At 37.1% G+C, this 72,089-nt stretch overlaps 1 protein-coding gene and 1 pseudogene across 1 annotated transcript; both read left to right on the top strand.

The window, feature by feature from the left end:
* The first annotated feature begins 36,367 nt into the window (after positions 1-36,367).
* LOC122099509 lies at positions 36,368-36,461 on the top strand (annotated as a pseudogene).
* A 10,903-nt stretch (positions 36,462-47,364) lies between these two features.
* LOC122099480 lies at positions 47,365-52,561 on the top strand. Its single transcript, XM_042670065.1, is given in 4 exon segments — positions 47,365-48,228; positions 48,384-48,982; positions 48,984-49,164; positions 49,166-52,561. Coding segments are annotated over 4 exon segments (5,040 nt in total).
* The last annotated feature ends 19,528 nt before the right edge of the window (positions 52,562-72,089 follow it).

Here is a 72,089-nt window from a genome sequence, read left to right as displayed (position 1 = left end):
TACAATAAAGGCTGTATATGACAAACCTACAGCCAGCATTATACTCAATGGTGAAAAACTAAAGCCATTTCCTCTTAACTCAGGAACAAGACAAGGATGCCCACTCTCTCCACTTCTCTTCAATCTAGTATTAGAATGCCTAGCTACAGCAATAACACAAGATGCAGACATAAAGGGGATCCAAATAGGGAAAGAAGAAATAAAACTCTCCCTCTTTGCAGATGACATGATCTTGTATTTAAAGAATCCCATAGACTCCACTTCCAAATTACTCAAGCTGATTCAAAACTTTGGCAAAGTAGCAGGTTGTAAAATTAACCCCCCAAAATCAATGGCTTTTCTGTATGCCAACAATGAGAAAAGTGTGGCTGAAATAAGGAAAGCAACTCCATTTGTAATAGCCCCGCAAATAATAAAATACCTAGGAATTAATTTAACTAAAGAAGTGAAGGAACTCTATGATGAAAACTTTAAAATCTTGAAAAAGGAAATCAACACAGAACTTAAAAATGGCAAAACCTCCCATGCTCCTGGATTGGAAAGATTAACATAGTGAAAATGGCAATACTTCTCAAGGCTATCTAAAAATTCAACACAATACCTATCAAAATTCCAACCTCATTCTTCAAGCAAATAGAAGAGGCAATCCAAAAATTCATATGGACCAATAAAAGACCATGAATAGCAAAAACGCTCCTCAACGGAAAGAACACTGCTGGAGGAATATCAATACCAAATTTCAAACTCTACTATAACGCCATAGTAAACAAAACAGCTTGGTATTGGCATAAGAACAGACCTCAGGACCAATGGAATAGAATTGAAAACCCAGAAATGAACCTAAAGACCTATAGCCATCTAATCTTTGATAAGGGAGCTAAAATAATAGAATGGAAGAAAGACAGCCTCTTCAGTAAATGGTGTTGGCAAAATTGGTTAACTACATGTAGAAAACTAAAGCTAGATCCTTATATATCACCCTGCACCAGAATCAACTCCAAATGGATCAAAGACCTTGAACTCAAAGCAGACACTCTGAAAACATTACAGGATGGAATAGGAGACCCTAGGTCTCCTTGGCTCAGGCCGAAATTTTCTGAATAGAGACCCGGAAACACAACAAATCTAAGGAAGGTTGGACAAATGGGATTGCATACAGTTGCAGAGCTTCTGCAGGGCAAATGACATAGCTAGCAAGATCAATAGAAAGCCCACGGATTGGGAGAAGATCTTTACTAGCCATACAACGGACAAGGGTCTCATATCCAAAATATAGTTGGAAATCAAAAAATTAAACCCCCCAACAACAAATCCTCAAAGAAACAACTGCCCAATAAATAAGTGGGCGAAAGACGTAAAGAGAAACTTCTCTGAAGAAGAAAGAAGGATGGCCAATAGACACATGAAGAAATGTTCAACATCCCTAGCCATAAAAGAAACGCAAATCAAAACAACATTGAGATAACACCTCACTCCAGTTAGAACGGCAAAAATCAAGAACTCTAATAACAACAGATGCTGGAGGGGATGTGGACAGACAGGAACCTTACTTCATTGTTGGTGGGAATGTAAACTTGTTCAACCACTTTGGAAAGCAGTATGGAGGTTCCTCAAAAGACTTCACATGGAACTCCCCTATGACCCAGCAATCCCACTTTTGGGCACTTACCCAAATGTTTACAAACAAGACCACCCTACAGCTACCAGCACAACTATGTTTATTGCAGCATTATTTACCATAGCTAAGATATGGAACCAACCCAGATGCCCCTCAGTAGATGAATGGATAAAGAAAATGTGGTATTTATACACAATGGAATTCTATGCCTCCATCAGAAAGAATGACATTGCCCCATTTGTTAGGAAATGAAAAGAATTGGAAAAATTATATTAAGTGAAGTAAGCCAGGCCCAAAGAAACATAGGTCCCATGGTTTCCCTTATTTGCAATATCTAGTATATATATGAGTCAAGCAGAAAAGGTCAGATAATGAGATGTCAGGAAAATGAACCCTTAGATATGTATTTTAATGTGTTTTTCTTTCATGTATGTGTTTCTAACGCATTTATAAGATTATCTCTTTGTTGCTTTGTATGTCCCTCCCCCACAGTATAACCCCTGCTTTCTCTATATTTGTTGTCAGTATAACTTGTGGAGGAGATGGGGAAAAACCAGTTGTTTAAGGATACAGGTGGACCTGTTGCAACAATGAGAAGTACAAGTTGTCATGTCCAAAACGAGCTTTACAATGTCGGTGCGGGGGGCCAGGGGGAAGGGGGAGGAAAGAGAAGGATTGGGATTGGGGGGGTGGGGGGAGGCTGGGAAGGTATGTGAAGGGTAAACAAAGGAGGAGGCTGCAATGCTTGGTAAGAAATGTACGCATTATCGTGCCCATGTAATTGTAACCCCTCTGTACAGTATGTTCACAAATAAAATAAAATTAAATTAAAAAAAAAGAAAATTAAAAAAAAAGAAAATGTGGGAGAGAAGATATAAGATGAATAGCAGAATAGCTAACTATTGAAGAATTCATAAACAATTTCCAAAACTATACAAGAGAGCTGGGGTACAGCTCAGTTGTAAAACTAGACTAATGTATACAAAGCCATGGGTTCACTTTCCAATAAGGCCTAATAATAAGTTAATAAATAGTAGTAATACAATAGTTACTTGGAATAAATACTTTCATATTAGGCCTGAGTCCTCAAACAGTAAACAAAATGCTTTCAATTCTTGTACCCAAATGACATGAAACTACAAGAATGAAGAGGAAATAGTTTCCTTTTCTATCCTTTCATTTCCTTTTCTGTTTTCTTCTTTTCTTTTTTCTTTGGCACTACTGGTGCTTGAAGTTGCTAAGTCTCTAACCACTTTAGATTATTTTTCAAGCCAAGCCTCTCTTGAGCAATGATCTCTTACCTATGACTTCCACAAATGTGAGATAACAGGGAAATTACACTATATCTAGCTTACTTCGGTTTTGTCATTTCCCACGAATATTTTTTTGTCAAAACTGCCCCTGATATCAGTCTTCTAAATCTCTGCTTTCTAATTATCAAGGTATATTTCATCTCAAGCTTGGATCCAGACTATTTTTCAATGTAAACCTTCAATATTGACTTCAGTTTTCTAAATATCATTAAATTCTTTTGAGGTTAGTATGGATCTTTATGAAGTTATAAGAAGAACACAGAGATATCCCTGTAATATTTTTTCCTGTTTCTTTAAGTATTTATAGTATGACATCACAAGTAGGACATTAATATTTCATTAGTACCTTATGCAGACTTCAGTTATTTTAATTACTTTGTGCACATATTCAGTCCAATATAATTTTATCAACTTTATATGAATATACCATATTTACAGATACGTTTCTTTACCAAAAATGTGTCTATCTCATGCTTCCCTTTTATAATGAAACCCACTACTTCTCTTTGTCCCATCCCAAACCTGTTTCATCCTGGCAACCAAAGCAATTTTTTTCTCCGACTTCTAGATCATGCAGTAAATACACTTTTAAACTTGCCTTCAAATATATGATAGAATATTCTCAGTTATTGTATGCCTTAATATTGTATTCACTCAAGTTGCCTTTTGGTTCTGTCATTAGAGAATGTAGCACAATTTGTTTCCCATTTTCCTGAAGAAAGTCGATTTCCATTTCTTTGACTATAGGAAGTAATGCTGCTATAAACCTCTGTGTTTTGGCCTTTGGGTGAATGTTACATTTTATTTCTATGAGACAAAGCCTGAAGAGCTCAATCCCAGTCCTATACTGTGGGTGCTTGCATACAGTCCTATACTGTGGGTGCTTGCATATTTTCATATTCTAGGAACCTATCACAATGTTTTTAGAAGTGGCTTTCCCATTTGACATTCCTGCCTGCATCCAGTTTCTCTGTTTCTTGATAGCATTTAGTATGGTCATTATTGTATTATGTGAAGTAATTCTCATACATGTTTTATGATGTCATTTTAGATTTAATATGCATTTATTTGATGATTGATGATGATTTTCTTGTGCTTATTTTTCACAAGATGTATTTTGTTGGTTTCTAATTGATTTTTTAACATTAGGTTTTAAGAGTTCTATGTAGAGTCTAGATTTGAGGCATTCTTCAGTTATCGTATTCGCAAATACTTTATCCGTGATAATGGATTCCCTACATCATCATCATCATCATCATCATCATCATCATCATCATCATCATCATCATCATCATCATCATCATTGCTGTTAGTATCACTACTATTACTTTTGTACATGTATGTATGGTCCTTGAGCTTGAACACAGGGTCCCTGAGATTTGTTGCATTTGTTAACAATTTACCATTTGAGCCATACCTCACTTCTGCTTTTTTGCTGATTAATCAGAGATAAGATTCTCAGGAACTTTATTTTGTGGGCTGCCTTCAAACGGCAATACTCAAATCACAGCCTCCCAAGTAGCTAGGGTGTGATAAATGAGCCTTCTGCTCCCAAATTCTATATTCTATTCAGTACTTGTAAATAAGCTTTCATAGACCAAATTATTTTACATTTTAACGGCAATACTCAAATCACAGCCTCCCAAGTAGCTAGGGTGTGATAAATGAGCCTTCTGCTCCCAAATTCTATATTCTATTCAGTACTTGTAAATAAGCTTTCATAGACCAAATTATTTTACATTTTTCTTGAGTTATAGTATATCAAGTTTTCCTTTCCTATAATTTTAATGTCTAAGTTAAGGATGCTTCCTCTCCAAAATTGTCAAGACATCTTTCTTTGCTTTACATTTACAATCTTTTTGTTTTATATGCCATGTTTTAATCCTGCTTGAAGTTAATATTGGAATAAATTAAGTTTATTTTTTAATTCTCCCCAATACTGTCTAACCTATTACCTCTTATTAAAGAGAATATCATTCCACAAATATTTGGTTTTACACTCTTATGAAATATTACTTGATAATAATTATGTGGATCTAATCGGGTGCTTTACAGACCCGTAGAGCTGTGTAATCTTTCCAATACAAACATAAAAATTATGCACTAACAGCTTTAATATTGGACAGAGAAATACATTCCAGTTTATATGCGTTTGTCAATGAGACAGAGTGCTTTTCAGGTGTTTGTAAAAATTGTCATAAACTTTTAAATATTAATGCCAATGAAAAACTTAACCTTCCTGAATAAGTTATAAAAAAATTCAAATACATATTTCTGTAATAATATACAACCAATGGGAATATCACATCATACCTAGACTTGCATACATATAGAGATATTGGAAATATAAACAACAATCAGATATCCCTGCACAACTACTATGTAGAAATTGGAATCCTCATACATTGGTGCTCAGCACTTAAAGTGATATCGTCAGTTTGTTAAACATACTGACAATTTTTAAGGTATTACACATAGAGTTGCATCTATGATCCAGCATTTTCAATCATAATTTTATATACAAAATATATTTCAAATTATGTCAAATGAGACACATGTACAAGAATATACATAGCAAAACCTTTTACAATAACATATATTAAAATATTGAAATTCCCATTTAGGACGTTATACAATTATACATATGCATACAAACAATATTCTCTATCCATGAAAAAAAATTACATGGACTTACATGGGAAGCACTAATACTGCATGCGAGAAATGGATAATATAAATTACATTCTCTAATTATGTGACCTTTTTAACATTGGCATATCTGTATTGGTAGACTATGAAGTAATGGTTGGTCAAGGTTGAAATGATGACAGGAAGTGACTACTAATAAATATTTGAGTATTTTGAAAAGCAGTGACGAAAAACAATTCTAGAACTGAAGGTGATGTTCATAATCAAACTCTTTGATATTCTATGAATCATTGTACTTTATCAAAGAATTACAGGGTGAATTGGCATTAACCTTAGGAAAAATTTTATAATAGTAGTGGGTAAATCTGAGTGATAATTTAAAATTTAAAAATCACAGAATTCGGGGCTGGGAAGGTGGCTCAGTGATAGAGTGCTTCCTTTGCATGCATGAGGCCCTGGGTTCGATTCCTCAGCACCACATAAAGAGAAAAAGCCGGAAGTGGCGCTATGGTTCAAGGGGTAGAGTCCTAGCCTTGAGTTGAAGATCTGAGGGACAGTGACCAGGCCCAGAATTTAGGCCCCATGACAGGCAAAAAAAAAAAAATCACAGAATTCTGTAATCAATAAATTTAGTATGTTGACGAATCAGATTATCAATAAAATATGATCTGTGACATATCCTCTTAGTGACTATATATGACATTACTAATCAGTGAATATTCTACAAAATGATGAAAATTGAGGGATGATATAGGATTGAGAGGAATGAGGGATAATGAACCTCAAGGTGCATTGTATTAGACATGAAATGTGGCTTAGTGATAGACTGTTTGTCTTGCATGTGTAAAGCCCTGGGCTTAATTCCTCAGTACTACATAAACAAAACAATCTGGAATTGGAACTATGACACTTCATAGAGAGCTAGCATGAGGAAAAGAGACTCAAGAACATTGCCAAGACCCTGAGTTAAAATCTCAGGACTAGCCAAAAATAAAACTGATGCATTGTATTAAGCCAGGCACTAGAGGCTCACGCCTGTTGTCCTAGATACTCAGGAGGCTGAGGATTGAGGTTTGAAGCCAGCCCTGGCAGAAGAGTCAGTAAGATTCTAATCTCCAATTAAATCTCAGAAAAATCTAAAAGTGCTGTTGTGCCTCAAGTGATAGAGTCCTAGCGTTCATCCAAAGAAGCTCAGGAACAGCTCCCAGACACAAGTTTCAAACCTCAGGAAAGAAAGAAGAAAACTCACTAAACACTATACATTAACTGCTTTGTCAAACAGAAATTTCCATACAACTACTTAAAGTTAAATAAAACATATGATTAGAATAAAATGCCAATCACTTTGGGAACAAGACATAGATAGAATTGAAAGGTAGAATTGTTTACAGGAGACAAAGTAAATTTTATATCATACAGTTTGAGTTGAGTTGAAATTTGTTCTTCAGTCTTCTTACATCATTTATGAAATTGACAATACTGCCAGTTATGGGTCAATTTCCTTGAAGAACTGATTGTATTCTTCTGTCTTTTCATAAGAAACCATGGAGGTGATTTTTTTTGCCTCTTTTTTTAAATTGTGAAAGTACCTTATAGAGGGGTAACAATTACATGGGCAAGGTAATGAGTTCATTTCTTATCAAGCGTTGTTGCCTGCTCCTTTGTTTCCCCTTCTCATCCCTTCCAGTCTCTCCCCACCCCACCACCAGCCAAAGTTGTACATTTTGTTTTTCGACATAAAGTCTTGTACATCTCATTGCTGGAATGGGTCCACCAAATGCTTTAGAAACAAATGCATGAAAGAAAAAAAATTTAAATACATATCTTAGGGTTCATTTCCCTAACATCAACTTATCTGACCTTTTCTGCTTTACTCAGACATATAATAGTTATCGTAAATAAGGGAAACCATGCGACCTATGTTTCTTTGGGCCTGGTTTACTTCACTTAATTTAATTTTTTCCAGTCTTTCCAGTTCCTAACAAATGGGGCAATGTCATTCTTTCTGATCGAGGCATAGAATTACATTGTGTCTATATACCACATTTTCTTGATTCATTCATTTACTGCATGATATCTGGGTTGGTTCCATATTTTAGATATGGTAAATAATCCTGCAATAAACATAGTTGTGCTGATAGCTTTGTTTGTGATCATTTGGGTAAAAGTGGGACTGCTTGGTCATAGGGGAGCTGTATGTGGAGTGTTTTGAGGAACCTCCATACTACTTTCCCAACAATCTAGTAAAGTTCCGTTCTATCCACATCTCTTCCAGAATCTGTTGTTACTACAATACTTGAATATGGACATTATCAATGTGATGAGGTGGTATCTCAATTGTGTTTTGATTTGCATTTCTTTTATGGCTAGGGAGGTTGAGTATTTCTTCATGTGTTTATTGGCCATCCTTCTTTCCTCTTCAGAGAATTTTCACTTTAAGTCTTTAGCTCACTTATGTATTTAGGATTTGTTGTTGGGGGATTTAATTTCTTGAGTTCCAGGTATATTTCAGATATGAGACTCTTGTCCGTTTTATGCTAGTGAAGATCTTCTCCAAATCCGTGACCTTTCTATTGATCTTGCTAGCTTTATCCTTTGCCATGCAGAAGCTCTGCAATTTCATGCAATTCCATTTGTCCAACCTTTCCTTGATTTGTTTTGTTTCTGGGTCTCTATTAAGGAAATTTCTGCCTGGGCCAACGAGACCTAGGGTACCTCCTATTCCATCCTGTACTGCTTTCAGGGTGTCTGCTTTTACTCTGAGTTCTTTGATCCATTTGGAGTTGATTCTTGTGCAGGGTGATATATAAAGATCTAGATTTAGTTTTCTACAAGCGATTAACCAATTTAGCCAGTACCCTTTACTGAAGAGGCTGTCTTCCTTCCATTCTATTTTTTTAGCTCCCTTATTGAAGATTATGTGGCTATCGGTCTGTAGGTTGATTTCTGGGTTTTAAATTCTATTCCATTGGTCCTGCCGTCTGTTCTTGTGCCAGTACCAAGCTGTATTGATTACCATGGCTTTGTAGTAGAGTTTGAATTTTGGTATTGATATTCTTCCAGCACTGTTCTTTCTTTTAAGGATCGTTTTTGATATTTGGGTTCTTTTATTGTTCCATATGAATTTTAGGATTGCCTCTTGTATTTCCTTGAAGAATCAGGTGGGAATACTGATATGTATTACACTGAATTTGTAGATAGCCTTGGGAAGTATTGACATTTTCATGATGTTGATCCTTCCAATCCAGGAGCATGGGAGGTTTTTCTGCATCCTAAGTTCTCTTTTGATTTCCTTTTTCAAGTTTTTAAAGTTTTCATCATACAGGTCCCTCAATTCTTGGGTTAAGTTAATTCATAAGTATTTTTTGTGGGTTTATTACGAATGATGTTGCCTTCCAGAATTCACCCATTTTATTCTCATTGTTGTCATACAAAAAAGCCATTAATTATTGAGGGTTAATTTTATACCCTGCTACCTTGCCAAATTTTGAATCAGCTTCAGTAACTTGGGAGTGGAGTCTGTGGGATTCTTTAAATAGAAAATCATTTCATCTGCAAAGAGGGAGAGTTTTATTTTATCTTTCCCCATTTGGATCCCTTTGATGTTTATATGTTGTCTTATTGCTGTGGCTAGGCATTCTAATACTAAATTGAAGAGAAGTGGAGAAAATGGACATCCTTGTCTCAATCCTGAGTTAAGAGGAAATGGCTTTAGTTTTTCAACATTAATTATAATACTGGCTGTAGGTTTGTCATATACAGGAATGTTCCCTGGATTCCTAATTTTTCTAGAACCTTCATCATAAAGGGTTTTTTGAATCTTGTCAAATGATTTTTCTGCATATATTGAGATAAACATGGGGTTTTAATCCTTGCTCTTTGTTGATGTGCTGAGACATATTAATTGATTTGAGTATATTGAACCAGATTTGAATCCCTGAAATGAATATTGTTTGATTGCATTGTATGATTTTTTGGATCAATGTTGAAATCGATTGGCCAAAATTTTGTTGAGAAGTTTTGCATCAATGTTCATCAAAGAAATGGGTCTAATAGATCTCTTTTTTGGATGAGTCCTTGCCTGGTTATGTGATGAGGGTTATGATGGATTCATACAAGAGTTGTGTAATGACCATTCTCTTTCAATTTCATTGAAGAGTTGAAGGACTATTGGTGTGAGCTCTGCTTTGAAGGCCTTGTAGAATTCTGCTGTAAAACCACCTGGTCCTGGGCTTTTCTTAGATGGGAGGTGTCTTATTCCATTTTCTATTTCAATGCTTGGTATGAGTCTGTTAAGTTGGTTTAACTCATCTTGGTTTAGTTTGGGCATGTCAGTATTTGCTAGGAAAAGGTCCATTTCTGTCAAGTTCTCAAACTTATTAGCATAAAGTTTTGAGAAGTATTCCCTTATAATGTTCTGAATCTTGGTTGTTTCTATGGTGATGTTTCCATTCTCATCTCTGAGTTTATTTACTTGGGTGTGTTCTCTTCTTTTTCTGGTAAGATTTGCTAAGGGCCTGTCAATATTGTTAATTTTTTCGAAGAACAAACTCTTTGTTTTGTTGATTCTTTCTATTATTTTTCAAAACTCTAATTCGTTTAATTCTGGTGTAACTTTAATTCTTTCCATGTACTGGATTGATGTTTATCTTTTTACTCTGTTTCAAGGAGGTTCAGATATCTCATTAAATTGTTGGTTTCAGATCTCTCCAATTTGTTGGTGTAGGAACTCAGAGCTATAAACTTTCCTCTAAGTACTGTCTTTGCTGTTTCCCTGAGGAGCTGGTAACTGTCTGTTCATTTTTGTTGAAAATCATGAATATTTGAATTTCCTTTCTAATCTCTTCCATGACCCACTGATGTTTCAACAGTGTGTTGTTTAGCCTTCATGTGTTACAGGACTTTCTTTGGTGGCTTTTGGAGTTGAGTTCTAACTTTATTCCATTGTGGTCTGAGAGAATCAAAGGTAAAACTACAATGTTTCTGAATTTGTCCAACTTTGCGTTGTGACCTAAATTGTGGTCTATTTTGGAAAATGTCCCATCTGCTTCTTAGGAAAACGCGTATTCTGATGGTGCTGGGTGAAATATTTGGTAGATGTCTGTTAAATCTAGTTGATCCATGCAGTTGTTTAGATCTGCAGTTTCTCTATTGAGTTTTTGCCGAGTTGATCTATCTAGTGCGCATTGTGGTATGTTAAAATCCCAAACAATTAAAGTTTTTGGATCTATGTGAGCTTTGAGGGAAAGTGGTGTTTCTTGGATAAATCTGAGTGCTGTGTTGTTTGGTGAATAGATGTTTAGATATGTAATATCCTCCTGAAAGAGATCCCTTAATTAGTATGTAGCAACCTGCTTTATCTCTTCTCACTAATTTTAATTTGAAGTCTATTTTATCTGATATTAGGATTGCATCTCCAGCCTGTTTATGGGGGCCGTTTGATTGGTAGATTTTGTTCCAGCCTTTCACATTGAAAATATGTTTGTTTTTATGAGCAAGATGTGACTCCTGAAGGCAGCAGATAGAAGGATCTTGCTTTTTAATCCAACTATATAGTCTATGTCGCTCGATTGGATAGTTAATTAGGACTGAGAGGTATTTGGGAGTTCTTCCCATGTTATCCGTCTTTTGGGGGGCTATGGCAATTGGTTCTTCCTGAGGTTCTTGGATTCTCAGTTTGGGTGCTGTGTCTTGGCTTTAATTGTGGTCTTGTTGGTTTTCTATTTGTAGGACATCATTAGGTAACTTTTGTAGGGCTGGTTTGGTGGAGAAATATTATTTGTTTTTCTTTGCTATGGGAGGTTTTTATTTGACCTTTGGTTATGAAGGGGTTTTTAGCTGGGAACAGTATTCTTGGTTGGTAATTATTTGTCTTTAGGGAATGGCATACATCATTCCAGGCACTTGCTTTAATTGTATCTGCTGAGAAATCTGAGATGATTCTAATTAGTTTTCCTTTATAAGTGATTGATCTTTTCTCCTTGACAGCTTTAAGCTTCTTTTCCTTGGTCTGAATTGATACTGTGCAGATTATTTTGTGACAGTGGCATGTCCTGTTGTGGTCTGGTCTGTTTGGGGTTCTAAAACCTCCTGATATCTGAATAGGCCTATCTTTTTGCATGTTTGGGAAGTTCTCTGCTAGGATCCTGAAACAAATTTCCTAGACCATTAACTTCTGTTTCTAGGTGCTGCTCTACACACATTTTCTCAGATTAGGCCTTCTGATGGTGTCTTCCACATGTTGAATAGATATATCATATTTCTTGGATTTGTCTTAGGTAATTGTATGTTCTTTCTCTATAACACCTAGGCTGTCTTCAATACCCGAGATTCCATCTACTGCATGGTCTATCCTACTGTCAAGACTTTCTTCTTTGTGTTTTATTTCTTTTCCTTCTAATTGGTCGGCTTTGATGGCTTCAAATTTTTTGTTGGAGCTTTGTTCTAGGTCTTGGATTAACTTTTTACTTTCTTAATTTGGTGTTCAGTGCTTATTCTCAAATCACTTAGTTGATTGGTGATGGGTTCCTTGGACTCCCATTCCTTCTGGTGGTCTCCATTAATCATTCCTTTTGTGGTCTCCTAGAATTCTTTCAGCTCTCTGTTTATGGATTCAATGAATGCCTGTATTGATCTTTCTCTATTCTCATCCCACTCTCACAATTCCTGTATTACTCTTTGATTAGCATCCTCGTGTTCATGTAATTCCTGTAGTTCTCTTTGACTGTTCTCAGCCTACACACACAATTTCTGTATTTCTCTTTGACTGTCCTCAACCTGCTCATGCAATTCCTGTATCAATCTTTGAGTAGCTTCTTCATGCTCACCAGATTCCAGTATTAATTTTTGGTTTGCCTGTCTCTCCCTATCACACTCACACTGAGTTCTTTGCAGGTTTTCAATCTTTTCATTCACCATGTTTACCAGTAGTGTTTGCAGAGATTTTTGGGAACTCTATCCTGGATTATTTATTAACTATTTTGTCAACTGATTATCATGAGTGGGAGTTCAGGTACCTGGACTTACCATTTTTCATGTTTTTTTCCGGCCTCTTCTGCATATTTGGTATGAAAGTAACACCAATTTTGTGCTAGAACACCATTTTAAGGCAAGCATCAACCAAAGTACTGTAGTAGCACAGTCAAAAGGCTGCAGATACAATCTAGTTCATCAGATAAAATCTATTCAATATCAAACAACTATCGATTAATGGGCTAAGAACAGCAAAGCAGAATTTGGCAGAAATTATTAGGTTTAAGGAGAAATGTGGGGAAAAATAGGATTAGAGGGATGTGGACAGGTAAAAGGAGAGTGAATTTAACCAAGTCCTAATCTCATAGAGGACAATGGATTGGACAGAATGATAGAACAGAGATTAAAAAAAAAAAACAAGAAAAAATGAAAAAAAATTAAAAAAGTGAAACACTTAACAAGTTTAAATACGATATTGAGAGAAGAAAAGGATAGGATGTGAGAAAGGCAGGGATAGAAAGGAGACATGAAAACCTAAAAAATATAAATTCTCAAAATTAGTTTCCTTAAAATTATATAGGTATAAATAGGTCATATTGCTATTAAAGAATTTAAGACAAAGAGGTTGTGAATTAAGTAATAAATTTCTCAATTAAGAGTGTACACAATGGTGGATAAAGTCTAATTATCAAAGATGGTTAAATATCTGGGGATTATCAAACAGTAATTAAGTCTTGCAAAAAAAAAGAGAAAAAAAGAAAGGAATAAAAAAAGGACAAAAAAGTCAGCAGTGATAACAAAAAAAGCACACCCACATACACACCTAAAATTAAAATTATGAGAGGAAAAAGATAAATAGAAAATAATTTATAAAAAATTAAAAATGTTATATATTCTTTAATTTTTTCGGGGGTGTGTAGAATGGGAAGATCCTGTATCTCCCTTGTGTCTGTAACCAGTCTCTTGAAGTCTCTGGTCAGCTTGTGGTGTTTGGTTTTCCTGTGGCTTGATTGGTTTTTTAAGTCAGTTTGTTTGAGCAGGCAGAAAAATTCTCTGCAATCCCCAGGATTTTGTGAACCACCTCCCAGGCTAGTTCAGTGGGAGGGAGATCTGCTTTGAGTATCACAAGAGTGAGATGGCTGTTTCCTTTAGTTTTGAGATGCTGTAATGAGGCTAGGTTCTGGGAGAGGGTTGAGGCTTTTTAGCAAACAGTAGCTTTTAACTGAAGAGATAGCTCCTGAGATTCTCACAGAGCCCAGCCTGGAGCCATTCTCACGGTTTATGTTTACTGAATTTCACTTGATTGTCTAGGCTGCCTTAGGGATGGGCAGACCCTGAGTCTGTTTACCTAGTGAGGAAAGTCAATCCTCCAGGGGTGGGCTTCCATGCCTAGGCTGGTTGACTTTCCCTTGGGTGGAGGTGAGCCTGGCAGGTCAGGTCAGGTTCCTGGGACCTCCTAAATGATTCTTGTTTTCTTCCAATGCCTGAGTTGGAGATAGCTGTTCAAATAGGCCTTTGGCAGGATCAAAGATGGGTATCTCTGATGGTGGTGGTGGGGAGGGGATGCCTTCCCTCCTGTGCTCCCTGGGAAAGAGTGAGGATGTCAGGGTTCTACTACCACCAGAGTATTGGTCCTTGGAACGTCTCTGGTCTGTGATCTACAAGATGAAGATATCTGCTCCTTGTAATTTCTTATTGGTGTTGAGCAGAATCTGCTTGCCCACTGTGTCTGGCTCCTTTGTCCCATAACTCTCTGTGTTGTAGGTATGGTGGCTATAACCACTGGCCCTGCTGCCATAGCCGCCACAACCGTGGCTGCCAGCACATGCTTAGATCTGTCTCCTTGACTGGATTTTCCCTCTCTGGTGAAACTCTCTGTACTGTGATGGCACACTTGGTGTGATTCTGTAGTCTAGGACTATTTACTTGAACACTAAACTTGCTTTCTATGCCAGAGCTTGTTTAGTCTCCAGCTTCTCATCTGCCATCTTCCTCTGAACACATTTTTTGCTTCTTATTGAAGTATATCTGATATTTTAAAGTAGATTTGTCCAAATATAATATTAATTTAATCAATCTTTATATTAGGACAATGTTGATCAGATTTATTTCCAGTAAATCTTATCCCTTATAATAAATGAGAGCATGCTGTGTCAGTCTCCTATTAATATGACAAAATACTTTATAAAATTAACTTAAAAGGAGGAAAGATTAATATTGGCTTCTGATTTTATATATTTCAATTTACATTTCTTATCCTCATTGTTTTGGGTTGGTGGTGGTACAATACCTGATATCTGGAACATGTGATGTAGTATGTGTATTTATGGAAGCCATGAAGTAAAGAAGAGGAGGTATAGGATTGGGAAAGGGAGAAAGAGTAGGAGGGGAAGAAGGAGAGGGAGAAAGAAAAGTAGAAGGAGACAGAGAAGTAAAAGAAGGAAGAGGAAGAAATGACTTTGATCTTAACACCATCTTTGATCACAAGTTCTTAGTGACCTAATCACTACGACTATGCCCACTTGAAAGGGTTCATCTCTTTATGGCAACATAATGAATCTAATTATTAATCCCAATCCTTTATGATTTCAGATTTAATTTCTAGAGTGGGGGGGTAGATCTTTCTATACAATTGCAATAACATCTATTCCTAAATATTAGAGATGCTATTTGGCATAGAGGTGGTTTGGTTATACCATTGCTGAAGAGATGAATGAAATATTTTGAGTGCAAATACATTTTATTTAACAGATAAGGAAGCATCAAGAGGTTTCACTTTGTGACCTTCCAAAATGACTATTTCATGTAACTCATAATGAATTCTTTTTGAATTTTTCATAATGTTATGGCATTTCCATTCAAGTATTTGTCATCTATAGTAAGGTTCTTTCTTTCGAGTTGAAGGAAAAATAAATACTATCACAATCTTTTGATTATTCTATAGTGAGTAGGTATAATATTAATTTCCTACCATTGAAAAATAAGTTATCTTCAAGTCTATAGGAATAATTGGATAAGTGATGGAATATCTTGTTTTAGTTATCTTATAATGAGATTGATTCAATTTCTAAAAATCACTATTGACATAAAATACATAAAATTCAGTGTTTCTCTGAAATGACTTGGTAATCAAACCTCAGAAATACATGACCATTAACTAAGATTTTTATATACTCAAAAAATGTATGGGGCTGGGAAGGTGGCTCAGTGGTAGAGCGCTTGCCTTGTATGCATAAGGCCCTCGGTTTGATTCCTCAGCACCACATAAGCAAAAATAAAAAAGCTGGAAGTGGCACTGTGGCTCAAATTTTAGAGCACTAGCCTTGAGCTGAAGAGCTGAGGAACAGCACCCAGACACAGCGTTCAGGCCCTATGACCAGACACCCTCCCCCCCCAAAATGTATGAATCTACATTTTTATGTCAAAAAAGTTTATGTTTAATAGAAGAGCAAATCATGTGACCACAGTAGATAATATTTACTTTAATGAAAAATTGCCTGACAGAGCATTCAGCCTGACAGAGCCTATTGCTTTTAGCTTACATGAGAAATTTGATTAACAATCCCTTTTTTGCTTTTGAATAATAGATTATTTCAATTTGTCCAAAGATTCTGTCATTTAAACCTTTGAGTTTATAATTTTTCATAAAAATGAAAACTACTTTTCACATTGCAGGTTCAAGTTTAATAACTAAATAAATATTTAAGTGTTAATTTGTTAAATTGAGCCTCTAGAATTCAAATAATATGACATTTATTTTATTCTTAGATATATTAATCCTGTGCTAAATATGAGTGTCTCAAGCATGTAATCCTCACTACTCAGTAAGCGGGGGTGCAAAGCCAGCCTTGGCAAGAAAGTTTGTGAGACACATCTCAATTAAACACACACACAGCACAAGACACACACACACACACACACCACACACACACACACACACACACACACACACACACACCGCACACAAAGCCAGAAGTGGAATTGTGGCTCAAACGATAAAGCAACATACTTGAGGGAAAAAAAAAAAAAGCAATAACGAAAGGATAGGTCTTGAATTAAAATCACAAGAAAAACATACACACACACATGCAATATTAAGTCTAAATGTTTATTTTGGTTTGAAGAAATAAACAATATCATGAAAAGTAATATTTGTTACATATTTTGCAACGTTGTGAAGTTTTTAGTACAATTTGTCTTAAGATACAACATAGGTTATTAAAATTAATACTAATTTAGTTAATATTTATAACTACTCATAACACCTTGGAGTACAACATTGGCATTTTTTCCATAGCCATAATAGATATTCTGAGTAAAAGAAAGAGAGGAAGATTGGAAGAAAAAAGAAAGAAACAAAGAAAGATAGAAAGAAAGGAAGGAGAGAAAGAAAGAGAGAGGAAGGGATGGAGGGAAGGAAGGAAGGAAGGAAGGAAGGAAGGAAGGAAGGAAGGAAGGAGGGAAGGAAGGAAGGAAGGGAAGGAGGGAGGGAAAACGGAAGGAACAAAACCATTTAATTTATAAAAATGTTTAGCCCAACAAAAACTTCATGTAATGAATCCTTTAGTAAAGTCAAGTTTGCAATTTTGACTTCTTTGCATGTTCTCCATGCATGAATGAAACCAACAAATGAACTATCATAAATACCCTGCTGAATCAGTTTGCATCTGTAGCAATATGTATGCAAATCTTATTCTCATTTTCTATACATCATCCAATAAATATTTGCAAACATTTTACACTTCCGTATAAATATTCTAAAAATTGATTAAACCAAAGGATGTCAATATATTATATAATGTGAATACAAGGATTTATCCTGCTATTAATATTACAGTCTTAATGTTATATTAATTATCAAAATTTTATTATGTATTTTATCAGAGAAGTTAGCATGTTCTGATTTTGGTGTCTGTGTGAGTCCTAATAGCAGGAAGTAATTAAAATCAAAGAGGATCTGTATTTTTTGGCTCAAATGAATATTTCTGAAAGCAATTATTTCATCGGAGATTGTTCAAATATATCAGAAGGTCCTTAAAAAGGCTGTGACACATTTACATGATTACTTATGATGTGATTCAAGAGCCACTAAACAATCATATTTCACTTTGCTATCACTATAATTATTCCCATTGTAAGAAGAATCATTCACATAAGTCACATGATATAAGTTTGTCCTTAAGTTATTATCTTCTATGAAATAATATCCAAATGATACTCTACATTGCGTTAAAGCAAAAGTTGCAAAGTGTATTGGACTATGTAACTCCTTCCAGATACACATGTTGAAATTCTATTCCCCCTTCTGGTTATATTAGCATCAACTTTTCAGAGATGACACTACAATAATGATCCTGATGAAAGAAGCCCAATATAATTATTCTGCCATGTGAAAGTCCAGCAATTAGATTATAATGAACCAGAAAGTGGACCCCCATAAGATAAGAATTTGTTTGAACAACCATTTTTATAATCAATATTCAAGCTTCTAGCATATAGATAATTATACTCCTGTTGTTTTTAAGCCACTTACTTTGAAGTATTCTCTTATAAAAGCCCAAGGGCTGACAGAAGGCAAAGTAATTTTTAGTTAATATCACAAATGCTGATAAAAAAAAAGATTCATAAAATTTTATTATTTGAATTTTATTCTCCAAGTCTACAGGTTAAAAATATTTTTAAATGGGAATTGAATTGATGTTCAACTCTATTCAACTGTCATAATTAATTTTTGAATATTTTTATTATCTTTAAGTAGTTGTACATTCACTGAAACAGTTTATGGATACAGTGCATCTTGATCACTGTCACCTCTTTCAACATTCTAATCCACCCCTCCCAACCAACCCCAATCCTTATGTATCTCAATATTAGGATATGGAGTTACTTGCCATTTAACAAACCAATTTATGTGTACAATGCATCTGGAATTGTGTTACCACTTCAACATCTCCCATTTCACACTACCCTTTCCTTTGTATATTTCAATTCTGGGAAGTATACAATGGATTCTTGCCTGTATTCTATCCTTTTAAACTTCAATTTCCTACCCCTCCCATAATGCCCCCTACTGTCCTCTCTTGCAGTACATATTTACTGGTAATTATTTTGTTGAGCTGTGACTTAGTCTTTTAAGAGAATTATGGAATTTTCACTCTCCATGGACTATGACACTTCAGATAATTCATTTGCATACCATCCAGTGTGTTTACTTTTACATTTATAGGCAGCTTCTATCTACCACAAATGAGGAAAATCATACAAGCTAAGTTTCTCTTAGTGGGCTTTATTTCACTTAATATTATTAATAATTGTTTCATTTTCCTTAAAGATGGTGCAATATTATTCTTTCGGATGGATGAACAGAATTCCATTATGCATGCATATATATGTGTTTATATACATGTATATATGTATGTATATATATAAACACATATATACACACATATCCACTTGTAAATGGGGATCAATAACAATATTAGATATATATAATATATATATATATACATATATAATTCTTGACCTCTTTTTACAATGAGAGGCATCTGGGCTGCTCCCTTATGTTGGCTAGAGAAAATAATGCAACAATCACCATGATTTTGATGGTAGCTTCAGTTTGGCCTTGTTTCTGCTCCATTGTATAAATGCCCGTAAGTGGAATTGCTGGATCATAGGTAGCTCTCTATTCAGTTCTCTGAGCAATTTCCATAGTGTTTTCTATAGGGGTTGAACAAGATTACATTCCCAACAACAGGTTAATAGAGTTTCCTTTGGGCCACATCTATCAATAACTGTGATTGTTCATTTTTTCATAATGACATTGTAACAGGGGTTAGATGAATCTCAGTGTTGTTTGGATTTGCCTTTCTTTTATGGAGAGAGATGTGTCTATTTGTCATTCTTACTTCTTCCTCTAAGAAGTTATCTTTAAGCATTTATCCCATATATTAATTGAGTTCTTGTTTATTTGAGGTTTTATTTTTGTTGGGTTTAACTTTTTGATCTCTAAATATGGGTTAATTATGAAACCAATTGTCTGATGCTTAGCTAGTAAAAATCTTCTTCCATTCTGTTCTCTTTCTATATAGCCTGCTAACTTTTTCCTTTGCCATGAAGAACCTCTTCAGTATGATGCAATTCTATTCACACAGAAAGAATGATATTACACCATTCATAAGGAAATGGAAACATTTGGACCAAACTTATATTAAGTGAAGGAAGACAGACTCAAAGAATTATAAGTTGCCTGATTTTCCTCATTTGCTGTATTACAATGTGTCTCTAACTCTAAAAGTAAAAACACTTGGATGGTAAAAGAGAAAACATTACACTTACACATGATAAATTATAAGGGATTCTAAACATTTATACAGTGAGGTATAAGAAGGATGTCCTTTGGAGAAGATCACCAAGGCTAAATAGCTATATGAATGTCATCATATAAAATAATGTTCATTAAAATAATCTCCAAGAAATGACAATGAGAGTTTTTTTTTATTATTTTGCTTTTTCCTTCTGTGTTCTGATGCTATATTTTTATATTTCTGCACCTTTTGTCTCATATGTAAGTTTGGAAAGCGCAAGGGTGAACACAGAAATGGTGAGACACAGGGTTAAAAAATTACAGCAGTGCTACTCAATAGACACTACATTGTAAATGAACTATACAACTTATGGGGGAGGGAGGTTGAAAGGGAAAAACTGGGAGGATATGAGGGAAGAAGTGAGACTTTTCAAAAAGAAATGTGTTCATTATTTGACTTATGTAATGATAACACTTCTGTACATGACCTTTTCAAATTAAAAATGGACCTCATAAACAGGTCAGAGTAGGTATACTAATATTAGATAAAATATGCTTTAAATTGAAAGTGGTATGAAAGTAAAAAGAGACAAAGATCGATATTAAATATTCATAAAGAAAACTCTCCATCAGAGGTATATAACAATTTTAATTATCAATACCATGAATCCTAGAGCTCCCAAATTCATCAGACAAATACTACTTACCCTAAAAACATGCATACATCCAAATACATTGTTTGTTGCTTCAACACATCATTCTTACCTCTGGACAGGCCACCCAGGTAAAAACTTAGCAAAAAACTTCAGAGCTAAATAACTGCATTGACAAGCTATACCTAACAGATATCTACAGACTATTTCACCTAACAGCTTCACAATACATATTCCTCTCAGCAGCCCATGGAACATTTTCCAAAATAGATCATATCTTAGATCACAAGGAAAAATCTTGGAAAATTCAAAAATAAAAATGAAATTACTCTTCGTATCTTCTCAAACCATATGGGACCAAATTAGATCTTGGCATCAAGAGGCATCACAGAAAATTTTGAAACTCACAGACTGAATAACACATTGCTAAATCATTATTGAGTCACTGAAGAGATATGGAGGGAAGTTGCAACGTTTATGGAATTCAGTGGAAGTGAGCATACAAAATACAACCACCTCTGGGACACAACAACACAGGCAATAATCAGAGGAAAATTAATGTCTTTGAGGATGTATATCAACAAATTAGAACAATCTTGAATCAGCACTAAGGATGTGGCACTAGGTCCTTGAAAAACAGGAACAAACCAAACCAAAAACTGGTAAACAGAAATAATACAAATTAGATTAAAAAATAAATGAATTACAGTCTTAAAAAAAGTAAATTATAATTGACATTTATCTACTAGTTGCTCACATATTTGCCCAATGAATGTCAACCTAGCTATTTTCAGAGATAGACTCAACCAGCTAAAACCAGTGAACAAAACAAATATCTAGGATTCTAAGAAACCACATTTTTTTTGCCTTTTTAAAATAAATGTACTCTGTTGTTCTTATTAAGGTGATTTATAGATGGGTTACAATTACATGAGTCAGGTAAAGAATACATTTCCTTTTGTGAAATGTCTTCAGTTCCCTCACGTTTTCCCTGTCCTACCTTCCTGTTGCCACCCATGTGTTAAATAGTTCACTTTCATCAATGTTCAATGAACTCCATTGCTACAATTTTCAGCTCTTTTCCCTAAAGCTCTGTGCCCACCCCTCACCTTCCTGAAGATATACAATGAATATACCAGACATAAGGTAAAGTAGAGAGAATCATCACAAAGTATAAACAAACATAAAACAAGAGTTTTCTGTTCCCATATCTCATAGTTTGTTTGCATATGTATATCTTGTGATACAAATATAATTGTTTTTTATCATAAAGTTAATTCAGGGATTAAGGTGTGATAACATAATTTTGCTTTCTATTTAATAATGCTTTTTATATTAATATGAAAGTTGTAAGTAACACAATTCAAGTCCTAGTTAAATTTAAAGGCTTAGATTTAAAGTTAAATTTTCAAAATGCCTAATATTCCATTTTGGCAACCAAAATGAAAAACAGGTATGTTTTATCCTCAAGAATATCATTATTTCATATATAAAAAATAAAGTATATGTAATATTAATTCAGTGGAAATAAGGAATCAAATACTTATGCAATGCATCAATTCCATAGACTATGAAATTTATTGATAAAATTAATAAAACTTGTTTTAAGTAGATTACTTAAGACATGAAACAAGTGATAATTTTCTTTTCTCGGTGAAGTTGATATAGAAATTAGAGTTTTGTGTGCTTGATATCTGTCAATTTACACACATGATTGGCTCATCTCTATGTTATTTGAAGATAACTGAGAACAAGACTAGAATAAAAAAATCACCCAAATGCTTAGTTGTATTTTGTGACTAAATATCTCTTTATTTTATTTGAAAAATCTGGTAAATTTATTTAAGTCACATCAACAATAATGAGAAATAAACAGCCCCTAGCTCCTTAAAAGACAATAAGAAAAAAAGGAAACAACAGGAAAAAAAATGAACCTCATTTTGCACGTGGTCTTTGTATATTTTATTGCTTTATAATTGTGGATTATGTGACTATCCCATGAATTTGGGCTCAAATCAGAAGAGCTATTGGAAGAAAATTTCAAAATGTAGAGCAGCTAACACAGATGTGCAGTTGTTTGTAGGTTTCACTACAGTCGCAGCTGGACAACAACTGTACAAAAGAAATAATTCTACTGTTTTGCAGGCAAGAATGTGATGAAAAGCATACTTTTATCTTATTAGATGAAATAAGAAGACCACACTTTAAAACCTGACTAAATGATCAGCCTTTTGAATAACAGTGCCATTTTTGGGGGGTCCAGTTGTGGGGCCCGAGCTCTGGGCCTGGGCGCTGTCCCTCAGCTCTTCAGCTCAAGGCTAGTGTTCTACCAGTTGAACCATAGCGCCAATTCCGGCTTTTTTTCTTTTTTCTTTTGTGGTGCTGAGGAATCAAACCCAGGGCCTCATGCTTGCAAGGCAGGCACTCTACAACTGAGACCCCTTCCCAGCCCAACAGTGCCATTTTTAAGGCACTCTAGATAATTCAAGTCCTGCATCCCTCCACAAACTTTAATGCCATTCACAAATCATTGCTGAAGGGAATTTCAGGCTTTATTTGATATTTCAAATTGCTTAGGAGTAACAGAAACAATAATTCAAGTTGTTGAGAAAATTTACTTTAGAATAAGCAAACAAATCAGATTCAATTCCATAGCATAACCTTTATGAAAAATGAATTTAGGAATATAGCATGTCCTTTGTAATTTAATATTCGACTTTAGGGCAAAATGTCAGAAACAGACTCTGCAAGAAGGAAACAGGAGTCTTTGTTAAGATATATTAAAGATTACCTACAGACAGGTAATTTTACCTACATTTTCTATTATATGATAACTTATTTTTGTCTGCTAATCAGACAGACTCAAAAATATTTTTAATTATGATATGAAAAATGCATCATCATAAATAAATGAAATCAGGGAGTAGATGGCTCAAGAGCTGGTTGGTTCTGTGAAGTCTTTTCATTATTTTGAATTATCTGGTGTTTTTGTATTGTGGAATTATGAATATATTTTATGTCTGGGCAGGAAGATTGATTATTAGATCATTGTCTGATACCCAATGTCAGGAACCTAACCTGAGTGAAAGTGGTAAATGTGTGTGTGTGTGTTTGTGTGTGTGTGGGTGCCTGCCAGTCTGTATTTAGAAGGAAGTGTCTTGTTTCTCTCAGGGTATATACTTAATTATATTAGTTTTACTACATTAATGACAGCAGATAAACGTAAATAACATTATTGAGACACATGTTTATATTCTTTTGATTGCATTAACAAACTAAAAATTTATGTTTGGGGTATGAGTTTTGTAGAAGGTCAGCTGAAAGTATAAACATTTGGTATCTTGAGAAAGATATCAATGACGACCATTTCAGTATAGAACAATTTTGAACAACACTTGCAAGGATATGTAATCCCATATGAAAATGAAACATTTATTGATTTTCCATAGCTACACTATTTTGAAATTTGTAGGAAAATAAATTATATTATGGAAACATAAAAATAATGTAATTATTTATTGCATACAGTTTTACATTTTAGTTTCGTCAAGTCAAAATACCATTTAGTTCTACTGGATAGAAAAGAAAACTCTAAATATTATAGTTTGTGTGATAATTCATATTGGGAAGCTTTGTTCGTATCAATGTTTATTTCTTTTGTTTCTGCTTTCCTATTCATAATTCTGTTTCTCATAGTAGTTTTCTAAGGACTTTTTCTTTCTTCCATTTTTGGGCTTGAACATAACTCATGCTCAGTTTGCTAACAGTAGTCAGTCTACCATTTGAACCATGCCACACCCCACTAATTTTTGTAGTTAATTGGAGATATAACCTCATGAACTTTCCTACCAGACAGAAAACCATTATCCCCCAAATCTCATCCTTCTTAATCACTAGCATTATAGAGATGAGTTATGGACCCCAATAGTCAATGGCTTTTCATGTCTTATAGAATACACATGTTTGATAATAATTGTAATAATAAACTACCACAGCTTGAGTGCATTAACACTGTAAATGCGTTTCCTCAGAGTTGGTGGAACTAAAACTCCAAGATCGGAGCTTGCTTCTTCTGAGTCCTCTTTCCTTGGCATATTCAAGACCTTCTGCTTCTCTTGGAGGAGACTTCAACTTAAATGCTACCATTGAGATTCTGTTTCCATATGCAGTCACTTTCTAAGACAATAGGTTTTTTATCTTTAGTATGATTTCAGTGGGACAATATCCAACACATAGCATATTACTTAATGGATGAAAGAAAATCTCTATTAGGAAATAATTTGTTTTTGGCATGGAAGTTCTGGTTATACTTTTTAAAAATAGCAAAAATGTAAAGGCTTTATTAGAGCTTGTTAAAAGAGCATGAAATCTTTACCTTAGACATACCAAATTCTTACCCTGGCACACACTTAAATTTCTAGGGGAACTGGAAGATTGAACCCAAAACCCTTTACTTTTGAAACAGCATCTCTACTACTACCATATCTGAAGATTATAATTGGATTTCTTATTTTGAGGCAGTATCACTATGCCTGGGCATGCTTGGACTGTGGTCCTCCTAACACAAACATAAAACATTGCACCCAGCAAATGGTTAGAGTATCTGAAATTTCTTTTTGTGTTTGGGCTTGCCTGAGATGGAATTCTCTAATCTCTGGTTTCCAAGTAGGTAATATTATAGGTTTGAGCAACTTTATCCAGTAAAAGTATACAATTTCAAAATATCTTGATATTGCCTATATTTGTGCTTAATATATATAGCTAACCATAATTTTCTCCCTCTTTTGTACTCTGATTTGAAAACATTGACCTTCTTGACATACATGGCTTAGTTTTGGTTGGAATCCCATCACAATAAAAAATATCCCCCAAAAGTTTATGTCAAAAATCATGGAAAAGAAGACTTCAAGTTGGAAAAAAACACTGATCCTTAAGTTATAAATGCAGTATATTTATAGTGTTCCTCAATGCTTGCTTAAGTATGAGGAGGAAGGCAGAAATGTGAAAGATGTCAGGTCTCTGTAGAAATTCTGTAGTTGTCCCTTCCTGTTATCTTCCTTCATTAAAGCTTGCTCTATTAAAACGCTCTGGGTGTATATTGGTTGGACTGATTGGTAATTTCTCCAGGAAATGAAGCTGATTTTAGATGTCTGATGGTGTGGTAAATAAATGAATGATCAGAATGAACACAAATATTGCCACAGAATGAACTGACCAGCTTTAATTGCTGAACAGCAAAACAAAGCAAAGTTTCAATTCTGATGATCCACATTGGAACATATATATAGATACTTATACATATACTTATAAATATACATATACATACATACTTGAACAATTAAATATCCAGTAGAGTATAGAAAAAGTTGGTGTGACAAGTATTAAACTATATCAAACTGTTTGCAGGAAATGTACATTAAAATAGAAATAGTTTAGCATAGATTTTGCATAGATTTTGTAAAGAATGAAAATTCTTCATTATATACTTTACAAATATCCTTAGTATGTTTTAAGTTTTTTTTTATTGTGAAAATACCTTACAGAGGGGTTACAATTACATAGGCAAGGAAATGAGTACATTTCTTTTTTTGGGGGGGGGGTGGAGGGGTCCATTCGTTGGGCCTGAACTCTGGGCCTGGGTGCTGTCCCTCAGCTCTTCAGCTCAAGGCTAGCGCTCTACCACTTGAGCCAAAGCTCCATTTCTGGCTTTTTCCTTTTTGTTTATGTGGTGCTGAGGAATCGAACCCAGGGCCTCATGCATGCAAGGCAAGCGCTTTACCTCTGAGCCACCTTCCCAGCCCCATAATGAGTACATTTCTTATCAAGCATTGTTACCTACTCCTTTGTTTCCCCTTACCATCCTTGTCCATCTTCCACTCACGAACCTCCCCCAAAACCCAAGCCAAAATTGTTAAGTTCGTTTTTCTAGATAACATCTTGTTCCTCTCATTGATGCAGTAGGTCCACTTATATCCCTATTTAAACAATTTGGTTTTTCCCTTCCCCTCCACAAATTATACCAACATCAAATACAGTGAAAACAGGGGTGATTTTTATATTGCAGTAACAGCACCTATATAATGCTGAAAATTGGAATTACACAAAATATGCAACATGGCTAGGCACTGGTAGTTCAAGGATGTAATCTGAGCTAGTTAAGAGGCTGAGATCTGAATATCATAGTTCAAAGCCAATCTGAGTAAAAGTTCATTAGATTCTTATCTCCAATTAATCACCAGGGCAAATAGAATTCCAGTTCAGATTGTATGTCGAGCACTGGCCTAGAACACGAAAACACCATCCATGCCCTGAGTTTAAGCCCTGGGATCAACAGAAACTAGAATATAAAATAAAACATTAAGTTAGATATGTTATAATGAAGCACAATTTAATATACTCTACATTGTTAGAAAGACAAGACTTGTGTTAGCTTTATAACCTACCATAATAAGTGATATTGTCCATTTATTAAACAAAATTTTACTCAGATTTACAAGTTTGAAGGTTTCAGTGTATGTTTAGTTGGTTTTATTGCTTTGGGGCATGTGACAAGACAATATCAAGGCGGGGAGTATGTCAAAGAGAAAAGTTTTGACTTAGAATGATTAAAAGATGAAAGAAGAAAGTAGATGAGAGTCTTTGTTCTCATAGATTTCACACTGAAGAACTTAATCTCCAGAAGAACTGTTCAGGTACTCTCCAGCATCTGGGAAGAAATAGAAAGTCATTTTTCTTTAACACATAGGTCTTTCTGGGGCATTCTAAATTCAAATGGCAACATCTTCACCAATGGTAATGACATGTCCAGGGATGGAAGCAACTAGATATTTCTATAAATTCTAATTAGATCTCAGGGGACTAAATATTTTATGGAATTCCTATTAAAATATTTTCTTGCAGACGGAGTGGGTCTTTATACTACAAATGTGTGTATCTGTGTGTATGTGTGTGTTTGAAAGAAAACTAATATAACAATGTAGCAGATAAAAGTACTTCATATGGCCTGTCATTTTTCTTCTCAAACCATGAAAGTCTGCCACAATTCCCAATCAAATCCTATCCAAGATTCAAACATTAAAGCTGTCCCAAAAGTTTTACCTGCCAACCTTAATACATCCACCCTGTTTAAGGTGGCCATGGTATAGGAAAACGTTTAGTCTTCCAATTACGTTGTCACCAGAGAAACAACATACAATATTTCTTTTAAAAATACCTAGATTGTAGAATACTTTAGCCAGAAAATTGAAGGACTAAACTTTATGGGATTTAATTTAAATATTACTCACTTAGATGAATGTCCTATATCCACAACTCAGAGGTCTATTAAACTACATAATTGCAAAACTCGTCTATTACCACTTGTTGAATTTCTTTTTAAAGTGTTTTTTAAATGACAAGGATGAAGAAATTTAAATGGGTTAATATTACCCAGTATTACTTTAATTTTTGATTAATAGTTAAAACAAACTGACAGACTATTAGTCCATCAAGATTTACAGAGTAAGTTTTGGCTTATATTTTCATTTGTTCCTCTTTTTTGGGGTGTGATATAATTTGTTTTTTCAAAAAGGCAATTTGGTCTTCACCATTACCCACAAAATTTATGCTGTCATAGAATCAGAGAGTTTTTGTGATTAATTTAAGACAATAGTAGGCTCATTTTATGCCAACACAAAATATAAAATCCAATGACATTTTCACTGAACAAACACTCATAAAAAATCATGAAATAATAAAGTAAAACTCCATGCCAATTTTTTTTGTCAGTCATGGGGCTTGAACTCTGGCCCTGGGCACTGTCGCTCAGCTCTTCAGCTCAAGGCTAGCACTGTACCACTTGAGCCACAGTGCCTTTTCTGGTTTTTAGGACGTTTATTGGAGATAAGAGTCTCACAGACTTTTCTGTCCATATAACTTTCAACCACTATCCTCAGATCTCAGAGTCCTGAGTAGATAGGATTACAGGCATGAGCCACCAAAGCCCAGATACAAGTCAATTTTAAAAAAGCAAGCTTATTGAAAATTCTGGCTTTTTCCAATAAACAATCTTATTTTTCAGCATTAATTTATAACTATGAGTTATTTTTAGATGGAACTGGGATTTTTAATAGATTCAAATGTAATTTTTACTATTACTAAATATCTCACAAAATCCCCTGTCATTAATTTTGCACAAAGTCAATTATTGCATACTATCTTACACAGTATTATTACATTCTATATTGCATACAGGGTGAAGTGAAAATAGTTTGGACCATTTCATTTAAATTATTAGGTGCTATTTTAATATTATAAATTCACAACTGTGTTTTTAAACTAAGGGAAAAAAGATTTTAGTCTTAAAATCTAATATGAATGTGCAGTGTGTCCCAATTAAACCAAAAATTCTGAGTTCATACAGGCAAAATTATTTTCTTTTCACCAAAGACTTTGAAGTAATATCATTGGAAATAGTGAGGCAAAAGGAGGAAGAATTCAACTCACATCCAACAATGTCTCTGTTATTTTGCTACTCCTCCACTAAGACATGCCCATTGCCAGTTGTCATAAAAATTCAAGTGTCTCTCTTAGAATTCTATTTGAAAAAGTTCTAAATCACTGATTCTATTTGTACTTTCTCTTATATGAAACAAAATAAACACAAATACACACAAAACAATTGAAATAAAATGCACACATATGTTGCAGTCACCACAGCTGGAAAAAAAACCAAGAAAGTGGAACTCCCCCAGGAACTAAAACATATTATGTACAGTTTTTTTTAAGTACAAAAACCTCAAATACATGTTAATTTGAGTAGAGCTATAAGGATAACTGTCTCTCAGAAATAAGGTTCGGTTAATTTGTAATTAAATTCATCTGGGTGAACCTAATACAGCAAATCCCTTGAACGGATCAAATTGTTGAAAACAAATGTAACTGTATATGAAGTAAGATCTGCACATATTTAAAAGAAAAAATGCTACAGTATTAAATCACAAAAATCATGACATACTTAAAATATTCATAAATGCAATAATAAGTCCAATAGTATCCATACTGAGAACTAAATACCACTGATTTAACAAGGACAAAATATTCAAGTAATAGAATCTGAGCAGTTTACATGAGTTTACCTAATTTAAAACTACTCTAAATTACACTGTTTGTAGAAGACTGAACATGGGTTATCTAAAAGAAAACATCAGCACATTATATAAATGAAATTAAAAATCTCATGAAAAGAGAGAATAGTAGCTTCTGGAAAATACAATTTTAACAAATGGTGTTCAAAATATTTCTAGTTCTGTCCAAATTGCATACCTATTTAGTGAGATCGAGAAAAGACTCAAGATACTCTAGCTGATTTGAAAGTTTGGCAAAGTAGCAGGATACAACTCTAACATTATTATGGATGTTGGCTCTGGCATGGAATTCATTTACTCTTTGATCTGACAAATGAATATATGAAAGAACAGAACTTCTCCAACTAAATATCAAGACCTAACTAAACATATAATCAGAAAAGTCATCATGCAGGCCATATTGCAAGCTGGATAAAAAAAAAAAAATCAGTCATACTGATTCTGTATTTATTGTAAATGTTGATTTTTTCACGAATTATTTCCTTTAGCTTGCATTTTTAAAACATTGTGTTAAGTGTATACTGTTAACTAATTTTGGATTCTTTCTTCAATTTAGTTCTGAGAATAATGTCTCACTTCAGTTCCTAACCCATGAAATGAAGTTGATTACAAAACAAATGCTCATAATCGCTGTTTATAATACACAGAATCTCATTAACTTGACACCAGTAAGCATAGGTTAACATTTTGATATCATGGTCTCATGACTAATGAGGCCAATCTGCATGAGTATACTTGTACCTAGTTTCCTCAGCCTAAATTTAGCCACTTTTAAAAAGTGTAACCCTTATCAGAGATTAAACCTGAGTGTAAAGCCTAAGGAAAATGATAAGGTAAGAATTTAGCTTTTCTGCATTCACTGTATTTGATGTCGGTATAATTTGTGGAGGGGAAGGGGAAAAACAAATCGTTTAAATATGGATACAGGTGGACCCATTGCAACAATGAGATGTACAAGTCATTATGTCGAAAACAAACTTTACAACTTTGGTGTAGGGGGGCAGGTGGGAGCAGGGAGGATTGGGCTGGGGGGCCGAGCGGAGAATGGGAAGGGATGGGAAGGGGAAACAAAGGAGGAGGCTACTATGCTTGATAAGAAATGTACTCATTATCTTGTCCATGTAATTGTAAACCCTCTGTACAGTATTTTCACAATAAAAAATAATTTAAAAAATAATTTAGCTTTTCTGTATATAAAGTAAACAAAATGAAGCATAAAGTAAATCACTGGTTTAAAGTCCAACTATTTCTCCAAAACATTCTAATCATTTCCTTACAATGTGTATTCTTCTCAAGAAGGGAATGGGTAATGTGAGAAGAGGACTAATCAAGAAGTGTCTTCAAATATACATAATTTGGATTTACCACTTTATTTCACTATAAGCATTTTTGATTTTTAAAAACCTGTTTGAATAATTGATTTCCAGATCAGATATAATATATCCTAGTTACATACACCAAACTACATTCTGAAAATGGCTTATAGCAATTAAGTAAGAAAACATATTAAATAAATAGCAAAAGTATATACCAATAGAGATAATATTTTGAAGAATACATTGAAAATATTCTAATATAATAATTACGTTGATTGAACAATTTCAAATTTACAGTAATTAACTAGAATACTTTAATTCTAATTGGACAAGATTGTCTTTCTAAAGGAGCAAAATATATTTCTCCTTTTACTTCGTCAAGTAATTAACTGAAAAAAGATATTAACATATGAATCTATAACAACTCGAATGAATTTTTGTCTTTTTATTAGAAATTTTAATTTTACAATGTATTTTTAATTGTGTTATACACATATGTCCACTTAGTGTAGCTTGTTAAATTTTATTCCTTTTATTAATTTCATTACCCTATTTTTATACTTAAATTTATTATGTGATGATACTAAGCTATAAAGTATTTGAACATATTTCTCCAAACTATTTCTCTTCATCTCCTCATTCACTATATTCCGAACTGAATAAGTTACATCTTTTTTTGTGTGAAAATACTGTACAAAAAGGTTACAATTACATGGCCGAGATAATGAGTACATATCTTTTTTGGGGGGAGCCTGTACGGTCGGGGGACCTGAACTCTGGGCCTGGGTGCTGTTCCTCAGCTCTTCAGCTCAAGGCTAATGCTCTACCACTTGAGCCCCAGCCCCATTTCCAGCTTTTTTTTCTTTTTGCTTATGTGGTGCTGAGGAATTGAACACAGGGCCTCATGTATGCAAGGCAAGTGCTCTACCTCTGAGCCACCATCCCAGCACCAATGAGTACATTTTTTTAATGTGATATATTTTTTGTTGTTGTTCTGAAAATACTGTACAGAGGGGTGACAATTACATGGGCAAGATAATGAGTACATTTCTTATCAAGCTTTGTAGCCTCCTCATTTATTTCCCCTTTACATTCCTTCCCATTATTCCTTCGCCTCCTCCCACAATACTCCCTGGTCCCCCTCCCCTTGCAACAAAGTTGTAAAAGTTCGTTTCCTACATAATGACTTGTACATCTCATTGTTGCAATGGGTCTAACTTGTATCCATATTTAAACGATTTGTTTTTCGCCTTCCCCTCCACAAATTATACTGACATCAAATACAGTGAAAGCAGGGGTTATACTGTGGGAGAGGGACATACATAGCAACAAAGAAATAATCTTATCAATGTGTTAGAAACCATCGCATGAAAGAAAAGAAAACATTTCAATACATATCTTAGGGTTCATTTCCCTAACATCAAATTATCTGAACTTTTCTTCTTGACTCAGACATATACTAGATATTGCATATAATGGAAACCATGGGACCTATGTTTCTTTGGGCGTGGCTTAGTTCACTTAATATAATTTTTTCCAAGCCTTTTCATTTCCTAACAAATTGGGCAATGTTATTCTTTCTGATAGAGGCATAGAATTCCATTGTGTATACATACCACATTTTCTTGATCCATTCATTTACTGAGGGGCATCTGGGTTGGTTCCATATCTTAGCTATGGTAAATAATGCTGCAATAAACATAGTTGTGCTGGTAGCTTTAGTGTGGTATTGTTTCTAAACATTTGGGTAAATGCCCAAAAGTGGGATTGCTGGATCATAGGGGAGCTCTATGTGGAGTCTTTTGAGAAACCTCCATACTGCTTTCCAAAGTGGTTGAACAAGTTTAAACTCCCACCAACAATGCAGTAAGGTTCCCTTCTGCCCACATCCACTCCAGCATCTGTTGTTTAATTAGAGTTCTTGAATTTAGCCATTCTAACTGGAGTGAGCTGGTATCCCAATGGTGTTTTGATTTGCATTACTTTTATGCTAGGGAGGTTGAGAATTTCTTCATGTGTCTATTGGCCATCCTTCTTTCCCCTTCAGAAAAGTTTCTCCTTAAGTCTCTAGCCCACTTATTTACTGGGCAGTTGTTTCTTTGAAGATTTGTTGTTGGGGGATTTAATTTTTTGAATTCCAGGTATAATTTAGATATGAAACCTTTGTCCATTTTATGACTAGTGAAGATCTTCTCCCAATCTGTGGACTTTCTATTGATCTTGCTAGCTATGTCCTTTGCAATACAGAAGCTCTTTAATTTCATGCAATCCTATTTGTCCAACCCTTCTTTGATGTGTTGTGTTTCGGGGTCTCTATTAATAAAATTTCGGCCTGTGCCAAAGAGACCTATGGTTTCTTCTATTCCATCATGTACCGTTTTCAGAGTGTGTGCTTTGACTCCGAGGTCTTTGATCCATTTGGAGTTGATTCCGGTGCAGGGTGATATATAAGGTTCTCGATGTAGTGTTCTACAAGTAGTTAACCAACTTTGCCATTTACTGAAGAGGCTCTCTTTCTTCCATTCTATTTTTTTAGCTCCCTTATCAAAGATTAGATGACTATTGTTCTGTAGGTTCATTTCTGGGTTTTCTATTCTATTCCATTGGTCCTGAGGTCTATTCTTTGCAGGTACCAAGCTCTTTTGATCACTATGGCTTTGTAGTTGAGTTTGAAATTCGGTATTGATATTCCCCCAGCACTGTTCTTTCTGTTGAGCATCGTTTTTGCTATTTGGTGTCTTTTATTGTTCCTTATGGATTTTTGGATAGCCACTTCAATTTCTTTGAAGAATGAGGTTGGAATATTGATAGGTATCACATTGAATTTGTAGATAGCCTTGGGAATTATTCCCATTTTCACGATATTGATTTACCTAATACAGGAGCATGGGAGATTTTGCCACTTTCTAAGTTCTGTTTTGATTTCCTTTTTCAAGCTTTTAAAGTTTTCAGCATAAAGGTCCTTCACTTCTTTGGTTATGTTAATTCCTAGGTACTTTATTATTTGTGAGGTTATTACGAATGGTGTTGCTTTCCTAATTTCAGCCACACTTTTCTCATTGTTGGCATACAGAAAAGCCATGGAGTTTTGAGGGTTACTTTTGTACCGTGCTACTTTGCCAAAGTTTTGAATCAACTTGAGTAATTTGGGAGTGCAATCTCTGAGATTCTTTAAATACAAGACCATGTCATCTGCAAAGAGGGAGAGTTTTACTCCTTCTTTCCCTAGTTGGATTCCCTGTATGTTTGCTTCTTTGCTATCACTGTAGCTAGGCATTCTAATCCTAGATTGAAGAGAAGTGGAGACAGTGGACATTCCGTGTCTTGGTCCTGACTTAAAACGAAATGGCTTTAGTTTTTCACCATTGAGTATAATACTGGCTGTAAGTTTGTTATATACAGCCTTTATTGTATTGAGGAATATTCCATGGATTCCTAATTTTTCCAGAACCTTCATCATAAAGGGCTGTTGGATCTTGTCAAATGCTTTTTCTGCATCTATTGAGACAACCATGTGGTTCTTATCCTTGCTCTTGTTGATGTGATGAATTATATTAATTGATTTGTGTATATTGAACCAGTTTTGCATCCCTGAAATGAATCCTGTTTGATTCGATGAATTGTTGAACTCAATTTGCCAAAATTTTGTTGAGAAGTTTTGCATCAATGTTCATCAAAGAAATGGGTGTATAGTTCTTTTTCTTTGATGAGCCCCTGACTGGTTTTGGGATGAGGATTATGATGGTTTCATAGAATGTGTTCGGTAGTGAACTTTCTCTTTCAATTTCATTGAAAAGTTGGAGGAGTATTGGTGTGATCTCTGCTTTGAAGGGCTTGTTGAATTCTGCTGTAAAACCCTCTGGTCGTGGGCTTTTCTTAGATGGGAGGTCTCTTGCTGTATTTCAATGCTTGATATGGGCCTGTTAAGATGGTTTAACTCATCTTGGTTTAGTTTGGGCCTGTCAATATTTCTGCCGCCTTCTCAAACTTATTAGCACGAAATGCTAACTTATTAAAACGAAATGGCTTTAGTTTTTCACCATTGAGTATAATACTGGCTGTAAGTTTGTTATATACAGCCTTTATTGTATTGAGGAATATTCCATGGATTCCTAATTTTTCCAGAACCTTCATCATAAAGGGCTGTTGGATCTTGTCAAATGCTTTTTCTGCATCTATTGAGACAACCATGTGGTTCTTATCCTTGCTCTTGTTGATGTGATGAATTATATTAATTGATTTGTGTATATTGAACCAGTTTTGCATCCCTGAAATGAATCCTGTTTGATTCGATGAATTGTTGAACTCAATTTGCCAAAATTTTGTTGAGAAGTTTTGCATCAATGTTCATCAAAGAAATGGGTGTATAGTTCTTTTTCTTTGATGAGCCCCTGACTGGTTTTGGGATGAGGATTATGATGGTTTCATAGAATGTGTTCGGTAGTGAACTTTCTCTTTCAATTTCATTGAAAAGTTGGAGGAGTATTGGTGTGATCTCTGCTTTGAAGGGCTTGTTGAATTCTGCTGTAAAACCCTCTGGTCGTGGGCTTTTCTTAGATGGGAGGTCTCTTGCTGTATTTCAATGCTTGATATGGGCCTGTTAAGATGGTTTAACTCATCTTGGTTTAGTTTGGGCCTGTCAATATTTCTGCCGCCTTCTCAAACTTATTAGCATATAGTTTTGAGAAGTATTCCCTTATAATATTTTGAATCTTGGTTGTTTCTGTGGTGATATTTCCATTCGCATCTCTGAGTTTATTTATTTGGGTGTGTTCTCTTCTTTTTCTGATAAGATTTGCTAAGGGTCTGTCAATTTTGTTAATTTTTTCGAAGAAGCAACTCTTTGTTTTGTTGATTTTTTTGTATGTTTTTTTGTGGAGTCTAATTCATTTAATTCTGATTTAATTTTAACTATTTCTTTTTGTCTACTGGATTGGGGTTTATCTTGCACCTCTTTTTAAAGGAGGCTCAGTTGTCTCATTAAATTGTTGGTTTCAGGTCTCAACAATATGTTGATGTAGGAACTCAAAGCTATAAACTTGCCCTTGCGTACTGCCTTTGCTGTGTCCCATAGGAGCTGGTAATTTGTGTGTTCATGTTTGTGGAATATCATGAACATTTGAATTTCCTTTCTAATCTCTTCTTTGACCCACTTGTGATTCAGCAGTGTCTTTTTCAGCCTCCATATGTTACCAGACTTTCTTAGGTGGCTTTTGGTGTTGAGTTCTAATTTTATTCCCTTGTGGTCTGAGAGAATGCAAGGTATAAGTTCAATTTTTCAGAATTTGGACAAGTTTGCTTTGTGGCCTAAAATGTGGTCTATTTTGGAATATGTTCCATGTGCTGCTGAGAAAAAGTATATTCTGATGGTGCTGGGTGAAATATGCAGCAGGTGTCTGTTAAATCCTATTGATCTATGCAGTTGTTTAAATCTGCAGTTTCTCTGTTGAGAAGAATAGCATGGCCCCTGCGCAAGGATGACATGCAAATTCGTGAAGCATTCCAAATTTTTACAACAAATGCTAGAGGGATTGTGGCCAGAAGGGAACCCTACTGCATTCTTGGTGGGAGTGTAAACTTGTTCAACCACTTGGAAAGCAGTGTGGAAGTTCCTCAAAGATTCCAAATACAGCTCCCCTATGACCCAGAAATCCCACTTTTGGGCATTCACCCGAATGATTACAAACAAAACCATACTAAAACTACCAGCACAACTATGTTTATTGCAGCATTATTTACCATAGGTAAGATATATAACCAACCCCGATGTCCCTCAGTAGATGAATATATCAAGAAAACGTTGTGTGTGTGTGTGTGTGTGTGTGTGTGTGTGTATGTGTGTGTGTGAATTCTATCGTCCATCAGAATGAATGACATCACCCAATTTGTTATGAAATGGAAAAACTTAGAAAAAATTATATTAACTGAAGTAAGCCACGTCCAAAGAAACATAGGTCCATGGTATCCCTTATTTGCAATAAGTAAATCTATGTCTGTGATAAGCAGAAATGGTCAAAAGCTATATGCATATGACTAGATAAGGTGATGTTAAGCTAAATGAACCTCAAGATAGGAACACAAGTGTTTTTTTTTCTTGCTGTTGTTTTTAATGCATTTATAATGTATGATGTTATTTTTTTTTTTGTTTTTTATATGGTCCTCCCACACAGCATAACCCCTGTTTTCACAGAATTTGATGTTGTTGCGCCTGCATCTTGTATATACCCTTCTCTAATTTGGGGAGGGAAAGGGAAAAAACAAAATGCTTAAATAGAGATACAGGTTGACACATTGTAACAATGACATGCACAAGGCACTATGTTGAAAAACGAACTTTACAATTTAGACGGGGTTAGGGTAGAGGGGTGGGGGACGTGAGGAGTGTACTTGTGGAAGTAGAAGGGAAGGGATGGTGGGGGAAAAACAAAGAGGAGATAACAATTTTTGATAAGAAATGTACTCATTACCTAGCTCATGTAACTGTAAACCCTCTGTAAAGTATTTTACAATAAAAAACATTTAAAACTGTTCTGAGATAGAATAGTTTATTTCTATTATTTTACCCATATAATAATGTTAACAAAGAAATTAATACAAATCACTGACCTGAAGATATTTTGAATAAGTATGTGTGTGTGTGTGTGCACACGTGCACGGGAGTGCATGTGCATGCCTGTTTGTTGGAGTGCTCAGTTTGAACTCAGGGCTTCAAGGTCTCGCTAGGCCTTTCTTCTCTAGATTGGTGAGCTAGTATAAGAGCTACATCTCCATTCCTGGCCCTTTTCTAGTTCATTTATATTTTAAAAAATAATTTTATGAATTATTTTTTGCCCTGATTGGTTTCCAACACTTATCCAAAGATCTCAAGCTCCTCAGTAGATATGCCGATTGGGCAGGAGTACAGGTGTGACCAACCAGAACAAGGCTTTAAGAATAATTTTTAAAGTAGAAGAAACTACTTCACGGAGTCTGCTTTTATCATTTCCTACTTTTAAAGCATTTTGGAGTGATTATATGTGAATTTATTTCGTTTTGGGATTCTTACAAAACAGGAAGTGATGATATTTAAAAGTTTAAGTACTTTTTTAAAAGGATACTAGAACTGTGGGACAGAAAAAATTGGGCTCTCTTTGGACCTCAATTTATAATCTCAGTCTGTGCATGATAACACAATGTCACCAATACAGTCTGTGTTGAAGACAAAATGTGGTAGAAAGCAATTACCATGTGTTGGATCTTCGTCCGTCTTTGGATGGACGGGGTCCTAGGAAAGGTAAATGCAAAGTGCTGCTGCTTGCCCCTTCCCCAGCCTCCCTTAGCCCAGGAGACAATCAGACGCAGCGGGGAGTCAAACCAAGCAGGAACTCGTTTATTAACAGGGAGCATCCCCTTTTTAAAGCAAAACACTGTGTGGGAGGGGAGGAAATGTAACCAACCAATCACTGAAAGGCCATACCTTATCATGCACCTAAGCTTCCATGAGTTGTTTACACACTGAACCTAAACAAATCCGGCTCTGCCCACTCAACTTCCTCTCAGGGCCATCTTTGCTACCTGTGTTCCACACAGATTTCCCCACACCATGGGCAATAATTGTTATGCTATTAGTTATTGGACAATATGAATATTGAATTGAGAGTCTAAGAGAATGGAGAGATTTTACCAACCATTTTTGTATTGCTGAAAGGTTTGTGGAAACGTTGACTCATTTCCTCCCTCCTGTGTGTTTTTAGGCCATGCACTTAGTTCCTTTAATTACAATTTTCTCAACACTAAAATGGGAATAACATTAGCATTATAGTAAACATTTTCTTAAAAACTAAGAGACATAAAACTGGTGAAATAATTAACATAAACTTCTATGAATGAGGTTTCAGCTTAGCCAGCAGAATTTTTGTTGTTGTTGTTGTTGGTTGTGGGGCTTGAAGTCTGGGCTTGGGCGCTGTCCCTCAGCTCTTCACTTCAAGGCTAGCACTCTACCACTTGAGCCACAGCACCATTTCCAGTTTTCTAGTGTTTTTTTTTTTTTCTTTTTTTGGAGATAAGAGTCTCACAGACTTTCATGCCCAGGCTGGCTTTGAACTGCAATCCTCAAATTTCAGCCTCCTCAGTAGCTAGGATTACAGGTATGAGCCACCAGCGCCGGCTAACAGTTGTTTTGTAATACTAAACAGAATGTGATATATATTACAGAAATCATTACATGTAATGAGAAACCAGAAATAATGTTATCCATTGACTATGCTTTGCTTCCAAGGAAGCCAGGTGGATAACTTCTCATGCTGTAAATCAAACTGGTTATCTTATGTCTTGATAGTGTAAAAATATCAAGGACAGAATAATGAAGGAATGTTGTAGACTGAGGTGAAGTCCATATGAAAATGTGCAAAACTGATAAAACATAAAAGTAACTGAGCAGTATATTGTGTTTTACATCATTTAAGTTAAATTGCAAAGATAGGGAAGACCTAGAAGAATGAATTCTCTTTTTGATATTCTATCGGTCTTTAGCAGGATGAACTCTTTCCTCATTCTAGTAGAGGCATCATCAGATAAGGAAAACTGTATATTTTGGTTGCTTCCTTCAATTTATTCTTCAGTTTAAAATCTGAATTACATGAGACCAGGAAAATTAGACACGCAGGCTTTGGAAAGAGCAATCAGCATAAAATAAATAATATATATATAGCCGTATAAAAGGTCTAACTAAATTGAGTTATATAGTCTCAAGCATAAACACAAAATGATTTTAGCAATGTCATGTTATTAAATATTGAAAAATATTAGGAGTTGCTCATTTTGTCTTTCTACTACCTTGAATTAATTATAGATTTTCTATATAGAGATTACTGATGAGATTAACAAGGAACTTGATTAAAAATGGACAAAAGTTCTAAATAGACATGTTTTCCAAATAGCCCTGAAAATCACCAGTGGGTTTAAAAAGTTGTGTTTAATAACACTTCTATACTAGCTTAATGCTTTCTGAACAGAAGTCATTAGACAAATGCAATTCAAAATTAGTATGATACTACTTCATAACTATTATAATTCTTATCAAAAACAAAATCAAAGGAACTTGGTGTGGTGGTAAAGGCTTGTAATTCCAAGCATTTGGGAGGTTGGAGTAAGAGGATTTGAGTCTAAGGCTAGTCTGGGGTATTCCACATAGTAAAAATCTGTTCTTTTAAAAACCTCAAAAGGTAATAAAGTTGGTGAGAGTGTGGAGAAAAGGAACTTTTCTACACTCTGTCAAAATACAGGGTAGTGTTCTTGTTGTAGAAAGTAGTATACATTTTTCTAAAGAAATGCAAAGTTGAAATACCATCTGCCCCACCAATAACATGATTATTTCTTTCTGGGTAACTCATAAATATATCTGTAGTTCATTGTTATTCATATTATTCACAACAGGCAAGATATAAATTGAAGGTAAGTGTTCAACTACAGACTAATAAAGCAACTTTGGTGCATGCACAAATACAGTTTTCTGTTTCATCCTTAAAATAGCAAGAGACTTCGCCCATTATCCACAACTTACAATGACCTGAAGGATGTATTCTAAATGAAGAAAAATGTTGTTTTCTGATCTTTATAAAACCACACACACACACACACACACACACACAAAACCTAAAACAACAGAGAAATTTTTCAAAAAGTAAAGCAAACTGCAATTGCTGGGACATTTAGGTCACAATATAGATGATAGTAGATATATAGGATGACCAAGTATAGAGTTGTAATGTACAACATGAGCATACAGGGGACAACACTGGACTTACATAGGAATGAAGCTAAATAAATAGGAATTGTTCTTTATTTTAGGTTGCTCTTTTAGTTTTTCTTCCTTCAGTAATGGATCAGCTGAACATAATTCTTTAAATATACCTGCCTGTTTTCAGAAACAATAACAAAAATATAGCAATGATGTATGCTCAACATAAAAAAATGTCAAATTAAAATACATGAGATTATCCTTGATATGAACTAATTATTAAAAAATAAGGGAACCCATGGGACTTATGTCTCTTTAAGTCTGGCTTACTTCACTTAATGTGATTTTTCCAAGATCTTCCATTATCTTACAAATGCTGTGGTATCATTATTTCTGATGGAAGCATAGTATTCCATGTGTATGCATGGGTGCATGTGTGTGTGTTACATTTTCATGAGCCATTCATCTACTGAGGGGCAACTGGGTTGATTCCATCTATGTGTGTGTGTGTTACATTTTCTTGAGACATTCATCTACTGAGGGGCAAATGGATTGATTCCATCTTAGCTATGGTAAATAACACAGTGATAAACATAATTGTGCTGGTAGTTTTAGTGTGGCCTTGTTTGTGGTCACTTGAGTAAATGCCCAGAAGTGTGATTAGTGGGTAATAGGGGAGTATTATTGTGTACATCAAGGATAATCTTAGTAGATGAACAGAATAGCTCAATTGCTATGTACATATGACCATATAAGGTGATTCCAAGTGAAATGAACTCAAAGACAGGAATTTTACTATAACATAGGAAGTAATAAACTACCATACAGATTTTTCAGCCTCACGTCAGTCACTGAAAAGGGAAAACAAAATGCGCAATCAGTAAACCAATTAAGAAAAAATAGAAAACTAAACAATTAAGGTGGAGAGATGACTTGGACCAAGAATAACAGATGACACAACTAGGAAACAAATAAAGCAGGTAGGTTTAAAAAGAATTACCCACAGTTCTATTAAATATTTTTATATCAAAATTTGTTAGAACTATACTTCAAATCACAGTTTAATAGTATATAATTTTAATAATAGGATACTTATTATTGAATTCTTAATATTGAATGTTTAATATACAATTTTAGTAGCTATAGAAAAGAAGAAAGTGAATCTAATTTTAATGATATATTTCATGAATTGTAAAATTGAGAAGCATTAGAATTTAAACAAATGATATATCATTATTGTTTCATATCTGTGAATTAATGTATTAAAGCAAAGTGTATTTTACACTTAGCACTCATCTTAACATCAAATAATACATTATTGCACATGATTCTTGGTATGAGCTGGAAGGATTCATCACTATGGTAAAATTTGCACCACACTACATGAGGGTATGACTCATCTCATCAAGCTTAAATTCTAGAAATTTGATTTCTACATGCATGTTACCTGTCTAGGTGGCATCTATAAAATTATATACAATTATATACACGAGGAGTATTTCAGATGATACATAAAAGTCATATTCTTTAATTAAATTTTTATTATTTTGTACCAAATAAATACTTATAGAGATACTGAATTTCTGAGTAGATGATAGTGTATGTGTGCCAGATTATACATATTGAGGCTTATTTTATATTCTTGACAGTTGCATTTAATTTTGCATAAGAGGTTAAGTGTATTACATTGGATATATGAAACTAAACTGAATATTTATTCCATTAATCCTATGAAACTTGTCTAATCCCAATATAAATTACCCATGTGTTTGAAGTAATGAAAACAACAACAGATATAAGCAAGATAAATCAGTCTGTATTAGACAAGTACTTTCACCTTTATTTTAATAGTTGGTCCTCTTATACACTACAGAATATTCTTGGGAAAATGTATTCCAGGCTGTCCACAACTGCAGAATATTACGGTTTGATCTTTCATAAGAGAAGGAAGGAAGGGGAAGCTTCTTTCCAAAATTTTGCTCCAAAGGATGTGATCTGTTTTATGGAGGTGAGTTAGAAATGAACATTTTTCACAGTCAACCTTGAGAAGCCATCTTGATAGACCATTTCTGTAAGTGGTTACAGAGGATTATTCCTGGATTTCCAAGGATGCCAGATTGCCTCATTTTGAGACAATTAAAAGAGGAATATAGTCAGCAGATCATTGGGGACCAGAGAAGCTAATACATGGAAGAGTAATCCTAGACCTCTAAAAATCAAACAAACAAACAAAAAACTCCAGTAAGCACTGCCAGTCAAGGCTGCTATCACAGCCTGCATGAAATCAGGCGAAAAACAGAAGTTGAGAGTAATTTAGGTGATAAATAAGATATTTTTGATGAGGCAGACTGAAATGAGACGCCACAGAGAGGGTCATAAAGACTGATCAGAGAGATTAAAATTGGTCACACAAAGATTGGAAAATAGTATTCCTTGTAGAACAAATAAATCATAGAAGTCCTGTGCATGTAAGAACAAGACAGCAGACCACATTCCAGAAATGCACTTTTTCTTAGACAGCAGCTTAATGAATTGTCAATGGAAATCTTTGAATTCTTAAATATTTGACCACATGTGGAAGAAGGCCAATTGCTGAAGAGAAAGAAAATATCACTCTGTTAGGAGGTCCAATATCACATTAGGAAGTAATAAAGGACAGATTTGTAATAAAAGGAGAAAGCAATTATTCCAAATGAGGTTTTCATTTGTTTTGATGTAAATGTTCTTGATTTAGGGGCTAGCAATTACCATATAATTGATCCAGTCCCTGAAATGAGTTGATATTGACTGCAGTATTCCCACATGAAGGAAAGTTTACAAATGTCTGATGAAATGAGTCAAGAATGAAGTGTTCTAATAGCGATATCTGAGGTTTAGACACAGGCGAAGAGGTGGATTTTTTTTTTTTTATAAAATTCCCCCATTTTTAGACTGGTGCCAGTGGCTCACAGCTGTAATCCGAGCTACTCAGGAAGCTGAGATCTGAGGACTGCTGTTCAAAGCCAGCCTGGGCAGGAAAGTCCCGGAGACTCATCTCCAATTAACCACCAGAAAACCAGAAGTGGTACTGTAGTTCAAGAAGTAGAGCACTCACCTTGAGTTGAAGAGCTCATAGACAGTGGCTAAGCATAGACTTCAAGCCCCTCAACCAACAACAACAACAACAAAAAAAAATCTTATTTTGGACTGCCTACAGCTTTGCCTAGCATTCAACAAAGAAGCCAGTTCATCACCCACTACATTCAAGTCCTATCCTAGCTGCTGCGAATAGAATGATTTGGTATCTTATGTCAAAAGGTTCATAGTTGGGGAAACAAATACCAGCAGTGGTAACTTTTTTTCCAGTCCTTGAACTCTGGGCCTGGACCCTGAACATTGTTATACTGGTAGCTTTCATGTGAGCTTGTTTATTATTTATTGGATTACTTTCCGTGACAGGAATTATGAGGACATAAGGGAAATCTATGTTTAGTCTTTTGAGAAAAGTCCATACAACATTCCTGAGTGGTTGAACAAGTTTAATTTCCCTCCAACAGTGTAATAGATTTCCCATTTGGCTACATCCCTGACAGCATTCGCTATTGTCAGTTTTCTTGATAATGGCCATTCTATCTGGGAAGATGTAGATTCTGTCTTGCACTTGTAGATTTGTAGGCACCTTCTACCTACCATAAATGAATAAATTTATGAAACCTATATTGCTCTGAGTGTGCATTCCTTTCTCTTTTCTCTTAGTATAATTTTCCTAAACCTTATGAGATGTTGTGATGTTAATACATGTGGTTACAGTGACAGTTCGGGCTGTCCAGTGGTATTTTGAATTGTCTCTGAGTATGGATGTGGCTGTCTCCAATGTATACTTCTGTTCCTGCTTTTTCCCATGTGGACTTTATTTTCCACACTGTAGCTGTGCTTTTGAATATGTTGGCCAACACAGTCACAGCAGTCACCTGCCTGGCTCGGTAACTTTTTATAGATTTCTGTTTTCTTGTGAAGACAGTATAAAATCTTCTTTTGAATTGTATATCTATATATAATTATAGCTGACTTGGTGTGACCTTTTAGAAGTGGAGTACCTGCTAGGACTCTAAATCTCTATTAGGGAAAGTAACGGTAATTTCCTGTTTTTATTCTGCCATTGTTTTTCCTATTCGTCAGATTTATTTTATATATTGTTGATTGTTTCACATAATTTAGGATTTGTGATGTTTGTATCAGGTTATTTTTGTTTTTTGTTTGCGTTACTTTGAAATAATGATTTCAGGCTTGTATGAAGAGACAGTAATAATATGAAATTTATTTTATTACATTGAAAGAAAGATAGCAGACATTTTAACCTATTTGTTTGCTACAAGTAAATTAATATTAAACAAAGCTAATTAAAGTAATTACTTATTTACTCTTCAGAGGATGAATATAGAATTCTTGGATATCTTGGAGGAAAAACTTTAGACTCATTACAACTGACGCCTTACATTGAAATTACTGGCTAAACTTTCTTCTTCAGAAAGGCAAAAGCTCCATTTCTTTCATGTTAGTATTATAAAATCATAATAACTGCAGGTTGAATTGTTTTCCTCTGCTAATTTCAATTGCATTCTTCATCCATTAGGTATGTAGGGTTTTGAATGACCAAGTCCTTAAAATACCTATATTGCTTATATTGTGATGTAAATCTCAGTAATATTAATATGAATTTAACTTTGAGTCTCATCTTGAGCTACATGCAGTATCAAGCAAGAAACCTGACTATTTTACTCTTTTCTGTTTAATCAATAAATCCATTCTCTTTAGAAATATGTTCTGATCTTTTATATTGATGCAATAAACATCATGTATTTCTAGTACATTTAATGAAATAAATATAAAGTTTAGAACAGGAAGAAACCACACATCATTTTAAAGTCAATCCTTGGGGACTATTTTATATATAAAAATAAAAACAGTGCAATGCACATGTTTATACATAGATAATCTAATGGTTAAGTCAATTAGACACAAGAACTACCACATCAAGTCTCACTATACTTAAAGCCACCAAAATATTAGTGTTTATGACTATCACTCATTTTTAGAAAATGACAAGTCACAACAAAGTTTATATTATATTCCAAATTTAAAAAATGAAAATGACACCCAGATTTGCTGTCAATATCCTCTTTCCTGTAAGACAATTTATTCAGCAGAGAAAAAAAAGTAAGGGTTTGTCACATAGAATGATAGATGTAGAAGCAGATTGTCTTTTCTTAAGATGATAAGTATATGCAAATCATGTGATTTATTCAAAGATACTAAAAAAATTCATGAGAGGATTAGTGATCAGAAGTGATAGGTAAAAGAGTATGTTGGAAGATGGCAGAGGAGAAGCTGGAGGATAAACGAGCTCTAGCATAGAAAGGAGTTTCAGTGTTCTAGTGAACAGTCCTAAGAAAGAAAATCACACCAAGTGTGCCATCACAGGACAGAGAGTTAGGCCAGAGAGGGAAAATCCAGGCAAGGAGACAGACCTGAATACTTGCCAGCAGCCTCGGCTGCAGCAGTGGCAGCGGTGGCCATAGCCGACATACCTGCAACAGAGAGTCCCGGACGAAGGCACCAGATGTGGTGGACAAGCGGATTCTACTCAACACCAGCAAGAACTGACAAGGAGCAGAAATTTTCATCCTGTAGGTCTCAGATCAGAGATTGAAAGACCCCAGTTAATGCCAGCCCACTAGATACCCCAGAAAAAGTGCTGTGCTGTCCCTGCCCTGCGAAACTATGTAAAAAAAAAAAAAAAAAAAGAGGGTGAGGCAGAATGTTGTGGCCAGGCCGTTATCAGCAAGCTCCACTGAGTCAACCCCCTGTGGGGCAAGTACAGACATGTCAGCTAAGCTCCACTGACCTTGCCTAACCCGCTCGCCTGACTCAAATCTACCAATCCCCACCCTAAGCCTGACTCAAAATTAGCCAATCAACACCCTGTAACCACCTGTAACCATGCATCTCGCTTCTGTTACCCTGCTTCCAGCTGTCCACAAAAAGGGATGCTTTCATGTGCCCCGGCGCGCAAGTCTCCCGATAGACTTTGTCGCCCTGGGTACCCGTGTAAAAGCAGGTTCCCAGCCACCGACCCAAACCTTATGGATCTTGAGGTCGTGTGTATCTGGGAGCCTGGGCATGCCTGAATAAACCTCTTGCTGATTGCATCTGCACAAGTGGTCTCGCTGTTCCTTGGGAGAGGGTCTCTTCAGATTAAAAGGCGCCCAGATCACCTGGGGTCTTTCATCTGGGGGCTCGTCCGGGATCAAGACCCATACCCAGGGATCACCGACCCATTTCCGGGAGGTAAGCTGGCCAGCGTCTGTGTGTTGTCTGTAGTTAAGTTGTGTTGTCAATTACTGTGCGCTTGCGATTCTGTGAGTCGGCCGTGCTCGTTTGACTTTGGCGGACCCGAGGAGGAGCTGACGCGCTCGTACTCCCGACCGCAGCCCCCAGGAGACGTCCTGGAGGTGTTTGGGGTCTGAAAAAGTGGCCCATTTGTTTTCTGGAACCCGGTCCATTTGGACGCGTGGTTCATTTGGGAGACGAGAGATCTGGACTCTCAACACAGTCTCCATTTGATTTCTACTTTCGGTTTGCTGCCGAAACCGCGCAGCGAAAAATAAGTGTAGTCTGTGTTTGTTTTATTTTGTTTGTGTCTGCTTTGAGATTCACTATGGGACAAACTGTCACAATCCCCCTTAGCCTTACTTTACAGCACTGGAAGGATGTTCAAGTCACAGCCAGCAATCTTTCGGTAGAAATCCGGAAGAGAAAATGGACGACCTTCTGTTCATCAGAATGGCCCACCTTCAATGTTGATTGGCCACAAGAAGGAACCTTTAACTTGACTATTGTTTTGCAGGTTAAGGCCAAAATAATGGACCCAGGACCACATGGACACCCATACCAGGTCCCTTATATTGTTACCTGGGAGGCTCTTGTTTTAGACCCTCCCCCTTGGATTAAGCCCTTTTTATTCGCCCTAAACCTCAAAGCCCCTACCCCCTTAACCATCCCATCTGCCCCCCAGCTTTCTCTCCCACTCCTTCCTTCCCCAACTCCCCATCCCCCTCCACATACTTCACTTTACCCAGCCCTTGTTCCTTTAAAAAATAAAAAGCAGGCTCCAGAAAAGGACAGGCCTACTGCCCCAAAGGTTTTACCACCGGGGGAAGACGTCCTGCTGGACTTACTGACCGAGGATCCGCCACCCTATCAAGGGGCCGCTCCCCAACCTCCGGGAGCGGAAGCTGCCGCTCCTCAACCACCCGCCGACCCTGCACCATCCCCAATAGCTGGCCGGCTCCGAGAACGCCGAGAGCAGGCCACAGACTCTGCCACCACCTCTCGAGCCTTCCCCTTGCGCGCGGGGTTGGGTGGGCAGCTACAGTACTGGCCTTTCTCAGCTTCCGACTTGTATAACTGGAAAAATAATAATCCTCCCTTTAGCCAAGATCCCTCCAAATTAACTTCTTTAATTGAATCTATCTTGGTAACTCATCAACCCACTTGGGATGATTGCCAACAGCTATTACAGGTACTGCTGACTACTGAGGAAAAACAACGCGTTTTTCTCGAAGCAAGGAAAAACGTCCCAGGAGAAAATGGGCGTCCCACTCAACTACCCAATGAGATAAACGCTGCTTTTCCCTTGGAACAGCCAAACTGGGACTTCAATACACCTGAAGGTAGGAACCACCTACGCCTTTATCGCCAGTTGCTATTAGCGGGTCTCCATGGGCCGCTCGGCGTCCCACCAATTTGGCTCAGGTTAAGCAGATAGTTCAGAAAGGAGAAGAATCGCCCTCGGCTTTCCTTGAACGTCTTAAGGAGGCGTACCGCATTTACACTCCTTATGACCCTGAGGATCCGGGACAGGCTACAAATGTCGCCATGTCTTTCATTTGGCAGTCAGCTCCAGATATCAGAAAGAAATTAGAAAGGCAGGAAAATCTCCAGACACTATCCCTACACGACTTGCTCAAGGAAGCCGAACGTATTTATAATAAAAGAGAAACTCCAGAAGAAAAGGAGGAAAGGCTTAGAAAGGAAGCAGAAGAAAGGGAGAGTGCACGTGACCGTAAAAGAACTAAAGAAATGAGTAAGTTACTGGCCACCATAGTGACAGGACAGAAACAGGATAGACAGAAGGGAGACCGCCGAGGTACCCAAATAGAAAAAGATCAATGTGCATACTGTAAAGAAAAGGGGCATTGGGCGAGAGACTGCCCAAAGAATCCCAGGAGACCTCAAAGACCAAGACCTCAGACATCCCTGCTCACCTTAGACGACTAGGGGGGTCCAGGCCAGGAGCCCCCCCCCTGAGCCTAGGATAACTCTGGAAGTTGGGGGGCAACCCGTCACCTTCCTGGTGGACACGGGGTCCCAACACTCGGTGCTGACCACAACCTCCGGACATCTGAGTAACCGATCAGCCTGGGTCCAAGGAGCCACTGGAAGGAAGCGGGTACCGATGGACCACCGACCGTAAGGTACAGTTGGCTACCGGTAAGGTGACGCATACTTTCTTGCATGTTCCCGACTGCCCCTATCCCCTACTGGGAAGAGACTTGCTTACTAAACTGAGGGCACAAATTCATTTCGAAGAAACTGGGGCACACATTACTGGACCCAAAGGACAGTCATTGCACGTACTAACTCTCGGGATAGAGGATGAGTACAGGTTGTATGAACAAGAAAAGAGCAAAGAAGACCCGTATATACACCCCTGGGTGCAAAAATTCCCACAAGCTTGGGCTGAGACGGGAGGTATGGGCTTAGCCATCCACCAGGCTCCTTTAGTTATTCTACTAAAAGCTGCTGCCTCGCCTATATCCATAAAGCAATACCCGTTGTCCCAAGAAGCCCGCCGGGGAATTCGCCCTCACATAAAGCGACTGCTAGAGCAAGGAATACTAACTCCCTGCCAGTCTCCTTGGAAAACCCCGCTCCTTCCAGTCAAAAAGCCGGGAACTCAAGACGATAGACCAGTACAGGACTTGAGAGAAGTCAATAAGCGGGTCGAGGACATCCACCCCACGGTCCCTAATCCATACAACCTACTAAGTGGACTGCCCCCTACTCACGTCTGGTACACCGTTCTGGATCTAAAGGACGCGTTTTTTTGTTTGCGGATCCATCCTAGTAGTCAGCTCATTTTTGCCTTCGAATGGAAAGATCCAGAATTGGGAGTATCAGGGCAATTGACTTGGACTAGGTTACCCCAGGGATTTAAAAACAGCCCTACACTATTTGATGAGGCGTTACATCGGGACCTAGCCGACTTTAGAATTCAACATCCAACCTTAATATTGTTCCAGTATGTAGATGATCTGTTACTGGCAGCACAGACACAGGAGGACTGTATATCAGGGACTGAAGACCTCTTGCAGGCCCTGGGTACCATAGGATACAGGGCCTCCGCAAAAAAGGCGCAAATTTGCCAGAAACAGGTCACATATTTAGGATACCAGATCAAGGATGGGCAGAGATGGCTGACTGAGTCTCGCAAACGGGCAATTATGAATATTGCCCCACCCCAGAGTCCAAAACAACTGCGGGAGTTTCTGGGTACAGCTGGATTTTGCCGTCTATGGATCCCCGGCTTCACGGAGATGGCCGCCCCTCTGTACCCGCTGACAAAACCAGGGACGCTGTTCGCCTGGGGAGAGACTCAACAAAAGGCCTTCCAAAACATCAAGGAGGCCCTTTTACACTCCCCGGCCTTAGGGTTGCCAGACTTAACCAAACCTTTTGAGCTATTCGTAGATGAGAGACAAGGGTACGCAAAAGGAGTCCTGACCCAGAAGCTGGGACCCTGGAGACGCCCTGTGGCTTATCTCTCCAAAAAGCTGGATCCGGTTGCTTCCGGTTGGCCCCCATGCTTGCGGATGGTAGCGGCGATTGCAGTTCTGGTAAAAGACTCGGGTAAGCTCACACTGGGACAGCCGCTTATTATTCTGGCCCCACATGCCATAGAGGCCCTGGTCAAACAACCACCAGACCGCTGGCTTTCTAACGCCCGCATGACACACTACCAAGCCATGCTTCTAGATAAAGACAGAATACAGTTCGGGCCTATAGTGACTTTAAGCCCAGCCACCCTGCTACCACAACCGGGGGAGGCGGAACCCCATGACTGCTTGCAGATCCTGGCCGAAGTACATGGAACTAGACCTGACTTGACCGACCAGCCTCTCCGAGATGCCGATTTCACCTGGTACACAGATGGGAGCAGCTTCTTGGACAATGGGGAGCGGAAGGCCGGAGCAGCTGTTACCACCGAAACTGAGGTAGTTTGGGCCGAGAAACTTCCGCCTGGAACATCAGCACAGCGCGCCCAGCTGATCGCCCTAACCCACGCACTCAAGATGGCTAAAGGCAAGAAACTCAATGTTTACACCGCCCATGTACATGGTGAAATCTATCACAGGCGGGGTTTACTGACCTCAGAGGGCAAGGAAGTTAAAAACAAGCCTGAAATCTTGGGCCTGCTTGAGGTCTTGTTCCTGCCCCCAAAACTGAGCATTATGCATTGTCCGGGACACCAAAAAAGACAGACCCCGGAAGCAAGAGGCAATCGACTGGCTGATGAAGTGGCCCGAGAAGCAGCGCTAAGAGGGACTCTAAAAACCCCGGTCCTTCCAGTAGCGGCTAAGCCCCAGACAAAAAGACTCAGTCCACTCCCTTACAGCCCAGAGGACATGAACGACCTAAAGAAAATGGGGGCCACCTTTAACCCCGAAAAAGAAATTTGGACTTATAATGAAAAAATAGTTTGGCCAAGAAAGTGGACTCACCAGATGATAGACCGCCTCCACAAATTAACCCATCTCAGCAACCGAAAAATGAAGACCCACCTTGATCGAGAAGAGGGACTAAGGTATCTCCTGGGAAAAGAGGACAGTTTACAATTGGTGACAGATCAGTGCACAATATGTGCACGCGTCAACGCCGGAAAGACTAAGGTAGGACTAGGAGTGCGGGTACGGGGACAACGACCGGGGACCCACTGGGAGATCGACTTCACAGAAATAAAACCTGGAATGTATGGATACAAGTACCTCCTAGTGTTCGTGGACACATTTTCAGGCTGGGTGGAAGCCTTCCCTACCAAACAAGAAACCTCCAGAGTGGTAACCAAGAAACTAATGGAGGAAATTTTTCCCCGGTACGGTATGCCACAGGTACTAGGGACTGACAATGGGCCCGCGTTCATCTCCCAGGTAAGTCAGCTGGTGGCCAAACTGCTGGGGATTGATTGGAAATTACATTGTGCTTACAGACCCCAGAGTTCAGGACAGGTAGAAAGAATGAATAGAACAATTAAGGAGACTTTAACTAAATTAACGCTTGCAACTGGCATGAAGGACTGGGTGTTCCTCCTACCCCTAGCCCTTTATGGCGCCCGCAATACCCTAGGCCCCCATGGCCTCACCCCTTTTGAAATTCTGTATAGAGCCCCCCCACCTGCTATTAACTTCTTTGACCCAAACATCTCTGACTTTGCTAATAGCCCCTCTTTGCAAGCTCACTTACAGGCACTCCAGATCGTCCAGCAGAAAGTCTGGAAACCTCTGGCGGCAATATACCAAGATCACCAGAGCCATCCCGTCTTGCCTCATCGCTTCCAGATAGGAGATTCCGTGTGGGTCCGCCGTCACCAGACAAAGAATTTGGAACCCCGGTGGAAAGGCCCGTATATCGTCCTCCTCACCACTCCTATGGCTGTAAAGGTAGACGGAATCGCCGCCTGGATCCACGCGTCCCACGTCAAGGCGGCCCGGGCCCCGGAGGAAACCTCAGAGACCCCAGCCTGGAAAATACAGCGCACTCAAAACCCCCTGAAGATAAGATTTACTCGAACATGATTCCCCTCTTTTGTCTTTTGCTATCTCAATTGTGCCTCACCTCTCCCAACCCACATCAGCCCATACAACAAACTTGGCAGATCATATCTGGTACTGTAGATACAATTTGGCAGATTAGCTCTGGGGACCATCCCTGGGGAACTTGGTGGCCGGACCTTACTCCTGATGTTTGCCAATTAGTGGCCGGAGTAACTTCAGGAGGCTGGGATATACCTGATTCCTATTCTACTAACATTCCCTCAGGCTGCCCCGATCTTTCGCTTTCAACCCGTGATGATGTCGGCTGCTGTTCACATCACAAAAGAAAACAACTAGCCGAACAGGATTTCTATGTCTGTCCTCGGGACGGTAGGTCCCGAGCTACTGCCAACAGATGTGAATCTGTAGATACTTACTATTGTGCCTCATGGGGTTGTGAAACAACGGGAGATGCGTACTGGATACCTAGCTCCTCCGAGGATTTAATCAATGTTAAAAAAGGGCACCCATGGGCCACTTCATGTGAGACCAATGCCACCTGTATGCCCCTAAAAATTTCCTTTACGGATAAAGGTAAAGTCTTACTCCCTTCCTTATGGATGAGCGGCAGGCAGTGGGGACTGAGATGGTATTTAGGCGGACTAGACCTAGGGGTAATATTTCAAATTAAGTTACGAAGAGATACGACCCCTGTATTACCCATCGGGCCCAACCCAATCTTGTCAGACCACAGGGCCCCCGCCATCAAAAACCCCACTAGGACTTCCATTGCCCCCACCATCAGAAACCCCACTAGGACTTCCATTGCCCCTGCAATTCCTTCTTATCCCCCGTTGGCCTCCACAGCCGCCCCGACCTTATTTGGGACAGAAGATAGGCTCATTAACCTGGTTAAAGGGGCTTATGCCACCCTAAACCATTCCGACCCCAACCGCACTGACAACTGTTGGCTTTGTCTAGCCCCTAGCCCTCCTTACTATGAAGGCATTGCTGTAAATATTAATTTTACTAACCACACCAGCCCTCCTACCATTTGTAATTCTTTGCCCAGCCATCAGCTGACCCTTCCAGAAGTGTCAGGCAGTGGAGTATGTTTAGGTAACGTTCCTTCATCCCACAAAATCCTATGCAATTTAACTCAGACAGTCCCTACTGGGTCCTATTACTTGGTTCCCCAGGATGGACTTTATTGGGCTTGTAACACCGGCCTCACCCCATGTGTGTCAGCAGCTGTCTTTAACCGAAGCCAGGATTATTGTGTACTTGTACAAGTTTGGCCCCGTATCACCTACCATCCTGATGACTTTGTCCTACGGTATTTTGAGGACCCTATACACAGGAACAAAAGAGAACCTGTAACCATTACCTTAGCTGTTCTCTTAGGTCTTGGAGGAATATCAGCCAGAATCCCAACAGGAACCACAGCCCTGATGAAGGCAGATCAGTACATGCTCCTCCAACAGGCTATGAATGATGACCTAAAAGCCCTAGAAAAGTCCGTCCGGACACTAACTGACTCCGTAAGCTCTTTAGCCGAGGTAGTCCTTCAAAATCAAAGGGGGTTGGATTTGCTCTTTCTTAAGGAAGGGGGCCTATGTGCAGCCTTAAAGGAAGAATGTTGTTTTTATGCTAACAAAACAGGAGTGGTAATCAAGACCCTAGATAAACTTAAAGAAAGATTAGACAAAAGACAGCGAGAATTGACATCCCAACAAAGCTGGTACGAAGGATTATGGAACAAGTCCCCATGGTTCACTACTCTATTATCCTCCCTGATGGGGCCACTGATACTACTAATGCTAATTCTTACCTTAGGCCCTTGCATTATAAACCGCTTGATACAATTTGTAAAAGATCGCCTATCAGTAGTACAGGCCCTGGTGCTAACACAACAATACCATCAACTTAAAACAGCAGAGGAAACCCCGGTTGAATGAAGGATTTCATTCAGACAAAAGAAAATGGGGGAATGAAAGACCCCAGTTAATGCTAGCCCACTAGATACCCCAGAAAAAGTGCTGTGCTGTCCCTGCCCTGCGAAACTATGTAAAAAAAAAAAAAAAAAAAAAGAGGGTGAGGCAGAATGTTGTGGCCAGGCCGTTATCAGCAAGCTCCACTGAGTCAACCCCCTGTGGGGCAAGTACAGACATGTCAGCAAGCTCCACTGACCTTGCCTAACCCGCTCGCCTGACTCAAATCTACCAATCCCCACCCTAAGCCTGACTCAAAATTAGCCAATCAACACCCTGTAACCACCTGTAACCATGCATCTCGCTTCTGTTACCCTGCTTCCAGCTGTCCACAAAAAGGGATGCTTTCATGTGCCCCGGCGCGCAAGTCTCCCGATAGACTTTGTCACCCTGGGTACCCGTGTAAAAGTAGGTTCCCAGCCACCGACCCAAACCTTATGGATCTTGAGGTCGTGTGTATCTGGGAGCCTGGGCATGCCTGAATAAACCTCTTGCTGATTGCATCTGCACAAGTGGTCTCGCTGTTCCTTGGGAGAGGGTCTCTTCAGATTAAAAGGCGCCCAGATCACCTGGGGTCTTTCAAGATGACCCAGGAACTGACTCTGGCTTGAGTAGAAGCCTGACATCCTCACTCTTTCTCAGGGAGCATAGGAGGGAAGGTCACCCCTTCCCCCCACTAGGGGGATCTCCATCTTTGATACTGACAAACGCCTGGCAGAGCAGCTAGCCCCAACTCAGGCCTTTGAAGAAAACAAGAGTCATTTAGCAGGTCACAGGACCCTAATCTGACCTGCCAAGTTCAGCTCCACCCAGGGAAATGTCAGCCAGCCCAGGCCGAGCAAGCTCCGCCAGCCCCAGCAGTGGATTTCTTCACTGAGTAAACAGAGCCAGAGGCTGCCCCTCCCTATAGCTTCTTTGACAATCAATTGAAATTCAGTAAACATAAACCCTGAGAATGGCTCCAGGCTTGGCTCCAGAAGCTAGCTCCTCAGGGAAAAGCGGCTGTTTGCTGAAATGCCTCAACTCTACCCAGAACCTAGCCTCGCCACATCATCTCCAAACTAGAGGAAACAGCCATCTTCCTCTTTTGTAATACTCAAAGCCGATTTCCCTCCCATTGAACTAGCTTGGGAGGGGGAACATAAAATCCTGGGTAAAGCAGAGCATTTTTCTGCCTGCTCAAACAAACTGACTTAAGAAACCAACCAAGCTATAGGAAAATCAAACACCACAAACAGACCAGAGACTCCAACAAGAGACTGGTTACATACACAAGGGAGATACAGGATCTTCCCATCCCCCCCAAAAAAAATCAAAGCATACTTTTTTTGTACCTTTTATAAAAAATTTTTTTCTAAAACTTTTTTTAATTTTTAATTTTTAACTTTAATCTTTTTTGTTTTATATTAACTTTGATTTTCTTCCTCTTATAATTTTTATTTTAGGGGTATATGGGTATGTCCTTCTTTTCTTTTTTTAAACTTTTTTTGTTTAGCTCTACTGACTTTTTGATCCTTTTTCCTTTCCTTCTCATTCTTTTCACTTTATCTTCTATTTCATTCTTCTTTGCGTGATATAATTACTGTTCTGCTCATCAGATATACCCGTAGCCGATTATTACACCTTAGCCCCAATTGTGTAAAAACTCAATCCAGAAATTTATTATTCAGTTTAAAACCTCTTAGACTTAAATTCCTTAATAGCAGTACTACCTCTTTATAAATATATAATATTTTTATTTTTAAGTTTTTCACATCTCCTTTCTATCCCTTCCTCTTATTCTATCCACGTTCTTTTGTGAATATTACGTTTTCAAATTTGCATAATTTTTAAGTGTTGCATTTTTAATTATTGTTTTTCTATTTTTTCTTCTTTTTTTCTTTCTCTTTCTTTTTTTCTCTCTCTCTACTTTCATCCTATCCAACTTATTTCCTGCTTTGAGATTAGGACTTAGTTAAGTTAACTCTCCCTCTGCCTTTTCACATCCCTCTATTCCTATTTTTACCCACATCTCTCCCTAAACCTAATAATTTCTGTTTGCCAAATTCTTCTTTGCGGTTAGTAGCACATTAATACATAGTTGTTTGATGTTGAATAGCTATATCTGTTGAACTAGATTGTATCTGCAGACTTTTGACTGTGTAACTACAGATTTGGTTGATGCTTGCCTTAAAATAGTGTTTTAGCACAAAACTGGTGTTACTTTCATCCAAAATGGGCAGGGCAAGCCAGAAAAACACAAGAAAAATGGCAAGTCCATATATCTCAACTTCACTCATGATAATCAGGGGACAGAACAGATAATGAATAATCCATTGGAGGGTTCCCAAAAAGCTCTACAACCACTACTGGTAAACGTGGTAAATGAAAAGATTGAAAACCTGCAAAGGACTCTGTATGATTGTGATAGGGAGAGAGGAGGCCAAACAAAGGTCAATACAGAAATATCATGAGTGTGAGGAAGCTACGCAAAGATTGATACAAGAATGGCATGAGCAGGCTGATAAAATTCAAAGAGAAAAAAAGGAATGGCCTGAGCAGGCTGAGATCAGTCAAAGAGTAAGTCAGAAATGGCATGAGCAGGCTGAGAACACTCAAAAAGAACTACACGAATTGCGTGAACATGAGGAAGCTAATCAAAGAGTAATACAGGAATTGAGAGAGCGGGATAAAATGCAGGAAGATCACTAAAGATATTCATGGAATCCTTAAACAGAGAGCTGAAAGAACTCAGGGAGACCACAAAGGGAATGCTGAATGGATCCAAACAGAAGGAATGGAATGGGAGTCCAAGGAAACCATAACCAATCAACCTAAGTGATTTGAGAATAAACACTGAACACCAAATTAAGAAAGTAAAGAAGTTTACATCTTGTATGAAAAAGATTAAAACAAAGCTCCAACAAAGAATTTGAAGCCATCAAAGCTGACCAACTAGAAAGAAAAGAAATAAAAACAAAGTAGAAACTCTTGATAGTAGGTTAGACCATGCAGAAGATTAAATTTCAGGGATTGAAGACAGCCTAGATACTATAGAGAAAGAACATACAACTATCCAAGACATATACAAGAAATAAGACAGATCTATTCAACACTTGGAAGACACCATCAGAATGCCAAATCTGAGGATAATGGGTGTAGAGGAGCACGTAGAGATAGAAGTTAATGGTCTAGAAAATTTGTTTAACAGGACACTAGCAGAGAACTTCCCAAACTGCAAAAAGAAGGCCTATTCAGATTCAAGAAGCTTTTAGATCTCCAAATAGACCAGACCAGAATAGGACATCCTACCGTCACATTACAATCCACACAGTATCAATTCAGACCAAGGAAAACATCCTTAAAGCTGTCAAGGAGAAAAGATCAATCACCGATAAAGGGAAACCAATTAGAATCACCTCAGATTTCTCAGCAGAGACAATCAAAGCAAGAAGAGCCTGGAATGATGTATGCTATGCCCTAAAAACAAACAATTATCAACCAAGAATTCTGTACCCACCTAAACACTCTTTCATAACCAAAGGTCAAATAAAAACCTTCCATAGCAAAGAAAAACAAACAATATTTCTCCACCAAACCAGCCCTACAAAAGATAAATAAAGATGTCCTATACATAGAAAACCAACAAGAAATGGAAAACCTTGGAAAAAATTATATTAAGTGAAGTAAGCCGGGCCCAAAGAAACATAGGTCCCATGCTTTCCTTTATTTGCAATATCAAGCGGAAAAGGTCAGATAATGTGAAGAAAATGAACACTTAGATATGTATTTTAATGTTTTTTCTTTCATGCATTTGTTTCTAATGCATTCATAAGATTAACTCTTTGCAGCTTTGTATGTCCCTTCTGCAAAGTATAACTCCTGCTTTCACTATACTTGATGTCAGTATAACTTGTAGAGGAGATGGGGAAAAACAAGTCATTTAAGGATACAGGTGGACCTGTTGCAACAATGAAAAGTACAAGTGGTCATGTCGAAAACGAGCTTTACAATGTTGGTGCGGGTGGGGGGAAGGCGGGGAGGATTGTGGGGGGGGTGGGGCGGATGCTGGGAAGGGATGTGAAGGGTAAACAAAGGAGGAGGCTGCAATGCTTGATAAGAAATGTACGCATTAACCTGCCCATGTAATTGTAACCCCTCTCTACAGTGTGTTCACAAAAAAGAAAAAGAAAAAAGAAAACCAACAAGACCAAAATAAAGGCCAAGAAACCCCACCCAAATTGAGAATCCAAGGAAAAACCGAGGTGTTGCAGCCCCCAAGATGGATAAAATGGCTGGAACTCCCAAAAAACTCTCAGTCCTATCTCTCAATATTAACGGACTTAACTCTCTAATTAAGCAACATAGACTGTCTAGATGGATGAAAAAGCAAGATTTTTCTATCTGCTGCCTTCAGGAGTCACATCATGCCCATAAAAAAAAAAACAAAACACATTTTCAATGTGTAAAGCTGGAATAAAATCTACAAAGCAAAGGGCCCCCATAAACAGGCTGCAGTTGCAATCCTAATATCAGATAAAATAGACTTCAAATTAAAAGAGAAGAGATAAAGAAGGACCCTACATACTAATTAAAGGATCTCTCCTTCAGGAGGATTTTGCAATTCTAAATATCTATTCACTAAAGAAAGGAGCACCCAAATTTATCCAAGAAACACCACTTTCCCTCAAATCGCACTTAGATCCAAAGACATTAATTGTTGGGGACTTTAACACACTACTTTCCCCACTAGATAGATGAACTCGGCAAAAACTCAACAGAGAAACCGTAGATATAAACAACTGCATAAATCAACTAGATTTAACAGACATCTACTTCATATTTCTCCCAGCAGCATCAGAACAAACGTTTATCTCAGCACTACATGGAACATTTTCCAAAATAGACCACATTTTAGGTCACAAAACCAACTTGTCCAAATTCAGAAACATTGAATTTATACCTTGCATTCTCTCAGACTCAACACCAAATGCCACCAAAGAAAATCCGGTAACACATGGAGGCTGAACAACACACTGCTGAATCAAGAGTGGGTCATAGAAGAGATTAGAAAAGAAATTCAAATGTTCATTATATTCAACAAAAATTAGCACACAAATCACCAGCTCCTCTGGGACACAGCAAAGGCAGTACTCAGGGGCAAGTTTATAGCTCTGAGTTCTTACATCAACAAATTGGACAGATCTGAAACCAACAATTTAATGAGACATCTGAGCCTCTTTGAAAAAGAACAGCAAGATAAACTCCAATCCAGTAGACGGAAAGAAATAATTAAAATTAAATTAGAATTAAATGAATTAGAACACCCCCCCCCAAAAAAAAAGCCATGGAAAGAATCAACAAAACGAAGAGATGTTTCTATGAAAAAATTACCAAAATTGACAGACCCTTAGCAACCTTATCAGAAAAAGAAGAGAACACACCTAAATAAATAAACTAAGAGATGAGAATGGAAATATCACTGTAGAAACAACCAAGATGCAGAACATTATAAGGGAATACTTCTCAAAACGTTACACTAATAAGTTTGAGAACTTGGCAGAAATGAACCTTTTCCTAGCAAATATTGGCATGCCGAATAAACCAAGATGAGTTAAACCATCTTAACAGGCCCATATCAAGCATTGAAATCGAAATAGCAATAAGAGACCTTCCAACTAAGAAAAGCCTAGGACCAGATGGTTTTACAGCAGAATTCAACAAGCCCTTCAAAGCAGAGCTCACACCAATACTCCTCCAACTCTTCAATGAAATTGAAAGAGAAAGTTCATTACCAACCTCATTCAATGAAGCCATCAAAACCCTCATCACAAAACCAGGCAGGGACTCATCAAAGAAAGAGAACTATAGACCCATGAACATTGATGCAAAACTTCTCAACAAAATTTTGGCCAATTGACTTCAACAATTCATCCAATAAATCATACACCAAGATCAAACAGGATGCATTTCAGGGATGCAAAGCTGGTTCAATATATGCAAATCAATTAATATAATTCATCACATCAACAGGAGCAAGAATAAGAACCACATGGTGACCTCAATAGATGCAGAAAAAGTATTTGACAAGATCCAACAGCCCTTTATGATGAAGGTTCTGGAAAAATTAGGAATCCATGGAACATTCCTCAATACAATAAAGGCTGTATATGACAAACTTACAGCCAGCATTACACTTAATGGTGAAAAACTAAAGACATTTCCTCTTATTTCAGGAATGAGAAAAGGATGTCTTCTCTTCAACCTAGTATTAAATGCCTAGCTACAGCAGTAAGACAATATGCAAACGTAAAGGGGATTTAATAGGGAAAGAAAAAGTAAAACTCTCCCTCTTTGCAGATGACAGGATCTTGTATTTAAAGAATCCCATAGACTCCACTCCCAAAATACTCAAGCTGATTCAAAACTTTGGCCAAGTATCAGGGTATAAAATTAACCCTCAATAATCAGTTGCTTTTCTATATGCCAAAAATGAGAAAAGTGTGGCTGAAATTAGGAAAGCAACTCCATTTGTAATAGGCCCACAAAAAATAAAATACCTGTGAATTAACTTAACGAAAGAGGTGAAGGACCTCTCTGATGAAAACTTTAAAAACTTGAAAAAGGAAATCAAAACAGAACTTAGAAAGTGGCAAAAAAAAAAAAAAAAAAAAACTCCCAAGTTCCTGAATTGGAAATATCAACATCGTGAAATGGCAAAACTGCCAAAGGCTATCTACAAATTCCATGAGATTGCTATCAACATTCCAACCTCATTCTTCATGGAAATAGAAGAGGCAATCCAAAAATTGATATAGAACAATAAAAGATCCTGAATAGCAAAAACGATTCTTAACAGAAAGAACAGTCTTGGAGGAATATCAATACCAAATTTCAAGCTCTTCTATAATGACATAGTAATCATAAACGTTTGGTACTGACACAATAACAGACCTCAGGACCAATGGATAAAATTGAAAACCCAGAAATGAACATACAGACCTACATCCATCTAATCTTCCATAATGGAGCTAAAAAACAGAACAGAAGAAAGACAGGTTCTTTAGTAAATGCTGCTGACAAAATTGATTAACTACTTGTAGAAAACTAAAGCTAGATCCTTATATATCACCCTGCACCAGAATCATCTCCAAATGGATCAAAGAATTTAGAGTCAAAGCAGACATTCTGAAAACATTACAGGACGGAATAGGAGAATACCGAGGTCTCCATGGCACAGGCCAAAATTTTCTTAATAGAGACCCAGAAACACAACAAATCAAAGAAATGTTGGATAAATGGGATTACATGAAATTGCAGAGCTTCTGCATGGCAAAGGACATAGCTAGCAATATCAATAGAAATCCCATGGATTGGGTGAAAATCTCCATTAGTCATACAATGGACAAGGGTCTCATGTCTGAAATATACTTGGATCTCAAAAAATTAAATCCCCCAACAACAAATCTTCAAAGAAACAACTCCCTAATAAAAAAGTGGGCTGAAGAATTAAAGAGAAACTTCTCTGAAGAGGAAAGAAAGATCGCCTATAGACACATGATGAAATGCTCAACCTCTCTAGCCATAAAAAAAATGCAAATAAAAACATCATTGAGATTCTCACCTCACCCCAGTTAGAATGTCTATAATCAAGAACTCTACTAACAACAGATGCCAGAGGGGATGTGGACAGAAGGGAACCTTACTGCATTGTTGGTGGGAATGTAAACTTGTTCAACCACTTTGGAAAGTAGTATGGAGGATTCTCAAAAGATTCCACATCGATCTCCCCTATTATCCAGCAATCCCACCTGTGGGCATTTACCCAAATGTTCATAAGCAAGACCACGCTAAAGATACTATGTTTAATGCAGCATTATTTACTATAGCTAAGATATGGAACCAACCCAGATGCCCCTCAGTAGATGAAAGGATCTAGAAAATGTGGTATATATACACAATGGAACTCTATGCCTCCATCAGAAAGAATGACATTGCCCCAGTTGTTAGGAAATGGAAAGGCTTGGAAAAATTTATATTAAGTAAAGTAAGCCAGGCCCAAAGAAAGACAGGTCCCATGGTTTCCCTTATTTGCAGTATCTATATATGTCTGAGTCAAGCAGAAAAGGTCAGATAAGTTGATGTTCGGGAAATGAACCGTAAGATATGTATTCAAATGTTTGTTTTTTTTTCTTTCATGTGATTGTTTGTAACACATTGATAAGATTATTTCTATGTTGCTATGTATGTCCCTCCCCCATGGCATAACCCTTGCTTTCACTGTATTTGATGTTGGTATATTTGAGGATGGTAAGGGAAAAAAATTGTTTAAATAGGGATACGGGTGGACCCATTGCAATAATGAGACGTACAAGTCTTTATGTCGAAAATGACCTTTGGAACTTTGGTGGGGGTGGGAGGAGGGTTGGGGGGACAGGAGGGATGTGATGAGAAGGGGAACCAAAGGAGGAGGCTACAAGCTTGAAAAGAAATGTACTCATTATCTTTCCCGTGTAATTGTAACCCCTCTGTACAGTATTTTTACAATAAAAAAAAGAAGTGATAGGTAAGCAAAGTAACTGGAAAACTGTATATGTAAATTGAGATTTCACTATAGGATGAGAAGTTTACAATAAATGAGCCTATAAAAGATGATTTTATATCTCTAACACACAATCAGTATTCTACATTTTCCCACATACTCTTGTTCTCTTACTTCAGTACCTGATCAGTATTCTTCTACTTTCATGATGTCAATTCCTATTAATACAATACGGCAGGTATTTTTTTTTTGTTTCTAGATCAAATACATTTTAGTATTTTGGAATGGTAGTATGAATTCATGTATTTTGCCTTGAATGTCAAGTTTGACGATACTTTATTCAGGGTACTGTTAATTGGCTTGAAGCATCCAGGAATATATTATGAATACTTAGACACACAGTATACTAAGCATAAGGGTCTTGATTTCAGAGAAAAATGCAGGCCCAAGCAAGATCCTGAAGAAAAGAAAAACCAATATAGCAAACATCAATCAACTATCATTACAAAGGTATTGAACTGATCTCTGATGTGTCTGGGTGACAGCTCTGTGTGTGTGTGTGTGTGTGTGTGTGTGTGTGTGTGTGTGAGAGAGAGAGAGAGAGAGAGAGAGAGAGAGAGAGAGAGAGAGAGAGAGAGACTCTGTGTGTGTAGAGAGAGAGAATTTTAGTGTGGCTTCCATATTTACAGCCCATAGAGCATTACTTGTTAGGGTAAAAGTGCTCATACCAGAGCTCTGATACAACTGTCATCAATTTTTACTGCGAAAAACACTTGCTTAATCTCTACTTAAAAAGAGAAAAATTAACTACCATCTTATATGATTGTTTTAACAATTAATTGGTATAGTGAAGGCCAAAGGGAGGAACTGCAGATTAATAAAATATCTTTCCTCTCTCCTGAATATTACCCAGCAATAGCTGTGATTTCAGGAGTCGCCTGCTATGTATTCCCAGCTGCAGAGTTAATATGCTAAATAATATGAAACATATGATAGAGAAATAGATCAGCCAGTAAGCACAAAGGACTAGTGATGAGACCAAACTTTTGAGCAGGTGTGCCACATCATTTAGGAATGTAATTCCTTCATATGAACTTCAGATTTTGTGGATTTCCCTGTGTGATTAAAAGGTTAGAAAGTACTGTAGAAATGAGAATTCCTGTTCAGCTAAGTAAAAAGTGCTCATCATCCCATCCTCACTTTATAAATTTCTATTTCATAAAGACTCTCTTTTACAGTGCTTTCATTTAATATACTTCAGCACCTCACCCTCCCCTGTGGGAAAAAGGAAAAATGATCATTTTTTTTGAGTATTATCTTACATAATTTAGTGTGTACAGGCATGATTGTATGATTACACAGTTATTATTACATAAGTTATTATTACATAAGTTATTATTACATAAGTTATTATTACATAAGTTATTATTACATAAGTTATTATTACATAAGTTATTACATAAGTTATTATTACATAAGTTATTATTAAGTGTAAATAGGAATCATGTCACAGCTAAAAATATAATTAAAATCACATAACAAGACTAGAAGTCACAGCATTTTGTTCATAAAAACATAGACTAGCTGCAGAATTTCTATTTTGAGATAAATTTTATATTAAAGTATAATGCACTTTACCTAAACGTTGAAACATTTTATTAAAAAATATATTTCTTAGAGATATTTTGCTGCATTATTTCAAGAAGAAAATGGTCTCAAAGTAATCATTTTTCTTATTATTTTCCTGTTTCATGTGATTAAGTTCCAAATTAGAAATCCAGATATATGATTTGATTTAATTTAACCAAAAATGATGTCGAGTATAAGGACCTTCTACTCTCTACATTCTTCACATTAAGATCATCAAATATGGTGATTTGGAAATAATTAGTTTCTGTGCAAACTATGTTAATAGTATTTACAAAGTGATTGAAGTGTTTTAAAAGTATTATTTATTTCAGTTTAATTGCTCCGAAGAGTCAATGAATGATATAATCAAAGGCTAAAAATGATGAGATTTAAAATTTAGAATTCAGGAAATGTCTTTGAACACACTGTTTACTGGATTCTTCACAACAACCTCATAAGATAACATATTAATGAAGCAAAAATCACAGAGTTTACACATTTAAGAATAGAAAACCATGTCATTCTGAATATGAAGAGTACATAACAAACATAGAAAATTTAGCTTTTAAATACCTGAATAAACTAATACATTTAATTGCAGGGATAGTACTTCTTCTGAAAGGAGATAAAATTTTATTTATTTTGAAAACTAAACCTAAGTATTCATTTGAATAAAAGAAAATGTTTAAAACATCTCTCATTCAAGAAACAAGATGTACAGTTAGTTGTTAGTTGTTTTTCATACCAATTATGTCCTCTAAACTTACTAGAAAAACTAGATTAGTAAACCTAAATTATTGCTTTGTAGAGACATAGAAATTTAGTTTCCTAAAGTCATGACTATTTTTTCTCAAACAATTACTAAATAACTGATTTATATTTTTTATCATGGAATCTTATTTTTTATTTTTATTGATTAAGTTAAATAATTGACCAATAACAATATAAATTATGCATGAACAAAGTTGATCTAACACAAGTATTTTATTCACAAGACATATCATGGCTCTCTTAAAGAACTCTAGACGGCAGTGTGTTATTTACTTTTTAATTTTTAGTTTTTTTGTTAATGGTTATTAATTGACAAAGTGGCAGTTTCATTATGCTCTTTCCAAAATATATTTAAAGCATTTGATTATACTCCTTCTTTCCTTCTCATTATTCCTTCCTCCAAAGATCTTCTGTTGTTCACATAAAATGACATTTTTACATATGCACATATAATCTAATTCGGAAGATGTAAGGTGAACTGCAACTTAATTCAAGATGTACAATGGATTAACAGGATGAATAAAAACTTCAATATTTTTTGTTAACTTTTGAATTGAGCTATCATTATTATTATGATTAGGGTTAGGATCCCAGGCAGAATTAGTATTAGGGTTAGAGAAAAAAAGAAAATTTAGGTTCAACACAAGATGACCCATTGCAACAATAATACTCACAACATACTATATGGAAAATGAACTTTACATCATGAGGAGGGAGGAGTGAAGGAGATGGGAGAGGGAAGGGATAGTGGGAGAACAACAAAGAAGAGCGTAACAATGTTCAACTAGAAATGTACTCATTACCTTACACATGTAATTGTAATTCCTCTGTAAGACTCTTTACAATAAAATAAAACTTTAAAAATCATGGAAAATAAAACCTGACAGGAAATAGAAAAACACTAAAAACTTTAGGTTCAAAATGCAAGTATAATTTACACCTACATGCCTAGCAAGAGTTAGGATAAATGTGAACTAGAGGGTGGTATTAAAATTATGATTCATTTATCTGTAGGTTTATTATTAGGAAAGGTGTTCCAGTTAGAGCTGGGGTTAGGATCAGAAAAAGATGCAAGATATTGTGTAAAACTGCAACATATTTTAACAAACACATTGGATCTGATGAATTTGTATGAAGCCCAAAGTATAATCAAAACCTATTAGCAACAATGTATGAATTAGCAAATATTTACGGTTTAGAATATGTACAATGAATTAAATCCTGAATCAAAAGTCTTTGCTGGGGTTGCTACTTAAAACCAAATCAGAAATAGAGTGTCACTGAAATTAAGTCTAGACTGGAGGCCTGTAGCAAGCATCAGAGCATCTGCTTAGTGTGAGTTCAACCCCCAGGACCATGAAGAAGAATAGAAGAAAGTGAAAGTGTAGGAGAAAGAGGAAAGGAAATGAGGAGGAAGGGGTAAGAGAGGAGGAAGGACATAGCAGGAGGGAGAAGAACAGGGAACAAGGAGAAAGAAGAGGGAAGGAGGGAAGGAAGAGGAAAACAGGATCCTGGGGAAGAGGAGCAGGAGAGGAGACAGGAGGAGGAAGATAAATGCAATATAACAGAAAGAATTGTAAGCGATCTGCATTTGCATGGCAGGATTATTTTCTAATCAGAGAGAGAGAGCTAGCACAGTGACAATATGGGTGATACCTGTTGCTCTGTCATTTTATTCTCTTTCTTCAGTGAGGAGTCCAGAAGAAATCCTGAGTTTAGAGTTTTACAGATACACTTCAGGTTTTCTTTTTCATGAATCTAACATGGGAAGAACTAAATGCAAATTCCCTTAATTAACAAAAAATAGACACTATATTTATTTGTATTACTGTGCATGAAGAAATCCTAGCAATTTCTGGTTAATTCAGAAGGCCCCATGCAAAAATATAGGACAAGAGGAAAGAAAACTGTTTTTAAAGTATAATAGGTTATCATTGATGAAAAGATTTAGTGGGCATTTTTTCTTTTTATATTTTATTTTTTCTTTTTTTATTTTATTTTTTATTTTGTTTTATTTTATTTTTTTGTGAACATACTGTACAGAGGGGTCACAATTACATGGGCAGTATAATGCGTACATTTCTTATCAAGTATTGCAGCCTCCTCCTTTGTTTACCTTTACATCGCTTCCCAGTCTCCCACCCACCCACCCACCCAATCTTCCCCCTTCCCCCCCCCAGCACCAACTTTGTAAAGCTCGTTTTCGACATGACAACTTGAACTTCTCATTGTTGCAACAGGTCCACCTGTATCCTTAAACGACTTGTTTTTCCCCACCTCCTCCACAAGTTATATTAACATCAAATATAGTGAAAGCAGGGGTTACACTGTGGGGGAGAGACACACAAAACAAAAAAGAGATAATCTTATAAATGTGTTGGAAACAAATGCATGAAAGAAAAAACATTAAAATACATATCTAAGGGCTCATTTTCCTAACATCACGTTATCTGACCTTTTCTGCTTGACTCATACATATACTAGATATTGCAAATAAGAGAAACCATAGGACCTATGTTTCTTTGGGCCTGGCTTACTTCACTTAATATAATTTTTTCCAAGTTTTTCCATTTCCTAACAAATGGTCCAATGTCATTCTTTCTGATGGAGGCATAGAATTCCATTGTGTATATATACCACATTTTCTTGATCCATTTATCTACTGAGGGGCATCTGGGTTGGTTCCATATCTTAGCTATGGGAAATAGTGCTGCAATAAACATATTTGTGCTGGTAGCTTTAGTGTGGTCTTGTTTCTAAACATTTGGGAAAATGCCCAAAAGTGGGATTGCTGGGTCATAGGGGAGCTCTATGTGAAGTCTTTTCAGGAACCTCCATACTGCTTTCCAAAGTGGTTGAACAAGTTTACATTCCCACCAACAATGAAGTAAGGTTCCCTTCTGTCCACATCCCCTCCAGCATCTGTTGTTGTTAGAGTTCTTGATTTTTGCCATTCTAACTGGAGTGAGGTGGTATCTCAATGTTGTTTTGATTTGCATTTCCTTTATGGGTAGGGATGTTGAGCATTTCTTCATGTGTCTATTGGCCATCCTTCTTTCTTCTTCAGAGAAGTATCTCTTTAAGCCTTTAGCCCACTTATTTATTGGGCAGTTGTTTCTTTGAGGATTTGTTGTTGGGGATTTAATTTTTTGAGTTCTAAATATTTTTTAGATATGAGACCTTTGTCTGTTGTATGGCTAGTGAAGATCTTCTCCCAATCCGTGGGCTTTCTATTGATCTTGCTAGCTATGTCCTTTGCCATGCAGTAGCTCTGCAATTTCATGCAATCCCATTTGTCCAACCTTTCTTTGATTTGTTTTGTTTCCGGGTCTCTATTCAGAAAATTTCAGCCTGAGCCAAGGAGACCTAGGGTTTCTCCTATTCCATCCTGTAATGTTTTCAGAGTGTCTGCTTTGACTTCGAGGTCTTTGATCCATTTGGAGTTGATTCTGGTGCAGGGTGATATATTAGGATCTAGCTTTAGTTTTCTACAAGTAGTTAACCAGTTTTTCCAGTTCAGAAAATTTCAGCCTGAGCCAAGGAGACCTAGGGTTTCTCCTATTCCATCCTGTAATATTTTCAGAGTGTCTGCTTTGACTTCGAGGTCTTTGATCCATTTGGAGTTGATTCTGGTGCAGGGTGATATATTAGGGTCTAGCTTTAGTTTTCTACAAGTAGTTAACCAGTTTTTCCAGTTCCATTTACTGAAGAGGCTGTCTTTCTTCCATTCTATTGTTTTAGCTCCCATATCGAAGATTAGATGGCTATAGGTCTGTAGGTTCATTTCTGGGTTTTCAAGTCTATTCCATTGGTCCTGGAGTCTGTTCTTATGCCAATACCAAGCTGTTTTTAATTACTATGGCTTTATAGTAGTGTTTGAAATTTGGTATTGATATTCCTCCAGCAGTGTTCTTTCCATTGAGGAGCATTTTTGCTATTCAGGGTCTTTTATTGTTCCATAAGCAGAGCTCACACCAATACTCCTCCAACTCTTCAATGAAATTGAAAGACAGAGTTCACTACCGAACACATTCTATGAAGCCATCTGAACCCTCATCCCAAAACCAGGCAGGGTCTCATCAAAGGATGAGAACTATAGACCCATTACTTTGATGAACATTTATGCAAAACTTCTCTACAAAATTTTGGCCAATCGACTTCAACAATTCATCCAAAAAATCATACATCACGGTCAAACAGGATTCATTTCAGGGATGCAAAGCTGGTTCAATATATGCAAATCAATTAATATTATACATCACATCAAGAGGAGCAAGGATAAGAACCACATGGTTATCTCAATAGATGCAGAAAAAGCATTTGACAAGATCCAAGACCCCTTTATGATGAAAGTTTTGGAAAAATTAGGAATCCATGGAACATTCTTCAATACAATAAAGGCTGTATATCACAAACCTACAGCCAGCATTATACTTAATGGTAAAAATTAAAGCCAATTCCTCTTAACTCAGGAACAAGACAAGGATGTCCTCTCTCTCCACTTCTCTTCAATCTAGTATTAGAATGCCTAGCTACAGCAATAAGACAGGATGCTGACATAAAGTGGATCCAAATACGGAAAGAATAAAGAAAACTCTCCCTCTTTGTAGATGACATGATGTTGTATTTAAAGAATCCCATAGACTCCACTCCCAAATTACTCAAGCTGATTGAAAACTTTGGCAAAGTAGCAGGGTATAAAATTAACCCCCCAAACTCAATGGCTTTTCAGTATGCCAACAATGAGAAAAGTTTGCCTGAATTTAGGAAAGCAACTCCATTTGTAATAGCCCTACAAAAAATAAAATACCTAGGAATTAACTTAACCAAAGAAGTGAAGGACTTCTATGATGAAAACTTTAAAATCTTGAAAAAGGAAATTAAAACAGAACTTAGAAAATGGCAAAAGCTCCCATGCTCCTGGAATGAAAAGGTTAACATCGTGAAAATGGCAATACTTCCCAAGGCTATCTACAGATTCAACGTGATACCTATGAAAATTCCATCCTCATTCTTCAACGAAATAGAAGACGCAATCCAAAAATTCATATGGAACAATAAAAGACCCTGAATAGCATTTTTTCATTTTTTTTGCCTCTTGTTCAGTGCTGCAGCAAGGCTGTGCCCTAGAACCCTTTCCAAGTCACCACTTCAACCCCCATTTCTGTAGTCCCTGTGGGTGTGGATGTGGGTACCACATCCCTTGTGGTGGATGTGCTGTGAGGGGAAGTGTGTGCATGCTCCCCAGCATTGCCATTTGAGCCCTGCCCACCCTACCCACCTCTCTTCCCAGTCTCAGTTGCTCTGAGGAGCTGGCAGCCAAGGGCCTGGCAGCCAAGGGGCTGGATTTGAGTCCATTGCTGCCCTCTCCTCCTCCAACTATGCTGGTATTGGTCTGCAGTGGTCCAGAGTGTGAGTGCCATCCTAGGGAGACTCCGTTCTAAGGTCATTTCCTGGGGTGTGGAGTGGGGGACACCATATTTGTACCTGCACAGCCCATGGGTGAAGGATGGCTGTGTGTGCAGTCCATCCCCTTGGGGCCAAGTAGCCCAGCCTTGGTTGGCATCAGCCTTTAAGGATTTCTGGTGACTAGAGCTATGTGCTGGCCCCTCTGCCAGCAGTCTTGTGACAGATGTGGCAGCTCAGCACCCTGGAGCCGCTTCAACATCCCTGAGGACCTCTATATTCTGGTCCCTGTGGACACGGGTACAAGGCCATCCTTGCATATGCCCATCAGTGCCAGAGGAGCCTGGACTTGCAGTGCACCAGCTGCAGCACTGGGGGCCTGAAGCCCCTTTGGCTTTGCTGTGTACCCTCCTCTATTATCCTTTTGGTTCACATGGGTCCAGTTCTGGGTGCCATTCCGGGGATGCTCTGTATGGAGGCAAATTTCAAACTTTACTAAAAACCCATAGTGATAAGACCAGCTTGGTACTGGCAAAAGAACAGACCTGACAACAATGGAAAAGGATTGAAGACTCAGAAATGAACCCACTGGCTTATAGCCCCCTAACCTTTGAAAAGGGAGCTAAAAAAATGGAATGGAAGAAAGACAGCCTTTTCAGTAAATGGTGTTGGCAAAATTGGTTAAACACCTGTAGAAAACTAAAGCTAGATCCATATGTGTGTGTGTGTGTGTGTGTGTGTGTGTGTGTGTGTGTGTGTGTGTGTACATATATATCACACAGAACGAGAATCACCACAAAATGGATCAATGACCTCAAAATTAAAGCAGAAACAGTGAAAATATTACATGAAGGAATAGGAGAAACTCTAGAGCTCTTAGCACAGTCCAAAATTTTCTTAATAGAGAACCGGAAACAAAACAAATTAAAGAAAGGTCGGACAAATGGGATTGCATGAAACATCAGAGCTTCTGAAAGGCAAAGGTCATAACTAGCTAGATCAATAGAAAGCCCACGTACTGAGAGAAGATGTTCATGAGTCATAAAATGGACAAAGTCTTATATCTGAACATAGTTTCCTACCAGTCTTTCATTTAAAAATGAAAACAGATTTTCTCTCAAAATGCCTATGAGGAAATAAATTTGAGAGAGGAAAAAAAGGCTGTTTTCTCATAAGATCAAAATGTGCTAATTTTATATGCATGTTTTATGCGCTCAAAATATAATTAAGTAACTCAATATCTAGGAACAAT

The sequence above is a fragment of the Dipodomys spectabilis genome, unplaced genomic scaffold, assembly GCF_019054845.1.
Source record: "Dipodomys spectabilis isolate Male_0828 unplaced genomic scaffold, ASM1905484v1 ptg000516l, whole genome shotgun sequence".
NCBI lineage: Eukaryota > Metazoa > Chordata > Mammalia > Rodentia > Heteromyidae > Dipodomys > Dipodomys spectabilis.
The sequence above is the reverse complement of the archived record's forward strand: the minus strand, read 5'-3'. Positions and strand labels throughout refer to the sequence as shown.